The sequence below is a fragment of the Amblyraja radiata genome, chromosome 31 (genome assembly GCF_010909765.2).
Source record: "Amblyraja radiata isolate CabotCenter1 chromosome 31, sAmbRad1.1.pri, whole genome shotgun sequence".
Classification (NCBI taxonomy): domain Eukaryota; kingdom Metazoa; phylum Chordata; class Chondrichthyes; order Rajiformes; family Rajidae; genus Amblyraja; species Amblyraja radiata.
Window position 1 is genome coordinate 8,233,726 of NC_045986.1, and position 72,089 is coordinate 8,305,814.

The 72,089-nt window shown below is 44.5% G+C and overlaps 1 protein-coding gene across 3 annotated transcripts; it reads right to left on the reverse strand.

Annotated features, from left to right (window-relative positions):
- Positions 1 to 298: 298 nt before the first annotated feature.
- Positions 299 to 40,701, reverse strand: LOC116990375 (tumor necrosis factor receptor superfamily member 5-like). Of its 3 annotated transcripts, none has more exons than XM_033047992.1 (9): positions 40,283 to 40,700; positions 33,620 to 33,645; positions 32,436 to 32,538; positions 26,976 to 27,119; positions 23,319 to 23,412; positions 17,396 to 17,447; positions 16,093 to 16,118; positions 11,433 to 11,546; positions 299 to 1,134 (listed from the first exon to the last, which is right to left on the reverse strand). In XM_033047992.1, the coding sequence occupies exons 1-8, from the start codon at positions 40,392 to 40,394 to the stop codon at positions 11,468 to 11,470; spliced, it is 636 nt and encodes a 211-aa protein (XP_032903883.1). In that variant the 5' UTR covers positions 40,395 to 40,700; the 3' UTR covers positions 299 to 1,134; positions 11,433 to 11,467. The 3 variants fall into 3 exon arrangements, with proteins under 3 accessions (XP_032903883.1, XP_032903881.1, XP_032903882.1); XM_033047990.1 differs by having other exon boundaries at positions 17,278 to 17,447; positions 40,283 to 40,699; XM_033047991.1 differs by lacking the exon at positions 299 to 1,134 and having other exon boundaries at positions 11,449 to 11,546; positions 17,274 to 17,447; positions 40,283 to 40,701.
- Positions 40,702 to 72,089: the final 31,388 nt, after the last annotated feature.

Here is a 72,089-nt window from a genome sequence, read left to right on the forward strand (position 1 = left end):
TCAAGTCTTGATTGGTGAATGTTTAGTTTGTGACTTTATTTGAAGCAGAAATAATATGTGAATGCTTCATTGAGTATAATTCCGACTGGTAACTACGCGTTTTATCCGAGCACATTATCGCGCGCGTCATGCAAGCCATCTTAAATGACCACCTAAACTCTCATTTGGCAACCTAAAAAGCTGCCAAGGTTGCCCGGCTGGCAACATGGGAAAAAAGTTAAGCGAGAGCCCTGTAGAGCACATGATGCCCATGTCTATAGACCCCTGTATTAAGCAGCAGAGGTGGAGAAGATAGTTAAGACTCCCAGGATACTTATCCTCATTGGGGTAAAATTTATTTCATAGAATAGTGAGAAAAATATGTACAATATAGTTAGCACCTTTAGACATTAAATCATTGATTGTTACAATTCATTTTTGGAATGGACAATATCACTGTGTACTGAATGGGCTACATCCTTTGAAAAGCAAGATGGTCCCGATGGCAAAGTAGAGGTGATGAAGTAGAGGGTCTACTGGACTCTCATTGCCTCCCATCGCTCTTGCAGGTGGATCTCAGCCACTAGCACTTCCTGGAAAGTGATGATTCATCAGCAGTCAAGGACATCACATTAAACACTTCCACTTCGCCTCTTGAGGCTGCAGTTCTGACATTTCAGGAACAACACTCACCCCTCCCCCATCAGAATCAAAGGGAGACTATTATTTGGCAACTAGTTCGACCAATTGTTTTTTCCAGTCACTATCAGCGAGCATAAGTACAAAAAATGGGCAAGAGTAGGCTCCCTAACCGCGTTATTAAGTCAGCAACATCATTCTCTGGAGGTCCCACGCTTAAGCCATCCATTTCCTTTTCATATATCCATAGAAACTCTTACTGATATTGTTGGCAAGTTCTCTCAAAATCAAATTTCTCTTTTCATTTCAAGTCTTTTATTCTTCACAGCTGCTGGTCATTTGACGACTGAGGGTTTGAAGATGTTATACAGAGGAGCAGTGCCTTGTGTAAAGACAGCATGGAATATGTAAATAAGGTGAAGCCTGAACTGTTCAGAGGATGAGAACATTTGAGTTTCTTGGGGCTGGATAGTCGTTTGATTGAAATAGTCGTCTGTTTCAGGTACTCTTGGTAATCTGTAAATGGATGTCATATGTCAGAAACTTTCTGAACAGTTATGTATTCATACCTTCAGCTATAAACACTGCATTGAACAAAGATCAAGAAAATATAGATGATAGAAATCTGAAATCAAAAACCGAAAATGAGAGAAACACTCAGCGGGTAACAGCATCCATAAAAAGTGACCAAGAGTTCATGTTTCAGCGTGAAGATTATTTGTCAGAATGGTTCTGACAAAAGATCTTCACCATGAAACATCAACTCTGTTTATCTTTCCAGAGAGTTGTCCAGCTTTGTCTATTTTATTGATGCATTGAAGGACAGACAAATTTACCACTGTCTGTTGGACATTCTCACTGGATTTAAACTAAATAGTGGGGGGGAGGGATTGCCAAATTGGGAGTATAAAGATGGAGTTAAAGAGGAAGTGAGTACAGGAAACGTTACAAAAGACTCAGAATTAATGGGAAGGTAAGTTCGAGAAGGGACATGGTCAGTAAGGTCAGGGCCAATTGCGAGCGGTGAGAGGAGAGGTGAATACTGAAGTCGAAGTGTTGTATATGAATGTGCGATGTATAAAAAATAAAGTGGACGAGCTTGAGGCTCTGTTAGAAATTAGCAAGTATGATGTTGCGGGAATTACAGCGACATGGCTCCAAGAGGGCCAGGGCTGGGAACTGAATATTCAAGGGTATACCTATCGAAAAAACAGACAGGTGGGTGGGGTAGCTCTGTTGGTGAGGAGTGAAATTCAGTCCCTTGCAAGGGGTGACATTGAAATAGGAGATGTGGCGTCAGTATGGATAAAACTAAGGAATTGTAAGGGTAAAAAGACCATAATGGGATTTATATACAGGCCACCCAAACAGTAGCCTGGATATAGAGTGCAAGTTGAATCAGTAGTTAAAATTGGCATGTCGTAAGGCCTTTGACAAGGTTCCTCATGGAAGGTTGATTAAGAAAATTCAATTGTTGGGTATTAATGGTGGAGTAGCAAGATGGATTCAACAGTGGCTGAATGGGAGATGCCAGAGAGTAATGGTGAATGGCTGTTTGTCAGGTTGGAGGCCGGTAACTAGTGGGGTGCCTCAGCGGTCTGTGTTGGGTCCACTGTTGTTTGTCATGTACATCAATGATCTGGAAGATGGAGTGGAAAATTGGATTAGTAAGTATGCAGATGATACTAAGATAGGTGGGTTTGTGGATAATGAAGTAGATTTTCAAAGTCTACAGAGAGATTTATGCCAGTTGGAAGAGTGGGCTGAAAGATGGCAGATGGAGTTTAATGCTGATAAGTGTGAGGTGCTGCATCTTGGCAGGACAAATCAAAATAGGACGTACATGGTAAATGGTAGGGAATTGAAGAATGCAGGTGAACAGAGGGATCTGGGAATAACTGTGCACAGTTCCCTGAAAGTGGAATCTCATGTAGATAGGGTGGTAAAGAAAGCTTTTGGAGTGCTGGCCTTTATAAATGAGAGCATTGAGTATAGAAGTTGGGATGTAATGTTAAAATTGTACAAGGCTAATTCTGGAGTATGGTTTACAATTTTGGTCGCCTAATTATAGGAAGGATGTCAACAAAATAGAGAGTACAGAGGAGATTTACTAGAATGTTGCCTGGGTTTCAGCAACTAAGTTACAGAGAAAGATTGAACAAGTTAGGTCTTTATTCTGTGGAGCATAGAAGGTTAAGGGGGGACTTGATAGAGGTCTTTAAAATGATGAGAGGGATAGACAGAGTTGATGTGCATAAGCTTTTCCCATTGAGAGTAGGGAAGATTCAAACAAGAGGGCATGACGAGAATTAAGGGACAGAAGTTTAGGGGTAACATTAGGGGGAACTTCTTTACTCAGAGTGGTGGCTGTGTGGAATGAGGTTCCAGTGGAAGTGGTGGAGGCAGGTTCGATTCTATCATTTAAAAATAAATTGGATAGGTATATGGGCAGGAAAGGAATGGAGGGCTATGGTCTGAGTGCAGGTAGATGGGACTAGGGGGAAAAAAAAGTGTTTGGCACGGACTTGAAGGGCCGAGATGGCCTGTTTCCGTGCTGTAAATGTTAATTGTTATATGGTAAAGGTAATGCTACGGTTGTTATGGGAGATTTCAACATACAGGTAGACTGGGTAAATCAGGTTGGTACTGGACCTCAAGAAAGGGAGTTTGTGCATTGCCTCCATGATAGATTCTTAGAGCTGTTTGTATAGGAGCCTACCAGGGAGAAGGCAATTCTGGATTTAGTGTTGTGTAATGAACCGGATTTGATAAGGGAACTTGAGGTTAAGGAGCCATTAGGAGGTAGTAACCATAATATGGTAAGTTTTAATCTACAATTTGAGTGGGACAAGGGTAAATCAGAGGTATTACTGTTACAGTTGAACATAGGGGACTATGGAGCCATAAGGCAGGAGCTGGTCAAAGTTGACTGGAAAGATACCCTAGCAGGGATGACAGTGGAACAACAATGGCAGGTATTTCTGGGAATAATACAGAAGGTGCAGGATCAGTTCATTCCAAAGAGGAAAAAGATTCCAAGGGGAGTAAGGGGCGACCGTGGCTGACAAGGGACATCAGGGAAAGTATCAAAATAAATCAGAAGTACAACATAGCAAAGATGAACGGGAAGCAAGAGGATTGGGTAATGTTTAAAGAGCAACGAAGATAACTAAAAAGGCACTACGGGGAGAAAATATGAGGTACAAAGGTAAGCTAGCCAATAATATAAAGGATAGTAAAAGCATCTTTAACTATGTTACAGGGAGGTGGTCACTCCAAGACCACGGGAGACAGAAAACTGGGTCACAGTTAGGAAGGGCAATGGGCAGAGGGAGGGACTGGCGAGTACCCTGGACACCTTGAAAATAAGTACTCATGTTTGAGTAAGGGTGGGGGAGACAGCCTACCTGGGGGCAGCGACAGCGGCCGGGCCTCTGGCACAAAGACCGGTCCTGTTGCTCAGAAGGGTAAGGAAAAGAAGAGGAGGGCAATTGTAATAGGGGACTCTATAGTCAGGGGGTCGGATAGGCGATTCTGTGGACGCAGACAGGAGACCCGGATGGTAGTTTGCCTCCCTGGTGCCAGGGTCATGGATGTGTCTGAACGTGTCCAAGAAATCCTGAAATGGGAGGGAGAGGAGCCTGAGGTTGTGGTACATATAGGTACCAACGACATAGGTAAAAAAATAGAAGAGGTCCTGAAAGAAGAATTTAGGGAGTTAGGTAGAGAGTTAAGGAGAAGGACTGCAAAGGTAACAATCTCAGGGTTACTGCCTGTGCCACGCGACAGTGAGAGTAGGAATGGAGCGAGGTGGAGGATAAATGAGTGGATGAGGGACTGGTGCAGTGGGTATGGATTCAAGTTTCTGGATCATTGGGACCTCTTTTGGGGAAGGTGCGACCTGTACAGAAAGGACGGGTTGCACTTGAACTCGAGGGTGACCAATATCCTGGCGGGGAGATTTGCAAAGGCTACTGGGGAGACTATAAACTAGTATGGTTGGGGGGCGGGACTCAAATTGGGAAAGCTAGCAGTCAGTGTGTGAGACAGGTGGCAGAGATTGGTAGCACTCTGACCCAAAATGTAGGGGAGAGAGAAGAAAAAGACAATAAACAGAGAATAAGAGAGGATAGGTTTCTTAAATGTGTATATTTTAATGCTAGGAGCATTGTAAGAAAGGTGGATGAACTTAGAGCCTGGATTGACACCTGGAAGTATGATGTTGTGGCGATCAGTGAAACATGGTTGCAGGAGGGCTGTGATTGGAAACTAAATATTCCAGGATTTTGTTGCTTCAGGTGTGATAGAATTGGAGGGGCAAGAGGTGGAGGTGTTGCATTGCTTATCAGGGAAGATATTACAGCAGTGCGTTGGCAGGATAGATTAGAGGGCTCGTCTAGGAGGCTATTTGGGTGGAACTGAGAAATGGGAAAGGGGTAGCAACACTTATTGTATTATAAGTGTATTATAGACCGCCAAATGGGGAGCGAGAATTGGAAGAGCAAATATGTAAGGAGATTGCAGATATTAGTAGTAAGCACAAAGTAGTGATTGTGGGAGATTTCAATTTTCCACACATAGACTGGGAAACACATTCTGTAAATGGGCTGGATGGGTTGGAGTTTGTAAAATATGTGCAGGATAGTTTTTGCAGCAATACATAGAAGTACCTACTAGAGAAGGGGCGGTGCTGGACCTCCTGTTAGGAAATGAAACGGGTCAGGTGGCAGAGGTATGCGTTGGGGAACAGTTCGGGACCTGTGATCACAATACCATTAGTTTCAATATAATTATGGAGAGGGTCAGAACTGGACCTAGGGTTGAGATTTTTGATTGGAGAAAGGCTAACTTTGAGGAGATGCGAAAGGATTTAAAAGGAGTAAATTGGGACAGTTTGTTTTATGGGAAAGATGTGGAAGAGAAATGTAGGACATTTAAAGGTGAAATTTTAAGTACAGAATCTTTATGTCCCTGTTCGGTTGAAAGGAAATAGTAAAAATTGGCAAGAGCCATGGTTTTCAAGGGAAATTGGACACTTGGTTCGGAAAAAGAGAGAGATCTACAATAATTATAGGCAGCATGGAGTAAATGAGGTGCTTGAGGAGTATAAAGAATGTAATAAGAATCTTAAGAAAGAAATTAGAAAAGCTAAAAGAAGATACGAGGTTGCTTTGGCAAGTAAGGTGAAAGTAAATCCAAAGGGTTTCTACAGCTATATTAATAGCAAAAGGATAACGAGGGATAAAATTGGTCCATTAGAGAGTCAGAGTGGACAGCTATCTGCAGAGCCAAAAGAGATGGGGGAGATATTGAACAATTTCTTTTCTACGGTATTCACCAAGGAGAAGGATATTGAATTATGTGAGGTAAGGGAAACAAGTAGATCAGCTATGGAAACTATGAGATTCAAAGAAGAGGAAGTACTGACACTTTTGAGAAATATAAAAGTGGATAAGTCTTCAGGTCCGGACAGGATATTCCCTAGGACATTGAGGGAAGTTAGTGTAGTAATAGCAGGGGCTATGACAGAAATATTTCAAATGTCATTAGAAACGGAAATAATGCCGGAGGATTGGCGTACTGCGCGTGTTGTTCCATTGTTTAAAAAGGGGTCTAAGAGTAAACCTAGCAATTATAGACCAGTTAGTTTGACGTCAGTAGTAGGCAAATTAATGGAAAGGATACTTAGAGATAATATATATAAGCATCTGGATAAACAGGGTCTGATTAGGAACAGTCAACATGGATTTGTGCCTGGAAGGTCATGTTTGACTAATCTTCTTGACTTTTTTGAAGAGGTTACTAGGGAAATTGACGAGGGTAAAGCAGTGGATGTTGTATATATGGACTTCAGTAAGGCCTTTGACAAGGTTCCTCACGGAAGGTGGGTTAAGAAGGTTCAATTGTTGGGTATTAATGGTGGAGTAGCAAGATGGATTCAACAGTGGCTGAATGGGAGATGCCAGAGTAATGGTGGATGGTTGTTTGTCAGGTTGGAGGCCAGTGACTAGTGGGGTGCCACAGGGATCTGTGTTGGGTCCACTGTTGTTTGTCATGTACATCAATGATCTGGATGATGGTGTGGTAAATTGGATTAGTAAGTATGCAGATGATACTAAGATAGGTGGGGTTGTGGATAATGAAGTAGATTTTCAAAGTCTACAGAGAGATTTATGCCAGTTGGAAGAGTGGGCTGAGAGATGGCAGATGGAGTTTAACGCTGATAAGTGTGAGGTGCTGCATCTTGGCAGGACAAATCAAAATAGGACGTACATGGTAAATGGTAGGGAATTGAAGAATGCAGGTGAACAGAGGGATCTGGGAATAACTGTGCACAGTTCCCTGAAAGTGGAATCTCATGTAGATAGGGTGGTAAAGAAAGCTTTTGGTGTGCTGGCCTTTATAAATCAGAGCATTGAGTATAGAAGTTGGGATGTAATGTTAAAATTGTACAAGGCATTGGTGAGGCCAATTCTGGAGTATGGTGTACAATTCTGGTCGCCTAATTATAGGAAGGATGTCAACAAAATAGAGAGAGTACAGAGGAGATTTACTAGAATGTTGCCTGGGTTTCAGCAACTAAGTTACAGAGAAAGGTTGAACAAGTTAGGGCTTTATTCTTTGGAGCGCAGAAGGTTAAGGGGGGACTTGATAGAGGTCTTTAAAATGATGAGAGGGATAGACAGAGTTGACGTGGATAAGCTTTTCCCACTGAGAGTAGGGAAGATTCAAACAAGGGGAGATGACTTGAGAATTAAGGGACAGAAGTTTAGGGGTAACATGAGGGGGAACTTCATTACTCAGAGAGTGGTGGCTGTGTGGAATGAGCTTCCAGTGAAGGTGGTGGAGGCAGGTTTGTTTTTATCATTTAAAAATAAATTGGATAGTTATATGGACGGGAAAGGAATGTAGGGTTATGGTCTGAGCGCAGGTATATGGGACTAGGGGAGAATACGTGTTCGGCACGGACTAGAAGGGTCGAGATCGCCTGTTTCCGTGCTGTAATTGTTATATGGTTATGTGAAGAGGAAAACATTAGTTAAGACCAAAGTTGGACCTTTGAAGACTGAAAAAGGTGAATTTATTATAGGAAATAAGGAAATGGCAGATGAGTTGAACAGGTACTTTGGATCCGTCTTCACTAAGGATCACAAACAATCGTCCTGAAGTACTATTGGCCAGAGGATCTGAGGTGACAGAGCAATTGAAGGAAATCCACATTAGGCAGGAAATGGTGTTGGGTAGACAGATGGGACTGAAGGCTGATAAATCCCTAGACTCTGATGGTCTGCATCCCAGGGTACTTAAGGAAGTGGCTTTAGAACGCATTGGTGATCATTTTCCAATGTTCTATAGATTCAGGATTAGTTCCTGTGTATTGGATGGTAGCTAAGGTTATCCCAATTTTTAAGAAAGGCGGGAGAGAGAAAACAGGGAATTATCGACCAGTTAGCCTGACATCGGTGGTTGGGAATATGCTGGAGTCAATCATAAAAGATGAAATAGCAGCACATTTGGATAGCAAATGGATCGGTCTGAGTCAGCATGGATTTACGAAGGGGAAATCATGCTTGACTAATCTTCTGGAATTTTTTGAGGATGTAACTAGGAAAATGGACAAGGGAGAGCTAGTGGATGTAGTGTACCTGCACTTTCCAGGTACACTTGGATAAGGTCCCACATAGGAGATTAGTGGGCAAAATTAGGGCACATGGTATTAGGGCACATGGTGTTGGGGGTAGAGTGCTGACATGGGTAGAAAATTGGTTGGCTGACAGGAAACAAAGTGTAGGGATTACACTTTCAGAATGGCAGGTAGTGACTGGTGGGGTACCGCAAGGCTCGGTGCTGGGACCGCAGGTATTTACAATATACATCAATGAATTCGATGAAGGGATTCAAAGTAACATTAACAAACTTGCAGATGACACAAAGCTGGGTGGCAGTGTGAACTGTGAGGAGGATGCTATGAGAATGCAGGGTGACTTGGACAGGTTGGGTGAGTGGGCAGGTGCAGTTTAATGTGGATAAATGTGAGGTTATCCACTTTGGTAGCAAAAACAGGAAGTCAGATTATTATCTAAATGGTGTTAGGGTGGGAAAAGGGAAAGTACAATGGGATCTGGGGATCCTTGTTCATCAGTCAATGAAAGTAAGCACGCAGGTAGAGCAGGCAGTAAAGAAAGCGAATGGCATGTTGGTCTTCATAACAAGAGGAGTTGAGTATAGGAGCAAAGAGGTCCTTCTGCAGTTGTGCAGGGCCCTAGTGAGACCACACCTGGAGTATTGTGTGCAGTTTTGGTCCCCTAATTTGAGGAAGGACATTCTTGCTATTGAGGGAGTGCAGCTTAAGTTTACAAGATTGATTCCCGGGATGGCGGGACTGTATGCTGAGAGAATGGAGCGGCTGGGCTTGTATACTCTGGAATTTAGAAAGATGAGGGGGGTTCTTATTGAAACATATAAGATTATTAAGGATTTGGACACGCTAGAGGCAGTAAACATGTTTCCGATGTTGGGGGAGTCCAGAACCAGGGGCTACAGTTAAAGAATAAGGGGTAAGCCATTTAGAACAGAGATGAGGAAGATTATTGTGGGTTGTGAGTCTATGGGTTTCTCTGCCTCAGGTGGAGGGCGAGTCTCTGGATACTTTCAAGAGAGAGCTAGATAGGGCTCTTAAAAGTCATGATCATATTGAATGGCGGTGCAGGCTCGAAGGGTCGAATGGCCTACTCCTGCACCTAATTTCTATGTTTCTATGTTAAAGATAGCAGAGTCAGGGGATATGGGGTGAAGGCAGAATGGGGTACTGATTGGGGATGATCAGCCATGATCACATTGAATGGCATTCCCGGCTCGAAGGGCCAAATGGTCTACTCCTGCACCTATTGTCTATTGTTTTTGACAATCCCCGCTTCATCATCCCACGATTATGCTGCATGTTGAGTCAGAGACATATATCGCAGTTGGAAGGAACAGATAAAACAGAATATGGGTAACCAGTGTAGTTATGGAGGATACTAAGTTAAAGAGAAAATGTATAAGGATACCAAAGTTACTGATAGACCTGAAAAATTGGGAGAAATTTAGAATCCAGCAAAGAAGGACAATAAAGAATAAAACAGAAAATAAACCACGAGAGCCAACCAGGGAGGACTATTATAATAGGGGTTGTTCCAGGCAGATAAAAGGAAGACATTGTTCGGCACGGACTAGTAGGGCCGAGATGGCCTGTTTCCATGCTGTAATTGTTATATTGGTCCATGAAAACTTTAGGTGCTTAAAAAATAAGGCTGGGTAAATAGTTTTAGGAAACAAGGAAATGGCAAGGGTTAAATGAATGTTTTGCATTAGCTTCACAGTACGTCACATGCTGGGAAACAGTAAGAACTATGAAAATCTAATTAATCCAATTCATAATCATACTTGGGGAGGAATTAATATCATCATCAGTAAAAATGTCGTCCTGGGTAAATTAATGGACCTAAAATCAGAGAAGTCCTCTGATGGCTTGTTTCTGGGATCCTGAAGGAAGTGGCCATTGCTGAGTGGATGCTTTGTTTGCAATCTTCCACAAATCCTTACATTCCAGAGAGGAACCAGAGCATTGGAAAACTACCAATGCAAAGTTAGAGGGAGAGAGAAAGCAGCTCACTAGAGGTGGACAAACATAACATCTGTTGCTGGAAAAAATGGTAGAACCAATTAATTAAGGAATTAATAACAGCTGCGAAATAATTTAATCAAAGTCAGTGCTGCTCTATGAAGGTAAAATTATGTGTGGCAAGTATTGAATGTTTTGAGTATTGCTGACACAGTCAGGAAAGATGAGATTGCACCAGAGAGAATCGAGATGTACGAGGATGTTGACAGGGATGGAAAATTGTATCTATGAAGAAAGATTAGATGAACAAGACAGTTGTTTAAGAAGGAACTGCAGATGCTGGAAAATCGGGAAGAAGAAAGGAAGAGGCAGAGACAATGGGCTGTGGAAGAGCTGGGAAGGGGAGGAGAAAGGGAGAAAGCAGGGACTACCTGAAATTGGAAAAGTCAATGTTCATACCACTGGGGTGTAAACTACTCAAGCGAAATATGAGGGCTGCTCCTCCAATTTACGGCGGGCCTCACACTGGCCATGGAGAAGGCCCAGGACAGAAAGGTCGGAATCGGAATGGGAGGGGGAGATCAGGTTGGATATTACGAACCGAGCACAGGTGTTGGGCGAAGCGATCGCCAAGCCTACACTTGGTCTCACCAATGTAGAACAGCTGACACCTAGAGCATCTAGAGAACTAGGTAGCTCTATTCAGAACAGTGGAGTCTGAGGGAAGATCCAATTTTGGTGTAAAAAATGAATATAAGAGACCAATATAGAGGAGTTATATAAAGGTAGCAGCTACCCAATTCAAAAGACAACCAGTGTTCAAACAAAAAACAAACAGTTTCTACATTATCTCCTAGCAGTAATCAAACAGCCGGTGGGTTGGATGTTGTTTGCTGCAACCACCTCAATGCAAAGACAATTACAGTGGGCTGTGTTAAATATGAAGTTATTACAACCACATCACTAATACTGTGAGTTACTGACCTTTCCAAGAACAGAACCTGACAAAAAGGAAAGGTTTGAAGCAGAACGTTCTCACAATTGCCTTCCCCAAATCAATCTACTAGACTGCATGTAAAAAATGGGAGATTTGGTTGAGGCTCAGACTGTTGCAGCTACTGCATCCCAACATGATCCAGCATTAAGAAAATATAGAAAAATATTCAACTTGCTGTGTGAAGTATTTGAGATGTTGCTTGAATATACTCACTTCAATCTCTTTGCACTAAGGCTGCTCGTTGCTTCTTAGAGGCATTGTTGTTGAATCAGATGGATGCCCATTGATGTTATTCCAAATTGGAGATGGTCTGTCACCCCTACCAATCTGTAGAGATAAACACATTATGAAACTTGCAAGTTTGAAAAATTACATTTTAAAAGTGGTGATTTACTTGTCATTGTTTGACAATGAAAGAAACAGAATATTTACACCACAATGTTTGGCACGGACTCTCATTCTTTTGTCAAATTGTCGGGACATCTTTCATGGCACTCTCCATCTTCACGTTGAATGTCAAATGTTGTCCAGAGGCCACAAGACTACCTATAGTCCTCCTCATCAGCCCTGGTACTGCCGCCCTCACTGTGCAGTACTAGCACCCCAACAAACTCCCTGCCTCCCACATTTCACCTGATCACTTGAACAAACCGCCTGCTCCCCCACAACATCACAGACATTACATCATCTCAAGTAGTTTGTCCTTTCCTCATGCTCACCGCTGATATCCAATCTTGAGCTGTTCTTCCCTTTTGTAACCTTACCCTGAGATGTAATGTACACCAATGCTGATGACACCTCTGCCTTCAAGCACACCCGATCATTTAACAATGGCAGGATGTGGATCCATGAGCATCCCTAAGATGCTGATCCTTGCTGTATTGCTTGCAACCTGGAGTACTGTATTCAGTGGTCATATTGTGGCCTCCTCTACATTGGAAAACACAAATGAAGATTTGGTCACAGCATTCGGTCTACAGGGGCAATTCTGAGTTCCCATTAATTGTCACTTTAATTCTTCATCCCAGTCCCACTCTGATCTATTTGTCTGTGGCTCCCTGCATTGTTGTAATAAGACATAATGTCAGCTTGATTAGCCGCATCTCATCTTCCATCTCGGCATGTTGCAGTCTTCCAGTCAGATTCAGATTCAGATTCAATTTTAATTGTCATTGTCAGTGTACAGTACAGAGACAACGAAATGCATTTAGCATCTCCCTGGAAGAGCGACATAGCAAATGATTTAAATAAATAATAATAAGTGATAATAAGTGTCCGGGGGGTGGGGGGGCGATTGGCAGTCACCGAGGTACGTTGTTGAGTAGAGTGACAGCCGCCGGGAAGAAGCTGTTCCTGGACCTGCTGGTTCGGCAACGGAGAGACCTGTAGCGCCTCCCGGATGGTAGGAGGGTAAACAGTCCATGGTTGGGGTGAGAGCAGTCCTTGGCGATGCTGAGCGCCCTCCGCAGATAACGCTTGCTTTGGACAGACTCAATGGAGGGGAGCGAGGAACCGGTGATGCGTTGGGCAATTTTCACCACCCTCTGCAATGCCTTCCGGTCGGAGACAGAGCAGTTGCCATACCATACTGTGATGCAGTTGGTAAGGATGCTCTCGATGGTGCAGCGGTAGAAGTTCACCAGGATCTGAGGAGACAGATGGACCTTCTTCAGTCTCCTCAGGAAGAAGAGACGCTGGTGAGCCTTCTTGATCAGAGTTGAGGTATTGTGGGTCCAAGAGAGGTCATCGGAGATGTTGACTCCCAGGAACCTGAAGCTAGAAACACGTTCCACCTCCGTCCCGTTAATGTGGATGGGGGTGTGCGTGCCGCCCCTGGACTTCCTGAAGTCTACAATGAGCTCCTTGGTCTTCTTGGAGTTAAGGGCCAGGTTGTTGTCAGCGCACCATGCTGCTAAGTGCTGGACCTCCTCCCTGTAGGCCGACTCATCGTTGTTGCTGATGAGGCCAATCACCGTTGTATCATCTGCATACTTGATGATGGTGTTAGTACCATGTACAGGTGTGCAGTCATAGGTGAAGAGGGAGTAGAGGAGGGGGCTCAGCACACAGCCCTGTGGAACGCCGGTGTTCAGGGTGAGGGTTGAAGAGGTGTGCTTGTCTAACCTAACAGACTGGGGTCTGTTGGTTAGAAAGTCCAGTATCCAGTTGCAGAGGGAGGGGTCGATGCCCAGGTTACCGAGTTTGGTGATCAGTTTTGATGGTATAATGGTGTTGAATGCTGAGCTGTAATCGATGAACAGCATTCTTACGTAAGTGTCTCTGTTGTCGAGGTGGGAGAGGGCGGAGTGAAGTGCCGTTGAGATGGCATCCTCCGTACTCCTGTTCTTGCGGTAGGCAAACTGATAGGGATCCAGTGTGGGGGGTAGGCAGCTTTTGAGGTGTGCCAGGACCAGCCTCTCGAAGCACTTGGTGATGATGGGGGTAAGTGCAACTGGGCGGAAGTCGTTGAGGCTTGCCGCAGTGGAGTGTTTTGGCACTGGCACGATGGAGGTGGATTTAAGGCACGTGGGGACAACTGCTTGGGCAAGTGACAGGTTGAAGATGTCAGTCCAGACGTCTGTCAGCTGCGCAGCACAGGCCCTGAGCACGCGCCCGGGGATGCCGTCAGGGCCAGCAGCTTTACGTGCATTAGTCCTACTCAGTGCCACGAATACGTCGTAGGGGGTGAGTGTGAGGGGTTGGTGATCGGCAGGTAGCACAGCCTTGATGGCTGTCTCTAGATTGTCCCTGTCGAAGCGGCCATAGAAGTGGTTAAGCTCCTCAAGGAAGGAGGCGTCGCTGGATGTGGGGGTGGTGTTGGAGGGTCTGTAGTCCGTGATGGCCTGGATGCCTTGCCACATGCGTCGGGGGTCGGAGTTGTTGTTGAAGTGCTCCTCAATCCTGAGCTTATGGCAGTGCTTGGCCTTCTTGATGCCCCTCTTCAGGTTAGCCCTGGCTGAACTGTAGGCTCGAGCATCGCCTGACCTGAAAGCGGTGTCCCGTGCTTTCAGCAGTAGCCGGACCTCGCTGTTCATCCATGGCTTCTGATTCGGGAATATGGTCACCTGTTTGAGGGAGGTGACACTATTGATGGTGGAGTTTATAAAGTCCAGAACAGAGGATGTGTAGGAATCAATGTCCGTGTGGGAGTCAAGGGTGGCCTGGGCTGCAAACGCCTTCCAGTCAGTGTTTCCAAAACACTGCTGAAGTGTGAAGTCCGCTTCCTCTGACCAGACTTTAACTGTCCTCACAGTTGGTTTATGGATTCCAGTCTACGGAATCTTCAGGTAACTCACTTTCTCTGCCTGTATCAGAACTGATCATTGACGATGTTATCCTTCTTTGATGTTGGCAGAGTTTCACGATATTTGAAATGTCTCTGGCTATATCACTCTCTCACTGCCACAGTAAGCCACAAATTCTCCCTGTGGTATCCACGATCTCCAACAATCACAGATATTACCTTTGACCCATCTATTCCTCCCCATGTTTCCACATTTAAATCTTGCCTGTATTTCTCTCTTTCTCAATTATAATGAAAGGTCTTTATTTTATAATATTAGTTGTTTCTTAACTAGTTCTGCCTGACCTCCTGAGTATTTCCAATATATCCTGTTCTTATTTCATATCTCCAGCAACTACAGTTGTTTTGTTTAAGATTTAGATCTGGTTCTCATTCTTTCTACTCCTCTTGTACACAATGTTATCTGATCTGCACAAAGCTATAAAATATTTGAATGTGATTTGAGCTAATGGAATGCAGGTTGTTTTGTTCCACTGCCTGCAAACAGCGCACAGCTCCATAACTCATACATTCTGCAATTTACTGCGAGCTATGTGACAACATATCAAAGACAACTATGATATGTTGCTGTGCACTACATCAGGTTAAGCAGTTACATGGAGCATGTAGGGTGATCAAAGGTAAAACACAACAGGTACAATCTGCACTCATCATCCACTTTGCTGAAAGCATTGGGATGCAAAGGATTTTTACTAATGTCACGCCACTGACCAAACATCACACCTACAATTATTATGGGATGGATATCAGAAACAAAATAGTCAACACAAGGATTGGATTCACATTTACCAGACATGAACTAAGACTAGAGTTATTGTGCAACACACTGACCAGGTTAGCATATTGCTGGTCCCACTTGGCTATATTTGATCCATGGCTCTCTAAACCCTTCCCATCCATATACCCATCCAAATGCCTTTTTACATCATAATTGTATCTGCTTCCATAGTTTCTCCAGGGTTGAGGAACGTTGTTACATACGCACATCAAGATTGGTCTATTTTGCAGTCTCTCGGTATTGTTTTATTAAAATCCAGTCCCATGGGTTCAGTGGCAGCTGATAAGGCCGATGTAGGATGAGATTGTAATTTATATCGTAAATATTTTAATCATTTGCAAGATGCAGGACAGAACGCCACAGTAGATTCTTCTTCCCTGTGTCTATCAAATTTTACAACTCCTCCGCCTTCTGTCGTGGGTGGGCTGAGTGACTCCCCTCTCCCTCCCCAATCTATGCACATCCCCAAGCCTTTCCATTCGCCATTTTAATTCCATGTTTCTTGTATTTTGTGTTTTTATGACTGTTGGCAGATCAATATCCCTCCTGGAATAAATAAAAGTTCTATCGTATCCTATCATTTAGCACCTTACGCTGTAAGGCACTGATCAGCTAATGTTACTCCCTTTGATGTGTTTTGGATCCAGTGTAATGATGCATCACTTCAGATTAAGTAGAACATGCACAAGAAACATAATACTAAATTATTTGAATTAAACAGCAGCAATCTATTTTAAACTTAAATTTAATACACATGAGCTTTAAATACTGGTGAGATATTATTTGCTTACCCCATTCTCTCGTCTTTTATAGAAACCTATTAGAAACAAAATGTAAGTTTTTCAGTATAATTACCGTGAAATTGGTTTACCATATCTTTAGTCTGTCATGTTTTGACATTAAATTAATCAGTGATTTTACAAACTATTCTGCCAGTTATATGCCACAATGGTTCTCTTTGGCACAGTTCAGGTTGACAGAAGATGGAGTTAACTTTAAATCAATAGTGTTGTGATAATGCTGGGAGTGGGATCTACAACAGCTGAATTCAGTGTATTGTCTGAAGTCTGACGACAGCACCACAGCAGCAGGACTCAACAGGCATGAGTGGGCAAAGCAGAATTCTTCAGAACCATACTCAGGCAAAGGAATAAGTAGTTCTCCCAAGTTCATAACTACTAGGAGTAGAATACGGCAATTCAGCCCATCAAGTCTACTCTGCCATTCAATCTTGGCTGATCTATCTTCCCTTTTCAACCTATTTGCCCCATGACCCCGCACACCCGTACTAATCAACAATCTGTCAGGTCGACACAGAAACTCTGGGAATCTCAGCAGTTACAATAATATCAGTTGGCTCACAGAGGTAGCCTAAAGAAAATGTTCAGGAAGGAATTTCCAAACTTTAGAGGACTGGCAGAGAATGAATTCAGGGAAGATCAGGAGAGTGGGTGTTTGCAGACCCAGAGGCCCAGCAAGTCTGCACAAAGGACATAACAGGTATTTAGATTTTAAAGTTGAAGTGCACTTGGAGCAGGAGTGAATGCTAATCAGCAAGCAGAGCAGCAGAATAGAGAAGTGAAAAGATAGCAAAAGCATGGCTGAGGATTTCAGTAAAGGAGGAGCTGATGCATGACAGAGGCAAGTGCAGAAAGTGAAAACAGGCCGTCTTCATAGTGGTGTGAATGTATGCAGAAAATCCCAGTTCTAGGTCAAAGACAACATCGAGGTGGAGAATGACTCCTCTCAGCTTCAAATGATTTCCTCAAGTGGAAATAATGACAATTAACAAAACTGGCAATTTTAGGTCTTTTTGCAGAGAGAGCAAAAAGATTGGTTAAATTCGGTCGCACAATAGTTTGGCGATTGTAAATACCAATATTAAAACAAATTATGATCATTTCCAAACTAGCTAAAAAAACATTGGATTCAGAAAATGATAACAGAAAGATGTAAACAATAAATTAATAACATACGTGGTCTGAGTTCAGGATACCTCCAGAAAACAACTGCCACAGTTAAAATCAAAACGATAACCACAATTGCGACAACTGAAATGATAAGTCTTGAATTGTAATTTTCTGCACACTTTACATCAGCTTCACTGCTCCCATGTTTATCCAGTTGTAAATTGAGCTTTTCACATCTGGAGAATTTACAGAAAAAAAAATGAATACAAGCATTCCCAAAGGTTGCTTTGTTCAAGTAAAATGAATCAGTTACAATTAATCTATTATTGAAATGTCATTGCAACGTTGGCATTCTGAGGTTTACCACTTTTGACATGATAAGGACATCAGGAATAGGTCAACAATTCATATTCAAAACAGTTCCACAGAATATTTCCGTAGACAAGACCTTGGTTTAACACCTGTCCCTGGGCAATGCACTGGGATGTCAGCCCTGATTCTCACGAATCACATCTTTCCAACTCAGGTGAAATGCTTTGTGCCACACCCAGCCCCTGCTCGTGTTAAGCACTGGTTTTATAAATTCCCTTTAACGAGGGTGGGGAGCTCAAGCTGTTGTTGTGAGAGGTTGAAGATTTCCATGAAACCTCTAGCCAGTTGCTTTGCACAGGTTTTGAGAATATAGGTACACCAACAGGGTCGTTTGCTTTCAGAGGTTCTCTGACCTTCCTTCCATCGAGGGGATTTATCACAGTCGCTGCCTCAAAAAGGCTGGCAGTATCATCAAAGACCCACACCACCCTGGCCACACACTCATCTCCCTGCTACCTTCAGGTAGAAGGTACAGGAGCCTGAAGACTGCAACAACCAGGTTCAGGAATAGCTACTTCCCCTCAGCCATCAAGCTATTAAACCTGGCTCGGACAAAACTCTGATTATTAACAACCACTTTCTGTTATTTGCACTTTATTTGCAGCTTATTTATTCATGTGTGTATATATTTATATCATGGTATATGGACACATTTATCTGTACTGTAGTAAATGCCTTACTATTTTTCTGTGTGCTTAAGCAAAGCAAGAATTTCATTGTCCTATATAGGGACACATGACAATAAACTCACTTGAACTTGAACTTGAGGTTCACAATTGTAAAGTATTTTTTGAAGTTTGCCTTGGAGACTGAGTTCACCGGGTCATGTGGGACTGCACGGGCTCATGATGGCACATCATTGTTCTCCCTTTCAAAGTGAGCAGAGAAAACATTGAGCTCGCCTTGGAGTGACACGTTATTGTAACTTGCGCTACTCCATGTCACACTGATTGAAACGATGGAGTGAAAAAGCCATGCCATATTTGTTGAGTGTCCATCGGAGCCACCAGTTTAGCTCAGAAGAGTCACATCACATTCCCAGTGGTCTTCTGGAGGAAGTACTTGGACTTTGTGTATGAGCTTGATCGCCTGCCTTGAACACCCAGATCTTGTCTGGTCCTCAGTCGATTGCTGATCTATTGGTGCATCCAAGCCTTCTGGTTGGGGAACATTCGGACTGTCTTGGCAGGAACACATTCTTCCTCATGAATGTCAACTTCCGTGCTGATTTCATCACACCATTCTCCTCTACATTTTCACACACCTATATCAGAGCTCTCAGTTGCTTCCATTCTTAAGTTTCCAATGACAACAAGAGAATCAAATCTCATTACCCGTCAGAGGAACGGGGAAAATAAATTTGCTTATTTTCGGAGTTTCGATCTTGAATGTAATATCTTTAATTGTCTTATATATTATTTATTATTATTTATCTCGAGAAGTGGCGGCGCGACTCACCTGTTGCAGCCCCTACTTTTGTCTTTTTTTTTATTTTTATTTTTTGTCTAGTTAAATGTGGTTGTTTGTGGGTTTTTTTTAAAAATAGTGTTTTTAAATGTGTATATGTGGGGGGCGGGGGGGAAGGGGGAAACTTTTTAAAAATCTCTTCCCTGTACGGGAGACCCGACCATTTCCCTGTCGGGTCTCCGTTGTCGTTGGGGCCTAGCACCGTGGAGCGGCCTCCAGCCTGAACGACCTGGGGGCAGACCACGGAGCCTGCGGAGTTACCATCATGGGGCTGGCCGGCATCGGAGCGTGGGGAGCGGTGGTGACTCGCTGCTGCGGCCCGACCACGTAGCTCGGAGGTTTCAGCTGCAGCCGTAGGTCGGGTGGACTGGGACATCGGGAGCTTGCGGGTCCGGGTGGAGACCGCTTTCCGGAGCTCCCGCAACGCGACTTCTCCAGCCCGTGTCGCGGGGTTGGAACGACCCGGAGCGGGGCCGTACATCGCCCGGCGCGGCTTAATGGCCATGGGACAGTCCAGCGCCTGCCGGGGGCTCCAACTTCGTGACTTTTAGACCGCGAGCGGGGCCGTACATCGTCCGGCGCGGCCTAAAATGGCCGTGGGACTTATCATCGCCCGCCTGGGGCTTCAACATCGGGAGAGAAATGGAGAACAGGGGAGAGAAAAGACTTTGCCTTCCATCACAGTGGGTTCACTGTGATGGATATTTCTGTAAATTGAATTGTGTGTATGTCTGTAGGAAATTGTCTTTGTTTGTATGGCTGTGGAAACGGAATTTCGTTTGAGCCTCACTGAGGTTCAAATGACATGTAATAAATATTGTATTGTATTGTATTGTATTAGGCCGGTGAAATGATGAAAAACAATTCACAATTATTATTCAAGATTGAATTGCAGTTTGAATGGCACTACAGAACAAAAAATGATAAATATTTTTGAATAGGTCAAGGAAAATGTTTTATCTTAATAACTTTCCATGATATAATTTTAAAGTCTGATTGTGTTCAAATGCTCATGGGTTTGCCTTTATTTTACCATGTTAAACCTCGCCTTGCTGTTTTCATATATTTTTGCTTGCTTGTTTGTGGAAATATATTTGTTTATTGCTTAGGGACAGCAGGCTGGTTGGATGGCAGAAGGCAAAGTGGCAATAAAGGGACCTTTTTCTGGTAGGCTACCAGTGACTAGCGGAGTTCCGCAGGGTATGGTGCTGTGGCCGCTGCTCTTCACGTTGTATATTAATGATTTGGATGAGGGGATTGAAGGTTTTATGGTCAAATTGGCAGATGATATGAAATTAGGTGGAAGGGCAGGTAGTGTAGAGAAAGCAGGAACCTTGGACAGGTTGGGAGAGTGGGCAGAGAAGTAGCAGATGGAAAATAGTGCAGCAAAGTGGGGAGTCATGCATTTTGCTAGTAGGAATAAAGGCGTATACCATTCTCTAAATAAGGAGAGAATCTAGAAATCGGAGGTGCAATGGGATTTGGGAATGCTGGTGCAGGATTTCCAAAAAGTTACTTTACCAGTTGAATCGGTAGCGAGGAAGGCAAACGCAATGCTAGCATTTATTTATAAGAGGGCTAGAATATAAAAACAGGGAAGTAATATTGAAGCTCTAAAAGGTGCTGGTCAGGCTGCATTTACAGTAGTGTGAGCAATGTTGGGTACCATACCCGAGGAAGGATAGGAAGCAGAGAGTGGGGATAAATGGTTCATACTCGGGATGGCAACCGGTAACTAGCGGGGTTCCGCAAGGGTCGGTGCTGGGACCCCAGTTGTTCACAATTTATATAAATGATTTGGAGGAGGGAACCAAGTGTAATATATCAAAATTTGCGGACGATACAAAAATGGGAGGAAAAGTAGGGGATGAGGAGGATAGGAAGAGTCTGCAAAAGGATATAGATAAGCTAGGTGAGTGGGCAACAACTTGGCAGATGAAATTTAATACTAATAAATGTGAAGTCATTCACTTTGGGAAAAAAAATGATAGGGCAAGTTATTTTCTAAATGAGGAGGAGCTGCGTTGTAATGCAACGCAAAGGGATCTAGGGGTATTAGTACATGAATCACTAAAAGTTAGTATGCAGGTGCAGCAAGCAATCAGGAAGGCCAATGGAGTTTTGGCCTTTATTGCTAGGGGGATTGAGTATAAAAACACGGAGGTCTTGCTGCAGCTGTACACAGTATTAGTGAGACCACATTTGGAATACTGTGTACAGTTCTGGGGTCCATACTTAAGAAAGGATGTACTAGCCCTGGAGGCAGTGCAGCGAAGGTTTACAAGATTAATTCCTGCAATGAGGGGATTGACATATGAGGAAAGGTTAAGTAGGCTGGAACTCTACTCTTTGGAGTTTAGAAGAATGAGAGGCGATCTCATTGAAACATATAAGATCGTGAGGGGCCTTGATCGGGTGGATGCACCGAGGATGTTCCCAATGATCGGGGAAACTAGAACTAGGGGACATAGTTGCAGAATAAGGGGGGGCTCTTTTAAAACTGAGATGAGGAAGAACTTCTTCACCCAGAGGGTGGTTAATTTATGGAATTCACTGCCCCAGGGAGCAGTGGAAGCAGAAACGTTAAATATATTTAAGTCTAAAATAGATGGTTTTTTAGCTGCCAAGGGGATAAGGGGCTACGGGGAGAGGGCAGGGATATGGACCTAGGTATGGTTAGTATAGTAAGACCTGAGTGATCTCCTGGACAAGTGTCGATCGCCTGGATTGGGGTCGGAGAGGAATTTCCCGGATTTTTTCCCCGAATTGGACCTGGGTTTTTATCCGTTTTTTTGCCTCCCCCAGGAGATCACGCGGTTCTTGGGGTGGAGAGGGGTGATAGCGGTATAAAGGGGAGGGTAGTGTCTGGTGTTCTGTGTCTTGTGTCTACTGTTTGTGGGTAAGTGTGTCTGTTTAGTGTTCAGCCATGAGCGAATGGCGGTGCGGGCTCGACGGACCTGGTGGTCTACTCTCGCACCTACTTTCTATGTTTCTATGTTTCTATGTGCTGGCTCTGGAGAGGGTCCAGAGGAGGTTTACAAAATGATCCCAGGAAAGAGTGGGCTAAAATATAATGAGTGTTGACAGCACTGGACCTGTACTCACTGGAATTTAAAATAATGAGGGGGGACCTCATTGAAACATACAGAATAGTGAAAAGCTTGGAGAGAGTGGATGTGGAGAGAATGTTCCTACTAGTTGGAGACTCTAGGACCAGAGGTCATAGCCTCAGAATTAAAGGACGTTCTTTTTGGAAGGAGATGAAGAAATTTCTTTAGTCAGAGGGTGGTGAATCTGTGGAATTCTTTGCCAGAAGGCTGTGTAGGCCAAGTCAATCGATATTTTTAATGCAGAAATAGATTCTTGATTAGTAAGAGTGCCAGGGGTTATGGGCAGAAGAATCGGGTTGGGAGAGATAGATCAGCCACGATTGAATGGTGCAGTAGACTTGATGGGCCGAATGGCTTAATTTTGATCCGATCACTTATGACCTTTGTTAGACTTGGTTTTAATTCAAGTTAAAGGTATACGTAAACTATTACAACAGTTAAATTAAATTATGAAGTAGAGATAGGAATTTTAATTTTATTTTCAAGCTTACACAACAGAAAATGCATCACCTTAATTGAAAGTAAATGTGCAGGACTGCTGATATTTTTTACCAGTGTTAAGTGTGATTGACCATGTCAGAATTATCCAGCATTATCTAATAGTTGTAAACTTTCTACTGTTTAGCTGAATTAATTATCAGTGTATTACAAGAATCTGAAACTTCTCTGTGGTGTGGTGGTTATTTTGAGTATGGAGAAAAGTACTTCTGGTCTTTCTGAGCTCGGAGGACCCAGTAATCTCTGAATTAAATGTGACAATCATTATAATTGTTCTAACTGGGATTTGCTGACCAAATGCTAAAGGTTCCCAGGTGTGCCTGAAGGGAAGATCCCGACAATGCAACAATTCACTGTCACCAAGGGCAAGATAAGAGGAGGGAGATACTTTGCAGATGTACTACGTAACATGGGTCAGGAGGATTGTTTCTTTTATTACAAAGAAAGAAGCACAGATCACGGAGATCAGAGAAAGCACAAAACAACATTTTCAACAATGTTCCAACTTGTTAACATTACATTGGAGTAAATGATTAATTGTTTCTGAAAGGCCCATTGTGAATGACAAGAAGATGGGAACAGGACTTTGTGACGTGAGAAAAATCAACAAGAAGTTGAGTTTCCTGAACATGGATCACCATGGATGTTAAAAGTACTCACAGTGTCCAGTTCTTGCACGCTTCAATTGATGAATCACTGCCTGAAAATGTTCCTACAGGACACTTCTCACACACGGTATCATTTAATGGTGTTCCTGAAAAATAAAATAATAAACATCAGGTAACTGGTGTGGAGCCTGTTGGAACTAGTGTTGGAAAGCTCTTCTCACTTTTTCACGAGCTCCAGTTAAAAATAATTACTTTTCATTGCACCAAAACTAGTTAACATTGAACAAAATAAACTTGCAGTTTTGTACCATAATTTAATCAATTATGAAGTTGTCGGCATTCTGAAAACTTTGGAAAGAATTCATTTCACTGGATAGTTCCAGTGTTGCTTAGGTGCAAATTACTTCAACCGGTTTTATTTTACTTTTAGCTTCCACATAGCAACATCTACAAATATCTTCAGTCAGCTACTAGGGCCAAGAAATTCACCCATGCTCGCAGGTAACACTACTGTTTAAGGTAGTGATTGTGGGAGATTTCAATTTTCCACACATAGACTGGGAAACACATTCTGTAAATGGGCTGGATGGGTTGGAGTTTGTAAAATGTGTGCAGGATAGTTTTTTGCAACAATACATAGAAGTACCTACTAGAGAAGGGGCGGTACTGGACCTCCGGTTAGGAAATGAGATGGGTCAGGTGGCAGAGGTATGCGTTGGGGAACAGTTCGGGTCCAGTGATCACAATACCATTAGTTTCAATATAATTATGGAGAGGGACAAAACTGGACCTAGGGTTGAGATTTTTGATTGGAGAAAGGCTAACTTTGAGGAGATGCGAAAGGATTTAAAAGGAGTAAATTGGGACAGTTTGTTTTATGGGAAAGATGTGGAAGAGAAATGGAGTACATTTAAAGGTGAAATTTTAAGAGTACAGAATCTTTATGTCCCTGTTCGGTTGAAAGGAAATCGTAAAAATTGTAAAGAGCCATGGTTTTCAAGGGAAATTGGACACTTGGTTCGGAAAAAGAGGGAGATCTACAATAGTTATAGGCAGCATGGAGTAAATGAGGTGCTTGAGGAGTATAAAGAATGTAAAAAGAATCTTAAGAAAGAAATTAGAAAAGCTAAAAGAAGATATGAGGTTGCTTTGGCAAGTAAGGTAAAAGTAAATCCGAAGGGTTTCTACCGCTATATTAATAGCAAAAGGATAACGAGGGATAAAATTGGTCCATTAGAGTCAGAGTGGCCAACTATCTGCAGAGCCAAAAGAGATGGGAGATATTGAACAGTTTCTTTTCTTCGGTATTCACCAAGGAGAAGGATATTGAATTATGTGAGGTAAGGGAAACAAGTAGAGTAGCTATGGAAACTATGAGGATCAAAGAAGAGGAAGTACTGACACTTTTGAGAAATATAAAAGTGGATAATTCTCCAGGTCCGGACAGGATATTCCCTAGGACATTGAGGGAAGTTAGTGTAGAAATAGCAGGGGCTATGGCAGAAATATTTCAAATGTCATTAGAAACGGGAATAGTGCCGGAGGATTGGCGTACTGCGCATGTTGTTCCATTGTTTAAAAAGGGGTCTAAGAGTAAACCTAGCAATAATAGACCGGTTAGTTTGACGTCAGTGGTGGGCAAATTAATGGAAAGAATACTTAGAGATAATATATATAAGCATCTGGATAAACAGGGTCTGATTAGGAATAGTCAACATGGATTTGTGCCTGGAAGGTCATGTTTAACTAATCTTCTTGAATTTTTTGAAGATGTTACTCGGGAAATTGATGAGGGTAAAGCAGTGGATGTTGTGTATATGGACTTCAGTAAGGCCTTTGACAAGGTTCCTCATGGAAGGTTGGTTAAGAAGGTTCAATGGTTGGGTATTAATGGTGGAGTAGCAAGATGGATTCAACAGTGGCTGAATGGGAGATGCCAGAGAGTAATGGTGGATGGTTGTTTGTCAGGTTGGAGGCCAGTGACGAGTGGGGTGCCACAGGGATCTGTGTTGGGTCCACTGTTGTTTGTCATGTACATCAATGATCTGGACGATGGTGTGGTAAATTGGATTAGTAAGTATGCAGATGATACTAAGATAGGTGGGGTTGCGGGTAATGAAGTAGAGTTTCAAAGTCTAGAGAGATTTATGCCAGTTGGAAGAGTGGGCTGAAAGATGGCAGATGGAGTTTAATGCTGATAAGTGTGAGGTGCTACATCTTGGCAGGACAAATCAAAATAGGACGTACATGGTAAATGGTAGGGAATTGAAGAATGTAGGTGAACAGAGGGATCTGGGAATAACTGTGCACAGTTCCATGAAAGTGGAATCTCATGTAGATAGGGTGGTAAAGAAAGCTTTTGGTGTGCTGGCCTTTATAAATCAGAGCATTGAGTATAGAAGTTGGGATGTAATGTTAAAATTGTACAAGGCATTGGTGAGGCCAATTCTGGAGTATGGTGTACAATTTTGGTCGCCTAATTATAGGAAGGATGTCAACAAAATAGAGAGAGTACAGAGGAGATTTACTAGAATGTTGCCTGGGTTTCAGCAACTAAGTTACAGAGAAAGGTTGAACAAGTTAGGGCTTTATTCTTTGGAGCGCAGAAGGTTAAGGGGGGACTTGATAGAGGTTTTTAAAATGATGAGAGGGATAGACAGAGTTGACGTGGAAAAGCTTTTCCCACTGAGAGTAGGGAAGATTCAAACAAGGGGACATGACTTGAGAATTAAGGGACTGAAGTTTAGGGGTAACATGAGGGGGAACTTCTTTACTCAGAGAGTGGTAGCTGTGTGGAATGAGCTTCCAGTGAAGGTGGTGGAGGCAGGTTCGTTTTTATCATTTAAAAATAAATTGGATAGTTATATGGATGGGAAAGGAATGGAGGGTTATGGTCTGAGCGCAGGTATATGGGACTAGGGGAGATTATGTGTTCGGCACGGACTAGAGGGGTTGAGATGGCCTGTTTCCGTGCTGTAATTGTTATATGGTTATATATGGTTATACTGCACAAATAACACTTCCAGCTACTGTGTGTACAGGCAAGGATCAATGCATGTTGTGTAGGGGCCTCCCTGTCAGCAGAGAAACCAGCATAAGTTTTGCAATAACAGTGTGAGGAGGAGGTAGCCACAGGAATATCAAAATGGGAATAAAGATATTGATTTTTATTTAGATTTACTTTCATTTATTATTGTTATGTGCATCAAAGTACAGTGAAAGGCTGAACAAAGAACTAGAGCTGATCAAGAAGTAAGGGATTTTAAGACATTCTGTAATCAGGAGTGCAGAGAGGAAGCAATAAAATGGACAATGGTGACCGAAATAATGGATAAAAATGGTAAGCGGGACAAACAGCTTTTTTAGAACATAAATCTAAAGACTATTCTACATTTGTGCACTCATGGAAATAAACCCAACGAAGTGTAGATGCTACTTGGACTCCCCATGCAACGATCAGCTTGGAGCAAGCTCCATTTGGTGCCAGTAATTTCAATGTCTTTGTGCTGTCCAGAATTTAACACCATAGGCCAGTAAAGAATCGCAGGGTATTTCAGCGCAATTCCTTGGCAATATCCTCACTTGGTCAATTTTTCATTTACTGATTCTGTTATGCTGCTCGATTTTGTGGAGAGGATGGTCACGGCGATTACCACTCAACCCCAAGATAGCATTTAGCAATGGAACACATGGCACTCCAACAACCCACCTTTCTCTTTAACTCCTTGACCTGCTGGGCATGTTGTGTGTTTCTTAGCCATCTGACAGTTTTCAATGCAGTAATACCCTTTTCTGGGCTCACATGTTGTATTGCGTATTTTGGTACATTCTTCCTTAATTTGAAGTCCCAAATCTGTAAATTAAAAATATTTGAGGTCCAAGGTGAATTAATATGAAATACTTTCTATTAATCCACATAAAAGAAACAAGATTTAGTTGTTTAACATCTTGTTCCTGCTCTGCCCTTGGAAAGACCGTCTATCTCAGCATCTCCCTCAACACTAACCCCATATCCCACAATTCTCTCAAAACTATTATATAGTTCCAGACACCTCAGCACGGGGAAATGTCAGATTCAAACCTGATAAGGCATGTAAGAATTTTGTTGTTTCCACGAGATGATCTCACAGGCTTCTTCTAAACTCAGGAGAATAAAGTGGCGATTTACTTAATATTTCTCCTTAGAACAATCCAGGGCTCGAAATTAACGATTGCCTGGGTGCCAATGGCCACCTAAAGTCCCGCCGGGCAACCTAAAAGTCGTGTCATTTCGCCCGGCTTGGCAAGACCCCGGGACATCTGTCGTTCAACTCTGAGCGGGCCCCCCTCTATCGCTCTGTCACTCTCCGTCTCCGCCCGCCATCCATGTCCAGGTCTCTGCCGCTCCTCATCCGCCGGCATGGCCGGCCGCTTTGCACATGCGCACTGCCACAGCCAGCACATCCTCCCCCTGCACATGTGCACTCCCACGGCAACTGGTCGGCGCCGGGTACCTTCTCCCTCCCTTTGCATTGTGGGAAATCTGGCCGCCATTGCTGCCCGGTCACCGCGACCGCTGAAAACCAATGAAGAACCAACCCCTGGAGCGAGAGTAACTCCCTGGAGTAACTCTTGCTTCTTGGTTTCCTGGTCATCCAAAAATATTCTAAATGGAATTTAAACTGGAGGTAGTGGAGAGTCCACCATCAAACTCCAAACAATAACAGCGTATTGCACTTATCTGTTTATTTATTGTGTATATATATGGTCTATCATATATAAACACACTGTACTTTTATCTCCTGTTCTGTATTATGTTTACATATTCTGCTGTGCTGCAGCAAGCAAAAATCTCAATGTCCTATCTGGGACACATGACAATAAAACTCTTGACTTGGACTTAAGCAAAAAAGGGTTCTTGGGGAAAAAAGAGCTACCTTGAATTTATTGGCGTTTGGTTGGGCAACTATGGTAGGGTGAAGACTATTCCACGCTTTAATTGTGCAGGGGATCTCCATGGAGCAGCCAGCATCTCTGGATAGAAGAAATTGGGTGACGTTTTGGGTAGAGACCCTTCTTTGAGAGGGGAAAGAAGGAGAAAGCAAGGACTACCTGAAATTGGAGAAGCCAAAGTCCATACCGCTAGGGTGCAAACAACCCAAGCGAAATATGAGGTGCTGTACCTTGGTAATTTCCAATCTCCCTCCCCCCGAAAATTGCACTACTGTTACTGTATATAGATATATATTTTTTTTTTACTGTTCCATTATTCTGTGTTCGCACTTCTGGGTGAGATGCTAACTGCATTTCGTTGTCTCTGTACTTGTAAACTGCACAATGACAATAAAGTTTGAATCTGAAACAAATAAAAGCTGGAAATGTAAATATTCAGCATATCAGCAGCATCCATCCAAACTGACACTCCCACTTAATTTTCCTGCCAGTTGGACTTCTATCTCTCCTATCTTTGTTATCCTCTATTAAAACGAGAGAGAAATTTGAAGGGGATTTGAGGTACAATATTCACACAAAAAGTAGTTGGTATCTGAAATGAGGTCCCAGAGGAGGAGGTGGAGACAGGAACAGTTACAACATTTAAAAGGCATCTCGATAGGTACTTGAATGAACAAGTCAGAGGGATGTGGAACTAATTCATGCAAGATCCACGTGACCAAGGACCCACACCACTCTGACAACATTATCTCACTGCTGCTAATGGGAAGAAGGCATAGAAGCTCGAGAAATATTAGTAGTACAGGTGCACAACCTTTTATCCGAAAGCCTTGGGACCAGACACTTTTCGTAATTCAGAATTTGTCGGTCTTCGGAATGGAAATTTTTTAGCGTAGATTTTAATGGCTGGCTCAGTGGTAGAGTGCTCGGCTCATATCCGCAAGGTCGCGAGTTTGCGCCTTGATCCCGGCAGTTACTCGGTCGCGAGTTTGAGTCTTCAATGTCGTTTTTTCTTGCAGAATAAATGTTTGTATGAAATGCAGTGTAGGAGAGGTGTACTGACTGTGTGGGCAGAACTTTGGAAGTGATTGCCCACCAGTCTAAAAAGCCGCTGTGTCTCCCTGTCCCTGGGATAGCAGGGGGCGATCAAACAGCACAATACCCCCCTCCCCCTCCAACTCCAGAGGAATCCGCTCCCCGATGGGCCGCTACGGCGACAAGTGGCAGTTTGCCCACAGCCCGAGCTGCGCCCCCTCATCCGCCACCCCAAGAACAAGACGTACCTTGCACACCATCAGCTTCTGCCCCTACGTGTTCCTCTGGAGTTGGAGCGGGGCTGGGCTGGAGTTGCTGCTGGCTGTGGGTCTCTGGGATCTCCGTGCTTGCAGTGGGCCTGGGGGTCGGTGTCCCGTTGGTCCTGACGTCTCCGGCCACCCCCCTGGACTGGAGCTGAGACTGGGAACTGTACCGCCCTTGCCCCCTCCCTCTGCAACTGCAAACAACCCCACTCTCCTGCAAGGGCGGTACAGTTCCCGGAGGATGGCAGGTGGCCGGAGACGTCAGGACCAACAGGAACCCGCTCCCCGATGGGCCCCTACGACGCCCCGAGCTGCGCCCCGTCATCCGCAACCCAGGTTCCTCTGTAGTTGGAACCAAAGATCTTTGGTTGGAACGGGGCTGGGCTGCTGCTGGCTGTGGGTCTCTGGGATCTCCGTGCTTGCAGTGGGCCTGGGGGTCGGTGTCCCGATGAGGGGGCGCAGCTCGGGGAACGGCTTCTGGTGGTCCTGACGTCTCCGGCCAGTTTGCAGTTTTCCTCTGTAGTTGGAGCGGGGCTGGGCTGGGCTGCTGTTGGCTGTGGGTCTCTGAGATCTCCGTGCTTGCGCTTGAAAACGTTCACCGAGGGCGGCCCGCAGAGGTGACAGCGGAACCTCCGGTCGGTCCTCGAAGAAAGAGGAACTAAATCCCCATTCAAGAGAAGGTGAGGGTATATTGCGCGGGAAGGTTAATAATTGACAATATGCTGCTGCCTGCCCGCTGAGTTAAAAAGTTCCCACGCAAGACTCACGATACACTGTCACAGTGTATCGTGAGTCTTGCGTGGGAACTTTTTAACTCAGCGGGCAGGCAGCAGCATATTGTCAATTATTAACCTTCCCGTGCAATATACTCTCACCTTCTCTTTTATGAATGGGGATTTAGTTTCCCTTTCTTCGAGGACCGACCGGAGGTTCCGCTGTCACCTCTGCAGGCCGCCCTCGGTGAACGTTTTCAAGGACCTTTCTTCAAGGACCGAAAAAATGGCCGCTATTCGGAGGTTTTCGTTATTTGGATCTTCGGATAAAAGGTTGTGCACCTGTATAACTAGTAGTTAAAAAGTATCAAATTTTTCCATCCAGAGTATATTTTACTCGTGGACATTTTTCAACATGTTGAAAAATCTTCACGAGTTACCACGTTTCCCGAGTACCTACCGTTAGCGCTAAGAGACGTCCCGAGCTCCGACGTACCCGCTACGTTCATTCTGCGTGCTTACCACGAGTTTGATTTTTTTTAAACTCGGGAGAGCTCTTGGGTGAACTCGCACAGTAGGACAGGGCTTTAACGCTATCCTACACACACTCTGGACAATTTACAATTATATCCAGCCAATAAACCCACAAGCCTGTTCGCCTTGAGTGTGGGAGCAAAAACCGGAGATCTCGGAGAAAACCCTCGCAGGTCGCAAGGAGAATGTACAAATTCCGTACAGACAAGTAGCCGTAGACCTGGTAAAGAATGCTGATGTTAGATTGTTTATCCTACCAGTTGATTCAAAGGAACTTGCAGAGACAGATCCAAAGCTTTGAATGTGATGGCTGCAGTTAGTGTTTGCCACGGAAGAAGCAGCACTCACTGCTCCCTTGTTCACCATCAGCTTTGTGCCAGGTTTGTGGTGTTAATCTTCACACACTCTCTTCCATTGGCAAACGTTACCCTGTTGTGCTGAAGGTTATGGCCAACTCATCACTGATGTCTGTTTTCATGGAAAGCTGGCTCTATACTAAACAACACCGGAAGAGGTTTGAGTTGCTGTAATATGGAGGAAATAATAATTTCAAGCCACTTTTGACAAGTGAAACCCAGAAACCATGGAAGTTTAATTTTTGTTTTTTCATTCCACTGATGCTGCATACAGGATTTAAAAAGTTTTCTTACTCCCGCTGTATCTAACTTTCTCACTATGCCCTTGACTTTCCAATCTTTATTTTACTGCTGATGCCCGACGTTGTTTAATCTTATGATTGGAGAACACTGGTCTGATTCAGGAAACACAAAAAAATGCAAGCAAGTTGGTGCTTTATCTGCATTTTCAAGGCACGAGTTAATAGTGACGGCCATGCCTTTTTCAGGATTACCCAACTTAACCACCCAGGGGCCTCAGTGAGGATTCCACCCTGCTATGTTCCAGAGCATTGTTCATTCTGTCCTGCTCACAGCTTTGTAGAAGGTGCTTGAATGGATCAAATACCCGGCAGCAGCAATTTTCATTCAAAAGCCTGTAGTATCATGGGAAATATGAAGTAGGAAGAGGCATGGAAATGTGAAACTGCAGGAGAGCATCCTCAACATCATTAATTTTGATCTACAACAATAATCCTGAACATTTATGGATATTGTGTCATTATTTGGCAGAGCAGCCATAAGGACAACTCTATTAGTATTTGCAAAGCTTCTCCACGTTAGAAAGATTTTAGTAAAAATCAATCTGACGGAATCCATGTAAAAAACCCCACAAAATATATGTAAAGAATTGAGCTAGTTGACCAAGGACAGAGGTCCATGGGCTGCTGGATCATAGCGGGAGGCCATTTAAGAGATGTGCAAATGGACGGGCAGGCCTCGGGGCTGGACTTTGGGTAATCTAGGGGACTCAGGGCAATATCTGTGGTCCAGCACTGGCTGGGTCTCTCGATGCCAGTTTCAACCCATATATTCATTAAATCCTCTGAGAAATTACCACATATGAAAAACTTCTGGTGTACAAAAATATTAAACCAAACTTTCAATATTAACAAAACAAAAGGATAGCTGCTATCTTTTTTCATAGGATACGGGTAACATCATTAATGAAATAAAAGATCATTTATGACATAATTTACTTTAACAAAATCATATATGCAGCACATACGAATGTTAAAGGAAATTACCTTTGTTAGCATTGTGGTAAAGAATGTATAAAATATTGGCTATCACTTACCAGCTGAACACAATGAGCAGCAGACACCATTATGTTCATATTTGCCTGGACCACACGCAGTTACTTGTGAAAGTGGATAAATCAGTAATAGAATGAAGTAAATCTGTAATTAAACATTTAAATATAAAGATTAATAAAATTTGAAAAAAATGGCAAAAAGTTAGACCGTGAAATTTCCAAAAAATTTTTTTTAATTTCAATCTGCAGTCTAGGATAATCAGCACCATTTTTGGCAGGTTTTCAATGGGGGCCAAGAGAATTACAATCTTTTGGGGGATTGATGCAAAATACTATTTATAGCCAGGCATAAATTGTAAGTGCATAATTACTCTTGTAATTTTACAGAAAAAGCCGTGGAAAAGAAATAGAATAAAAGAGCTGCTGTTTAGTTTTTAGCATTGAAAGACAAAAACAGTCATAACTCCAGTTTTCTCCACCCCTTTCCACCTTCCAGGGAGACCATTCCGTTCACAAGTCCTTGGTTCACTCATCCCTTCCCACAGGTACTTTATCCTGCAATCTCAGGAGATGTAATACCTGTCCTTATACCTCCTCCCTCAACTCCTTCCAGGGACCCCAACATTCCTTCCTGATGAGACAGAGATTCACATGCATCTCCTCTAACCTACTGCACCTAGTGTTCCCGATGCGGGCTCCTATATATTGGGTAGACAAAGCGTAGACTCGGCTACTGTTTCACTGAACAAGTGCTCAGTCTGCCAAGGCCCATTGGAGTTCTCGGTTGTAAATCAATTTAACTCTCCTTCACTTTCAGTCCGGGGCCTCCTCTGTTGCCAGACCACATGCAAATTGGAGGAACAGCACCTCACCTCTTCAGGTCCACTACAATCAGTCTGAAAAAGGGTCCCCACCAGAATCATCACTTATGTATGTTCTCTGGAGATGCTGCCTCTATATTTTGTCTCAGCCAGCATCTGCAGTTCCTTTTTATTATTACTCTGGGTGATATATGGAGAATATCGTGCATAACATTTTAAGCTAAATATCCTGACTACAATAAACTGAAAGAATGCAAATGCCAGAAAACTTTGTATTTGGCCAATTTTATTTGACAAGAAGGAAAGACTTATTAACACCAGCATACTAGGAAATGGAAAGCTAATACTGTATTTTGGATTAATTATGTGAAATGTTACTATCACTAGAAATGTGATGACACTTACCTTTTTCAAGTCTGCACTTTTTGTACCTGAAAACAAAAGGAAAAATGTAAATTTATTTCTCAAAGGAATCTATGGATTTGACATGCATTTGTTCGCACTAGCACATGAGCAATAACGGAAAAACAATCAAATTTTCCAATTTCTGAAAAGGATTGATCAGAGAAGCCCTGGACTATTAATTCAGACATCACCAGATCTCCCTCCGGATTAATCTTTGACACTTCCAATTCATACCAAGCCTCATAGAGTTTTCCTTCTATTTATCCTGTCTCCAATTGAAGTACAAAACAATGGAAATAACAACAGAAAGTTTATTTCCCTTTGTCGGCATCTCCTCCCACCAGTCTCTTGTAAGGACATTTTCTTTCCTCTCAGTTTCTTGGCTTTGAAAGCTTTCAATACGAATATCTCAACCAAGCCAATCTCCAAACTCGTGGAACTTGGAGTCAGCACTCGTCTCTGCAACTGGACCCATGACTTCCTGAACAACAGACCACAATCAATGAGGATAGGTGACAAATCATCCTTTCCTTTGATTCTCGACACTGGTACCCCACAAGAATGCATTCTCAGCCCCTTATTATACTCCCTACACCAGGGGTCGGCAACCTTGTTCTGCATAGGGGCCGGACACATGTCTGTGAGCGGATGGTGGGCCACATCCATCACGTGCACACATAGATCTCGCCCCGGATGGAAGGCAACAAATTACGTGTCACATAGATTCCCATCCCTTCGGTTTTACATACATAAACAATGGCAGTAAATCGACAGCTCTTACAGAAAGCATATGGACAGCAGACACTCCACCTCTCCCACCCCACCATCAGTCCAAACCAGTTATATAATTCCATACAATGCCTCCACGGGGTCTATATTCCACAGAGATTGAGAATCTGGTAATTTGTTGCCAAGACAACAATCTCTCCCTCAACGTCAGCAAGATAAAGAAGATTGTGATTGACTTCAGGAGGCAAAGTAGTACACAACCCCCAGTATATATTGATGGTGCCGAAGTAGAGGTGGTCGAAAACTTCAAGTTCATAGGATTAAATATCACCAGTAAATTTTTCCTCAACCAGCCACATCAAATCTTTAGCCAAGAAAGCACACCAACGCCTCTACTTCTTAAAAAAGGCTTAGTAAGTTAGGCATGTTCCCACTAACCCTCACCAACTTGTACAGGTGCGCTGCAGAAAGCATTTTGTCAGGATGCATCAGAGGCTGGTTAGGGAACAGCTCCATCCAAGAGTGCAAGAAATTCCAGAGAGTTGTGGCATAGACCAGAGCATTGCACAAACCAACCTCTCTTCCATTAACTCCAACTACACTTCATGCTGCCTCTGCAAGGCCACCAGTAGAATCAAGGACCTGCCTCACGCACCGGTCACTTCCTCTTCTCCCATCATGCAAGAAGTACAGACGTTTGAAAACACACTTCCAGTTTCAGGAACAGTTTCTTTCCAGCTGTTAATCAGGCAACTGAATGGACCTCTTATCTTCTAGAGTGTGGTCCGGACCGCCCATCTACCTCATTGGAGACCTTTAAACTATCGTTAACAAACTTTATCGGACTTCAATGTTATAATTTGCATTGAATGTTGTACCTTTATCCTTTATCCGTGCACTGCAGACGCCTTGATTGTATCATGAATAGTGTTTCCATTGACTGGATAGCACAAAAAAACTTTTCACTACCTTCGTACAATGACAATAATAATAAACTAAACCAATGTGGGAACGGCAGCCGCAGGTGGTGGAGCTGTCTCACATCTCCGGCAACCCATGTTTCATTCTGACCACTTATGCAGTACGTATGCAGTCTGTGATCTGTTTCTCTTCACTGCTCTGAAAGACATGCTGGTCATTAGGTTTAAATAGCTGCTGAAAATTACCCCTCACATAGATGGCCAGTGGGAGAAGCAAGCTGGGGAGGGGATTAGTAGGTGTGTGCCAGTATAAATGTTAGGGAAGTGCTTGGGGGATTGAGATTGATATGAATGCTCTGAGAGTCATCGTGGGTTTAATGGGCTGAATGACTGCATTCTGCAGAAAAAAAAATGACAAAAATATGAATAAATATATCAGGAATGGGGCGAGTTGGGTGGGATGGAATAACAGGAGTTACAGAGATTGTGGTCCATGCAGAGAACAGAAATTGGTCGCATCGACCAGCGATCCCCGCACACTAACACTATCCTACACAACTAGGGACAACTGACACGTACCAAGCCAATTAATCTACAAACCTTACTCCTTTGGAGTATGGGAGGAAACCGAAGATCTTGAAGAAAACCCACAATCACGGGGAGAACATACAGACTACGTACAGGATCGAACCCTGTCTCGACCCGAAACGTCACCCATTCCTTCTCTCCAGAGATTCTGCCGGTCCCGCTGAGTTACTCCAACATTTTGTGTCTATCTTTGAACCTTGGACTTCGGCTTCCAGATTCAGATAGTTTCTACCCAGCTGTAATCAGGCGACTGAATCATCCTACCACAACCAGAGAACAGTGGTGAACTACCAACTACCTCTTTGATAACTTTGCTGACTTTACCTTGCACTAAAGGTTATTCTCTTATCATGTATCTATATCAAGGGTTCCCAACCTGGGGTAAATTTAACCCCAGGGGATAAATTTGTTGATTCTGGATTTGTACATATTTGTTCTCATTGACTGAATGTGTTTGGTTCTGGTTTACCGGTATCTGTTCATCATAAGTTGTTCAGAAATAAGTGAAATAACATTGTTATGTGCGATTAAAGCTGCCAGGGGTGAACGCAAAGAAAAAGGTTGGGAACTCTTGATCCATACAATGGTTCTGGAGGAAATGAAGTCCTGTGGGGCTTGACAGGTTGGATGCAGAAATAATCTTACCCTTGGCCAAACTGCTTAAAACCATGGACCAGGTGAAATCATTGGGGTCAGTCATTCAGGACAGAGGTCAGAAATATCTTCACGCAGAGGGCATCAAATCTTTGTGATTCTTGTGAAATTTGTGGCAGCTCAGATAAAAATTGAGATAGATTGATTTTTGGAAAACGGGCTTGGAAGAGAAAATGCTGAGGCAAAAAGAATATTAGTCAACCTTACTAGTCACAAGAAACTCAGGTGCTGGAATCTGCAGCAAAAGGAAAGGGAGAGTAGCTGGTGGAACTCAGCGGGAGTGGAGGGAAATGGACAGTGCAGGTTTGGGTGGAGACTCTTCATGTAGATTGTCAGAGCAAAGGCAACGGGAAAACTCCAGTTTCTATGTTCAAAGGGCTGTATATCTATGGGATTCTGTGTAAATTTATGAAGACAGAGTGGGTGCAGAGCAGGTTAAACATGGCCGTCCGAAGGGGGGGTGCGCTGGGTGCGACCGCACCTCCATTTTTTCCCCCAGAGTAAGAATCGGAGCACAATCAGCGTTTCCACTTTGTGGGAAATCGCCCGAAATTCTGGTTCCGGCCGCTGGGGGAGAAACAAATGCGCCCATCCGCGCCTGCGCAGTTGGGGAAGCAACGCAAAATGGCGCCGTCTATCCGCGCGTGCGCAATGGGCCCGGTCGGGATCAGACTGCCATTTGTGCTTCAGCCATTGAGCGCGATGCCTCGCGTCTACTCCAGGTAAGTTGTGGGAATGGGGGGGGGGGGGGGGTGCGGATGCGTTGTCTGCCCGCCCCCACTCCAACGTTTCCATCCGCGGCGTTGGAGCCTCGCCATCGGCCAGGAGACTGTCCTCCCGTCGCCGGACGACAGACGCCGCTGCGGCGGTGCCCAAACCTTCTTCCGCCCTCGCAACCCCCGCTCTTCACCCCCCCCCCGCTCATCCCCGCCACCCCCCGTTCATCACATCCCCCTCCCACTCATCCCCGCTCATCTCGCCCCCCCTCCCGCTCATCCCCGCCAGCCCCCGTCCCGCTCATCACCCCCCCGCTCATCCCCCGCCACCCCCCACCTGCTCATCACCCCCCTCCCGCTCATCACCCCCCGCCATCGCCCTCGCCACCCCCCCTCATCCCCGCCACCCCCGCTCCAACCACCTCTCTCCCCCCCACCACTCTCCCCACCCCCCTCCGTTCTCTCTCTCCCCCCCGCTCTCTCTCTCCCCCTCCCCCTCCTCTCTCTCCCCCTCCGCTCTCTCTCTCTCTCACCTATCTCTCTCTCACCTATCTCTCTCTCTCCCTCTCCCAAACCTCTCTCCCCCACCCCTCTCTCCCAACTTTATATCTCTCTCCCACACCCCACCCTGTTCCTCCCCCCCACTCTCTACCCGCCCCCACTCTCTAGACACGCCTGCGAGTTGGTGGCTATGGGGTAAAAGGAGCAAATTAATAACGTTAACATATTGACAAGGAGGGTAGTTAGCGCGTGTGCGGCGGGGTAGTTAGTGTGTGGGGGTGGTTAATGTGTGTGACGCCCCCCCCCCCCTCCCTCCCCCTCGACCACACATTGGGGGAACAGACCCAACAGGTCTGCACTTGGTCTAGTTCTCCTTAATTCTACCACAACCAATGAAGAAGCTGCTAAAGCTATTGCCAACCTCTCAGATGCTCAGAAGGTGTACCTCATACAGAATCACTTTAAACTGGGTCCAACATACAACTATTGTGCCTTCTATAAGAATGGATGCTGGCGAAGATTTAACTAGGTATGTTGCAAAGCCTACCTGAAGCGTCGGTGAAAATCTGCCGTTGCGGGTGTGCGCGATTTTGGCGCCGTTTAGAGGGGGCGGGTTTAAAACGCGATTTTCTCTAAGCTGTTCCAATCGAAAATGTTCAGCCTAGTTAATTATTAACGAAAAATCGCTGAAAGACCCCGTCGCAAAAGCTATTATTAGGTTTAAAGGCCTTGAATAACAGTTATAGTAGTTTAAAAATCAATCTCTAAACCCGCGACCGCCAGCAACCGCAGGGTCTCATAAAGCAAATATCTGAAGGTATGCTGTATATTTTTACATTAAAAAGGGCTTCTAAAGATCCCTTTATACAAAGTTTAATATTGCGAGTAGCTCATTTTGGCCCCATTATATCCCGCAGTATTTTTCTCGGTATTTGGGGCACAAATCTACCGCAATGTGAACGTTCTAAACCAGCGCGTTCCACAGGGACCCACTGGAAAGCTGATTTAAATGGACATTTATTTACAGCAATTAAACACTAAATTCCTTCCATTTGGCCTATAAATTAATGTAAATGAGATTTTAAAATCATGTTTTATTGTGAATTATTTGTGAATATTATTTGGACATTTAGGCTATTTAAAAATGTTAATCATTTATTAAGAAATGGATAGATGTTTAGATCTAGTGATTGAAGTCTGAAATTAGCTACAATTAGGTAACTAACTAATTATATGCTTTAATTTCAGGTCATCCAAGTAAGATTATTTTATATTTGTTTCAGAATGCTTCAATCTATGATAACTGAAAATTTCATTCAGTTCTCTTAATTTTTAAGAAAGTTATGGGCTTTTGACTGTTCACGATCACAGCTTTTTTGTTATGTCCATAGAAAATCAATAGGGAACAAGATGCTCATTTCCCAGTATGAAAATGGCCATAACTTTTTAAATACTTGAGATATGAAAGTGAATTAGGTGTCAAATTAAACTTATTTTTATGCTTTATCTGATGGGATAAATTACAGACTTGATTTTTTAAATCTCAAAATTTTGTAACATTGCTAATTTAACCCCTGACTAGTTACAAGCATACCCCTGGCTTGTATATAGCGATCATGTGGATGGCGTTTTGCCTGCCTTGTGCCTTGGTTGTGAACAACAGAAAATCACTTATCGTCAAGTCAAGTCTATTTGTGGCAATGCCTGCGGATTGTGCAAAACAACGGAACAGGTGCTCCTGAATGTATATTGCCATTTACCACTACCTCTACTAATGCAAGGGCATTCGTTGGCCTTGTCCTGTAAACCAACCCTGGTTCCGCAAATCCTGTCATGCCACCCCCCCCTTTTTACGGGCCTGATTAAATGTGGTGGAGCCACGGGGTGAGGCGGACACTGGGGCTCAGAACCACCTCGTTCTCCTCATGTCCTGACCTTCTGGATTGTTCCTCCACATCTCCAGTATGTCGCCCACTCGCCGCACTCCACACCCCCCCCCCCCCCCCCCCCTCCCTCACGGTGCACGTAAAGGGCCACCGAGCCCAGCACGGGCTGTAACCGCTCCGACAGGAGGCTGAGGGAACAGTTAGTCGCCATTTCTCTACCTGGAGTCTGGGCGGGAGATCATCACAGTCCGGCCGGCTGGCGCTCCGCTCCCCAACGTCCACCTGCGTTGGAGCTTCGAGCGGCGGTGATCACCACTCCTCCCCGCCGCCAGGGGGCAGCCGCGCCCAGTAATACTCCTCCCCGCCGCCAGGGGCAGCCGCGCCCAGTAATACTCCACCCCGCCGCCAGGGGGCAGCGCTGTCTCACCCAAAGATCCAACACCCACCCAATGGCGGCCTAATGGTCGGGGTTTGAAGCCAGACTGAACGTGGGAGGTGGGACTGAGGTAAAACCTGCTCGTATTTACCGGAAAATAAAACACGGATGGCACCCATGGCCAGGCAGCAAAAGGTAAACGTAAACAAGTGCGGGCTGGGCGGTCTCTGGAGAAGGTCGTCCCCCCCCCGCCCGCCGTCATGGCGCCCGCACCCCGACACTGAGAGACTTACTGCGGGGAGACGAGGCGCTGATGGTGGGAGGACTCGGATCCATTGCGAGCGGCGACAGGAACACGGAGGATGCAGCTTTCACTTTCCGCTCGCTCCGCGCAACAAAAATCATCTGCAGATGCCGGTTTACACGGAAGAAAGACTCGAAACGCTGGAGTAAGCTTGCGGGACAGGCGGCATCTCCGGAGAACAGGTGACTCCGGGTGGGGTCCCTTTTTCACCCTGATTGTTGTGGAACTGGAAACCACCAGCAGGTTTGACAACACCTTTGGCAGGCGATTCCCTTATTAGGCGAAGATGCTGCGGATGTTCACTTTCATTTGCAACTCCACGTAACTTTTATTGCAACTTGAAATTGAACCAACTGGAGTGCAGGCCATCCCAGACTGGGTATAGGGGATGTTGCACATAAGGTCAAAGGGCGTGACGCACGCAGTCGCTCAAGACCAAAGATTATAGAGGAGTACAGCTTCCGGCATACTAGGAATGTAACAACATTTTGAGATTTTAAAAAGCAAGCCTGTAATATATACCATCAGATAAAGCATAAAAAGAACTTTAATTTGATACCTAATTCACTTTCATATTTTCAGTATTAAAAAAAGTTGTGGTCATTTTCATACTCGGAAATTAGCATCTTGATCCCTATTGCTTTTCCATTGACTTAACACAAAAGCTGTGATCGAGGACAATCAATTGACCTAAAAGCCCATAACTTTCTTAAAAATTAAGAGAACTGAATGAAAATTTCAGTTATTATAGATTGAAGCTAGCTGTCTGAAACATATGAAACATCTTACTTGGATGACCTGAAATTAAGGCATAATTAGCTAGTTACCTAATTGTAGCTAATTACAAAATTGACTGTTGCGACGGAAATAGTAATAAACACCCAGACTGCCTTGAAAATTCAAAAATGTGATATTTTCAACATCAGAACTTTAATATTATTGTATTATAGACTGTATGCCATAACAGACAGGTAAAGAAATTACAATTTCTAGCAAAAGACCAAGTCTTTATGGAGAAGATCAGCTACTAGCTGGTAGATTGGCATATCATAATCAGTAGCATCATCATACTCCTCAGATTGTAACCAATAAGCAACTCTGTACACCTTGTTTTTCCTCAACTTTTCAATTTTGGCATTGTAAACTACAAGTTTTTGCTCTTTAAACCACGCATGACATGCCTTTCTGCCCACTACTTTCCCATTAAGAATTTGAAGGTTGAATTCTCTAATTTTAGGTAACTTATACAAACATTCTCATCCCCCTACCTTCAGTCAGTTAAACAATTCACGGCTCGCCACAATGTATCCTTCTTGGAATCAGAAAGAGTTGGCAAATGGTGCCAGGATATGTTTGGAGTATAGAGGCCTGTTGGATCTCCCGGTTGCATACCATTGAAACTCTCCTTTCCATTGCCATGTCGACCTTCCTGTTCTGTACGTCGGCGAGAGCAAACGTAAAAATAACGATTGTTTCATTGAACACTCACATGCCCAGACTGAGGTCAAACGCAAATTTGTGAAACTGCCCTTTATATTCTGCTTGCATAGCTGACAAGCCAGTGGTATGAACATTGAATTACTTAGAACATGGCGACATACAGCATAGGAATGGGCCAGAGTGTTTGTGCACTTAATCCATATCCCTATGTTCCCTGTACTTCCATGTGCCTATCTAAAAGCCTCTGAAGCGTCACTAACATACTTGTCTCTACCACCACCCTTGGCAATGCGTTCCAGGCCCCCAACACTCGCTGCATAAAAAACATGTCTTGTACATCAACATTAAACTTTCCCCCGCTCACATGGCCAGCCATGCCTCTAATTTTGGACATTTCCAGCCTGGGAAATAAGTTCTGACTATAAATCCTAGCTATGCCTCTCCAATTTTAAAGGATGCTCTAGGTAATCAAAAAATCTGACATAGCTGGGATCAGTACAAGTGACCATCAGTACAAGTGACCAAGGAAATTCAGAGTGTCTCTGAGGATCCTCCAGTGCTTCTACGCAGCGGCTGTGGAAAGCATCTTGTCCGGAAATATTACCACCTGGTTTGGGAATTGCTCTGCCCAGGACAAGAAGGCTCTGCAGAGAGTAGTGCGTTCGGCCGAACGCACTATGGGAACTTCACTCGCCTCCCTGCAGGAACTATACATCAGGAGGTGCAACTCCAGGGCCAATAAAATCATGGGAGACCCCTTCCACCCCTGCAACGGACTGTTCCAGCTGCTACGGTCAGGCAAACGCCTCCGTTGCCATGCTGTGAGAACGGAGAGGTTGGGAAGGAGTTTCTTCCCAGAGGCCATTCGGACTGTAAACTCCTATCTCACCAGGGACTAACTTTACTGAACGTTTTTCCTTCCAATGTTTAATATGTAAAAGAATATGTGTGTGTTTATGATTGTATTTATAGTTTGTTTGTTTGTTTGTCTTTTTGCACAAAGTCCGCAAGCATTGCCACTTTTCATTTCACTGCACATCTCGTATGTGTATGTGACGAATAAACATGACTTGACTTTACTTGGCTACACTTTTGATTTCAAGAATATGAGAGGAGTCAAAATAGAAGTAGTTAAAGGTGAGGGCAAATTCCTCCAGGTGGAGGAGAGTGTTAGTTGAGGGGAACTGAGTGGGTTTCTGTTCAAGAATGGATCAGAGGGCACTAAAGCTTCATGTGGGTAATGGAGGTGCAAAGGGACTGGACATCCACGGTAAACCTGAGGCGATGGGAGCCGAGGAATTGAAAGTTACTGAGTAGTGAAGAGTGTATGAGGTGTCTTGAATACAGGTGGAAAGGAACTAAACAAGGAGGACAAGATAGAATTGAGTTATCTGAGATGAGTTTGGTGAGGAGGAGCAGGAAGAAACAATTAGTCTTGTAGGAGTCCTGCTTGTGGATTTTGATAAAATGGGCAGTGTGGGGTTGTGGAACTGTAAGGTTGGAGGCCGTGGAGGGGAAATCACAAGATAAACACTTTACCCTTCGATATGCTTTGGATCTGGTGTAATTATGTATCACTTCAGGGTAAATAGAACACGCACAGGAAACACTGCACTCAATTATTTCAATTAAGCTGTAATCAGCATTGTTTTCAACATTAATTGTACAGTAAATACGATTATATATACAGGACCTTTAAATAATGCAGAAATATTATCTGCTTACCTGATTTGCTGGGGGGTTTTTAATTAAAACATATCAGAAACAACTTTACATTACATATTTTGATGTGAAATCGATGTTTTTCAAAACAAAGTCACTGGAGTTTTGATCTGGCAAGAATGGTGTGTGGGATGTTTCTATTTTGTCAAAGTGAAGATGCAAATCCCGCCACAACTGTTCTCTTTGGCTCAGTTTAGCTTGACAGAAGATCCAACTACAGCTGGAGGGAACTTACTTTAAATTGACAAGCATTGTGATATTGTTACGAGTGGGATATACAACAGCTCAGAGTGGGGATAAGGACTTCTCCCAAAGTCCACAAAGAAACCCGTGGAAATCCCAGCAGTTCCAACAACAAGAGACATTTATTGCCATATACGCCAATTGGTACAGTGAAATTTGTGGTCACCATACAGCCATACGAATAAAATAAAGAACACAGAACACGATAGTCTTTAACATAGACATCCCCACAGCGGTATCAAAGTTTCCCACTGTGAGGGAAGGCACCAAAGTTCAGTCCTCCTACCCTGTTGTCCTCTGTTGTTCACCCGTGGTCGGGGCCTCCCGAGCCCTCCGTAGTCGCCGCTACAGGCGGCCTGATATTCAGGCCCGCTCGCCGGGATGATGGTTTCCCAGATCGCACACAAAGGTGCATCTCCATAATTGCCACTTAAAAATGCAGTTTCCAATCCAAAGACCTTGTCCAACTAACCAAGCAACAACCAATCCTTTAATGCATTTGTAATACTATTAACCCCCAATCCTGATCGGGCGAGTGGGCAGAGAGGGTAGGGTAGATCTAGTAAGGAAAGAAATTCAATCCTTCGCAAGTGATGGCATAGGTCAGGAGATGTCGAATCGTTTTGGGTAGATCTAATAAACTGCTATGGTAAAATGATCCTGATGGAAATTATAGGCAGACGTCCAAACAGCAGCCAGGAAGTAGGGATCAAATTACATCAGCAGTTATAATCGGCAATGTTACTGTGGTGATGGGTGATTTCAATAGGCAAGTGGTCTGGGGAATTCAGGTTGGTACTAGATCCGAAGAGAAGGAATTTGTAGAGTGCCTACACAACAGCTTCTTCGAGCAACTTGTGTTTGAGTCTACCAGGGAAAAGGCAATTCTGGATTTGGTATTGTGTAACAAACTGGATTTGATTAGGGAGCTTCAGGTAACGGAATCCCTAGGAGGGAGTGACCATAATACGATAAAATTCATCCTGCAGTTTGAAAGATTAAATCAAATATGTGGTATACCTATAGTACCTGCGACTCCACATAGGAACTAAATCTCTGCACGCCTAGATCACTCTGCTCTACAACACTCCCCAGAGCCCTATCATTCACTGTTTAGGCCCTACCCATGTTAGACTTTCCAAAATGCAACACCCCACATTTCTCTGTATTAAATTGCATCAACCATTCCTCATCTTACCCGGCCAACCGATCAAAATCCTCCTGCAATTTTTCACAGCCATCTTCACTATCTGCAATGCCACCCACTTTTGTATCATCTGCAAACTTGCTAATCTTGCCAAGTACATTCTCATCCAAATCATTGATATAGATGACAAAAAGTAACGGGCCCCGCACCGAACCCTGAGGCACACCACTAGTTACAGGCCTTCAGTCCGAGAAACAAGCTTCCATCGTCACCCTCTGCTTACTGCCTGAATCTAATTTTCTATCCATTCAGCTATCTCTCATTGGATCCCATGTGATGTAACCTTACAGAGCAGCCTACCATGCATAACCTTGTTGAAGGCTTTGCACAAGTTCATATATACAACATCCACAGCTTTGTCCTCATCAACCTTATTGGTCACTTCAAAAATCAGATTCGGAGACACAACCTCCCGCGTACAAAACTATCCTGACTATCCCTTATCAACCCATCTAAGTGCATGTATATCCTATCCCCATTCCTTCTCTCCAGAGATGCTGCCTGTCCCGCTGAATTACTCCAGCATTTTGTGTCTATCCCTCAGAATACTCTCTAGTAACTTCCCGACTATAGATGCTCAAGCTCACTGGCCAATATTTCCCAGAATTTTCTCTGCAGCCTTTCTTGAATAGATGCATATTTGCCACCCTCCAGTCTTCCAACACCTGTATTTAATGATGATTTGTCAATTTCAACTAGGGCATCCCCAATTACCTCTCTAGTTTCCCACAATGTCTTCGGATGGATACTGTGGTCCAATGGGTGGAGAAAGTGACAGAGGCTGGAGGTGTGAAGGGGACAAAAGGTATCAGATAAGGAAATAAATAAAATGTAAAGTTGGAGGGAATGGAAGGGGGGAGAAGAATAGGGGGGGGGGGGGGGGGGGGGGGGGATAAAAGGGAACTGGACTCGGGGATGGGAGTGAGTGCAGGTAGGAGGGGAAGGGAGCTGGGAGATGGCGGGAATGATGTGTGCACACCAGGGTGTGAGGAGGGCGCTAAGAGAGAGGAGCTGAGACTGGTATTACTTCAAATTGCAGAATACAATGTTCATACTGCTGCCTTGTAAGCTATCCAAGTGGAATACGAGGTACTGATCCTCCAGTTTGTGTGTGGCTGCACTCTGGCAATGGACGAGGCACCGCTCCGTGTGGGAATGGGAAGGGGAGTTAAAATGGTTATGAACTGGGAGTCCTGCAGGCCTTGGAGGACAAGTGCAAATGGTGAAACGATCGCTGAGTCGACGCTTGGTCTCGCCGATGTAAAAGAGGCCACATCGGAGACACTGGATGCAGTAGATGAAGTTAGAGGAGGTGCGTGTGAACCTTTGTCTCACCAGGGAGGACTACTGGTATTCCTCGAGGGATGTGAGATAGGAAGATTTGGGACATCTGCAGTTGTCGGGCCAAGTGCCTGGAGAGGGGATCGTTTGGAAGGGATAATAGTGAACAAAATAATTTATCAATGACATTGGAGCTGTGCTCGGCCACACAGTCATGGGACTCATCAGTCAATGTTGGCCCAATTTATCCCTCCAGATATGTTTTATTCATAAAAGCTGCAAAATGTAAGTACATTTATTTGCGGTCATTCACACTCCAAAGGCAGGCCATTCATTTTACATGAAAGGTCCACGTTATGCCAATATTTCCTCAAATGTCTGCCTATGTAATAGAAACAAGCAGTATAGACTTGTGGAACAGTCTTGTTGGAGGTTGAGGAGGGGGTTGTTGGAAATGCTGAGATCTGGGATGGTTCGGCCGATGAACGCAAAATGCTGGAAGTAACTCAGCCTGTCAGACAGCACCTCTGGAGAGAAGAAGTAGGTGACGTTTTGGGTCGAGACCCTTCTTCAGACAGAGTCAGCGGAAAGGGAAGTTTGGCAGATAGTGGTACAGTTTAGGAGAGTTCATAGATGACATCGTGGTCAAGGGATAGGTATGAGGTGTCCGAGAGCTGATGCCTCACAATAAAAAAATGTTAGAGTAGAATTTGTGTAAAAATAGAGGCAGATTAATCATCCTTACTCCAAGCCTGATGTAATGCTATTGGGTTGTAGGCTACTTAGAAATTCCCCCAGTTCATCATTTTTATTTTGCTCCTTATTTCCCAAAACTTCTCCAGAGATCCACTTGATTTCAGCTGCCTTTGCCTGTTCCATGCATCCTTCTTATTCTTGACCAATGCTTCAATTTCTCTCGTCAGCCAAGCTTCCTTACTCTTGCCTGCCTTGCCCTTCACTCTAACAGGGACGTGCATATCCCGACCTTCTGTTAGCACCCTTTTAAAAACATCACACTTGGCTGATGTTTCTTTCACCTCCAACAACCTGCTCCAATCAACTTGAGCGAGACTTTCTCTCATACCCTCAAAGGTGGCCTTACCCCGATTTCACATTTTAACACGTGGGCTCTCTCTGTCCATATCCATAACATCTTAAACCTAATCGAACAGTGGTCACTAAAAGGCTCCTCCACGAACACCTCATTCACTTGCCCTTCCCAATTTCCCAAGACTAGATCAAGTGTTGCCCTCTCACATGTGTAGCCTTCTACATATTGCTGGAGAAAACTCCGATCTAAACATTTCACACTACGATCAGCAGCAGCAGCGGAGACCCGGCTCGGCCCTGGAGTTGTGGCGGAGGCAGCAGCAGCAGCGGAGACCCGGCTCGGCACCGAAGCTGTGGCGGCGGCAGCAGCAGTAGCGGCGGAGACCCGACTCGGCCCTGGAGTTGTGGCGGAGGCAGCAACCACCCGCGGAGTTTGAACCGTCGCCTCGGCGCAGAGGGAGAACAAAGAGGGAAGAGACAGAGACTTTAAGATTTTTGCCTTCCACCACAGTGAGGAGGTGTTTGGTGAACTCACTGTGGTGGATGTTAAATTTGTGTTGATTGTGTGTTTTTGCCATTTTTTAAATTATATGTATGACTGCAGGGAAACAAAATTTAGTTCAGACCGAAAGGTCTGAATGACAATAAACCGAATCTAATCTAAATCTAATCTAATCTAACCAGATGAACCATCTGTAATGTCAACTCTGACTACTGTCGTGACATCCTCATCAACCAATAATGCAAACCACCCTATTTTACCCTCACCTTTCTGTCTTGAAGCACCTGTATCTCCAGAAACATTGAGCTGCCAGTCCTGCCCCTCTTAACCAGGTTTCAGTAATGGCTACGACGCCCAGTCGCACGTACCTCTCCATGCCCTAAGTTCATCTGCCTTACCTGTCACGCCCCTTGCAATAAAATACATGCAGGTTAAATCAACCTTCCTTCCTCGCTCTCCACCTTTTTCCTGCCTATTCTGTCCTCCAACATTTCTCTCTCACCACTCTCTATACTAACCACTAACCTCTTCCACCCCACCCAGTTAAGGTGTAACCCGTCCCTTTTGTACAGGTCACCCCTGCCCCAGAAGAGATCCCAATGGTCCAGAAATCTAAATCCCTGCCCCCTGCACCAACTCCTCAGCCACACATAGAAACATAGAAAATAGGTGCAGGAGTAGGCCATTCGGCCCTTCAATATGATCATGGCTGATCATCCAACTCAGTATCCTGTACCTGCCTTCTCTCCATACCCCCTGATCCCTTTAGCCACAAGGGCCTCATCTAACTCCCTCTTAAATATAGCCAATGAACTGGCCTCAACTACCTTCTGCGGCAGAGAATTCCAGAGATTCACCACTCTCTGTGTGAAAAAAGTTTTCCTCATCTCGGTCCTAAAAGACTTCCCCCTTATCCTTAAACTGTGACCCCTTGTTCTGGACTTCCCCAACATCGGGAACAATCTTCCTGCATCTAGCCTTAAGAATTTTGTAAGTTTCTATAAGATCCCCCCTCAATTTTCTAAATTCTAGCGAGTACAAACCGAGTCTATCCAGTCTTTCTTCATATGAACCTCCTTTCTTTCTGTTCTTACCCTCACTAGCACGAGGTTCTGGAAGCAAACCAGAGATACAGTACCCTCCATAGTGTTTGGGACGAAGACCCATCATTTATTTATTTTCCTCTGTACTTCATAATTTCAGTTTTGTAATAGAAAAAAAATCACGTGGTTAAAGTGCACACTGTCAGATTTTATTAAAAGGTATTTTTACACATTTTGGTTTCACCATGTTGAAATTACAGCTGTGTTTATACATAGTCCCCCGCATGTCAGGGCACCATGTTTGGGACACATGGCTTCACAGGTGTCTGTAATTGCTCAAGTGTGTTTAAAAGCCTCCTTAATGCAGGCATAAGAAGCTCTCAGCACCGAGTCTTTCCTCCAGTCTTTCCATCACCAGGGGCGTCGGGGCGATGGCTGCCCTGCCGGCAGCCTGTTCGTTTTTTCATTCTTTTTGTTATTTTTTAGTGTGTTAAAAGTTTGTTTTAATATTCTTCGATTTGTTTTATGAGAGGGGAGGGAATCGGGGGAAATTTTTTTTCAAGTTCTTACCTTGCCGGAGGTGCGATTAATTTTCAGATCACATTCTCCTGGCGCTCCATCGATGGAGCTGGAAACCTCCTAGGACTGACTTTGAGCCCTATCGCGGGGTGCGGACTTAACATCGGAGCTGATCCCTTGCCTGGGATCGCTCCCACCGCAGACTTTTCCATCAAGCTCGCAGTCTCGGGAGAGGCGAATCGGGTGCTCCAACATCGCTGAAGGTTGCGGGGGAGCTGACATTCCTCCGATTCGGGAGCTGATCGCCTCGAGGCAGAGGGCCAAAACGCCGCCGGCTACGGAAGTCAAGATCGTCCCGTCAACGGGGGCTCAAGGCCCACGACCGAGAAAGAACTAAGGGAAGGACTTGAACTTTATTTCACCTTCCACCATAGTGAGGAATGTGTAGCAGTCACTGTGGGGGATGTTCATGTTAAAATGTGTTTTGAGTGATCTGTTGATTTTAATTGTATGACTGATCTGGCCAATGAAATTCCTCGTATGTTGCAAAACATACTTGGCGAATAAAGTGTGATTCTGATTCTGATCTGACCTTTGGAAACTTTTATTGCTGTTTATCAACATGAGGACCAATGTTGTGCCAATGAAAGTCAAAAAAGCCATTATGAGACTGAGAAACCAGCATAAAAGTGTTAAAGACATCAGCCAAACCTTAGGCTTACCAAAATCAACTGTTTGGAACATCATTAAGAAAGAGAGCACTGGTGAACTTACTAATCGCAAAGGGACTGGCAGGCCAAGGAAGACCTCCACAGTTGATGACAGAATAATTTTCTCTCTATATAAAGGAAAATCTCCAAACACCTGTCCGACAGATCAGAAACACTCTTCAGGAGTCAGGTGTGGATTTGCCAATGACCACTGTCCAGAGGACTACATGAACAGAAATACAGAGGCTGCACTGCAAGATGCAAACCACTCGTTAACCACAAAAATAGGATGGCCAGGTTACAGTTTGCCAAGAAGTACTTAAAAGCACATCTACTTGTGGAAAAATGGCTTGTGGGCAAATGAGACGAAGATTATCAGAGTGAATGGCAAGAGCAAAGTATGGAGGAGAAGGAACTGCCCAAGATCCAAAGCATACCACCTCATCTGTGAAACACAGTATAATACGGTGTTATGGCCTGGACATGTATGGCTGCTGAAGGTACTGGCTCACTTATCTTCATTGATGATACAACAGCTGATGGTAGTAGCATAATGAATTCTGAAGTGTATAGACACATCCTATCTGCTCAAGTTCAAACATATGCCTCAAAACTGGCCGGCAGTTCATTCTACAGCAAAATAATGATCCCAAACATACTGCTAAAGCAACAAAGGACTTTTTCCAAAAGCTAAAAAATGGTCAATTCTTGAGTTTTAAAAATGGTCAATACAGGCCTGGCAGAGCATCACCAGAGAAGACACCCGGCAACTGGTGGTGTCCATGAATTGCAGACTTCAAGCAGTCATTGCATGCAAAGGATATGCAACAAAATACTAAACATGAGTACTTTCATTTACATTACGCCCTGAAATGGGGGGACTATGTATAAACATTGCTGTAATTTCTACATTGAGAAACCAAAATGCATAATAATGGCCTTTATTAAAATCTGACAATGTGCACTTTTACCACATGTGATTTTTTCTATTACAAATCACAAATTGTGGAGTACAGAGGCAAATAAATAAATGATGGGTCTTTGTCCCAAGCATTATGGAGGGCACTGTATCAAATATTGATTTTTCTAACTTCAGGTAACCCTTGCTTTCCCTCTCGCTCCGTCCCTCCTCCACCCTAGCTCTCCGACTAGTTTCATTGTCCTCCTGACTAATTTTACTGTTTGTATGCCTCATTGTCACCTTCCCCTCATCCAACAATGGACCATTCTACATTTCCTTGAACGTCATCTGCTTTGCTCTGCCGTTTTCACACCTGACCCTTCTTATCTCCAGTTTTCCTCTTCCCCCGATTCTGTGTGAAGAATGGTCTCGACATGAAACGTCACCAATTTCTTCTTTCCAGAGATGCTGTATGTCCGGCTAAGTTACTCAAGCATTTTGTGTCAGTCTTCATTGTAAACCAGTATCTGCAGTTCTTTGCCACACAAGTGCTTCGAGTGGTTGATTATGGCACATATCAACTCCTACCTCAACAAAAACACCAACATATTAGCACAAACTAAACGGTAATGATAAGTGCAGTGTTAGAGCACATGAAGCCCATGACCACAGACCCCTGTATTAAGCAGCAGAGGTGGAGAAGATGTTTAAGGCTCCCATGATAATTATCCTTAGTAGGTTATAATTTATTTCATGGAATAGTGAGAAAGAGCCATTGATGGAGTACAGAGAAGGTTCACCAGACTGATTCCTGAGATGTCAGGACTGTCTTATGAAGAAAGACTGGATAGACTTGGTTTATACTCTCTAGAATTTAGGAGATTGAGAGGGAATCTTATAGAAACTTATAAAATTCTTAAGGGGTTGGACAGGCTAGATGCAGGAAGATTGCTCCCGATGTTGGGGAAGTCCAGGACAAGGGGTCACAGCTTAAGGTTAAGGGGGAAATCCTTTAAAACCAAGATGAGAAGAACTTTTTTCACACAGAGAGTGGTGAATCTCTGGAACTCTCTGCCACAGAGGGTAGTCGAGGCCAGTTCATTGGCTATATTTAAGAGGGAGTTAGATGTGGCCCTTGTGGCTAAGGGGATCAGGGGGTATGGAGAGAAGGCAGGTACGGGATACTGAGTTGGATGATCAGCCATGATCATATTGAATGGCGGTGCAGGCTCGAAGGGCCGAATGGCCTACTCCTGCACCTAATTTCTATGTTTCTATGTTTCATATGAAGAAAGACTGGATTGACACGGCTTGTACTCGCTAGAATTTAGAAGATTGAGGGGGGATCTTATAGAGACTTACAAAATTCTTAAGGGGTTGGACAGGCTAGATGCAGGAAGATTGTTCCCGATGTTGGGGAAGTCCAGAACAAGGGGTCACAGTTTAAGGATAAGGGGGAAGTCTTTTAGGACCGAGATGAGAAAAACATTTTTCACACACAGAGAGTGGTGAATCTCTGGAATTCTCTGCCACAGAAGGTAGTTGAAGCCAGTTCATTGGCTATATTTAAGAGGGAGTTAGATGTGGCCCTTGTGGCTAAAGGGATCAGGGGTTATGGAGAAAAGGCAATGACGGGATACTGAGCTGGATGATCTGCCATGATCATATTGAATGGCGGTGCAGGCTCGAAGGGACGAATGGCCTACTCCTGCACCTATTTTCTATGTTTCTATGTCTATGTTTCTAAAAATAAATACGATATAGTTAGCACCTTCAGACATTAAATCATCGATTATTACAATTCATTTTTGGAATGGACATCACTGTGTACTGAATGGGCTATATCCTTCGATAAGCGAGATGGTCCCGATGGCAAAGTAGAGGTGAAGTGGAGGGTCTACTGGACTCTCGGTGCCTCCCATCGCTCTTGCAGGTGGATCTCAGCCACTAACACTTCCTGGAAAGTGTTGATTCATCAGCAGTCAAGGACATCACATTAAGCACTTCCCCTTCACCTCTTGAGGCTGCAGTTCTGACATTTCAGGAACAACACTCATCCTTCCCCATCAGAACCGAAGTGAGACTATATTATTTGGCAACTAGTTCGACCAATTGTTTTTTCCGGTCACTATCAGCGAGCATAAGTACAAAAAATGTACAGGAGTAGGCTTCCTAACCCCGTTATTAATTCATCAGCCTCATTCTCTGGAGGTCCCACACCTAGACATCCATTTTCTTTTCATATATCCATAGAAACTCTTACTGATATTGTCGACACGTTTTCTCTCAAAATCAAATTTCTCTTTTCATTTCAAGTCTTTTAGTCTTCAGCTGCTGGTCATTTGACAGCAGATGATTTGAAGATGTTATCCTAACCAATCTGTAGAGATAAACATATTATTAAACTTGCAAGTTTGGAAAATTACATTTTAAAAGTGGTGATTTACTTGTAATTGTTTGACAATGAAAGCGACAGAATATTTACACCACAATGTTTGGCACTGACTCTCATTCTTTGGTTAAATTGTCGGGACATCGTTCATGGCACTCTCCATCTTCACGTTGAATGTCAAATGTTGTCCAGACGCCACAAGACTTTATCTATAGTCCTCCTCATCAGCCCTGGTACTGCCATCCTCACTGTGCAGTACTGGCTCCCCAACAAACTCACTGCCTCCCACATTTCACCTGATCACTTGAACAAACATCCTGCCCCCCACAACATCACAGACATTACATCATCTCAAGTAGTTTGCTATCTCCTTTCCTCATGCTCACCTCACCTCTGATATCCTATCTTGGGCTGTTCTTCATTCCCTGAATGCCTTCCCTTTTGTGACCAAATTCTGTGATGCAACATGCTGATGCCACCTCTGACTTCAAGCACACCAGATCATTTAACAATGGCAGGATGTGTATCCATGAGCATCCCTAAGATGCTGATCCTTGCTGTATTGCTTGCAACCTGGAGTACTGTATTCAGTGTTCAAGAAGGAACTGTAGATGCTGGAAGATCGAAGGTACACAAAAATGCTGGAGAAACTCAGCGGGTGCAGCAGCATCTATGGCGCGAAGGAAATGGGTGACGTTTCGGGCCGAAACCCTTCTTCAGACTGATGGGGGGTGGGGGGGCAGAAGGAAGGAAAAAGGGAGGAGGAGGAGCCCGAGGGCGGGGGGGATGGGAGGAGACAGCTCGAGGGTTAAGGAAGGGGAGGAGACAGCAAGGGCTAGCAAAATTGGTAGAATTCAATGTTCATGCCACCGGACGCAAGCAACCCAGGCGGAATATGAGGTGCTGTTCCTCCAATTTCCGGTGTTGCTCACTCTGGCAATGGAGGAGACCCAGGACAGAGAGGTCGGATTGGGAATGGGAGGGGGAGTTAAAGTCCTGAGCCACCGGGAGTTCAGGTAGGTTATTGCGGACTGAGCGGAGGTGTTCGGCGAAACGATCGCCCAACCTCCACTTAGTCTCACCGATGTAAATCAGCTGACATCTAGAGCAGCGGATGCAGTAGATGAGGTTGGAGGAGATACAGGTGAACCTTTGTCGCACCTGGAACGACTGCTTGGGTCCTTGAATGGAGTCGAGGGGGGAGGTGAAGGGACAGGTGTTGCATTTCTTGCGGTTGCAACGGAAAGTGCCCGGGGAGGGGGTGGTACGGGAGGGAAGGGAAGAATTGACAAGGGAGTTGCGGAGGGAGCGGTCTTTGCGGAAGGCAGACATGGGGGGAGATGGGAAGATGTGGCGAGTGGTGGGGTCACGTTGGAGGTGGCGGAAATGGCGGAGGATTATTTGTTGTATTTGGCTGGTGGGGTGAAAGGTGAGGACTAGGGGGACTCTGCCCTTGTTGCGAGTGCGGGGATGGGAAGAGAGAGCAGTGTTGCGGGGTATAGAAGAGACCCTGGTGCGAGCCTCATCTATGGTGGAGGAGGGGAATCCTCGTTCCCTGAAAAGCGAGGACATTTCCGATGCCCTGGTGTGGAACGTCTCATCCTGGGAACAGATGCGGCGTAGGCGGAGGAATTGGGAGTAGGGGATGGAGTCTTTACAGGGGGCAGGGTGGGAAGACGTGTAGTCCAGATAGCCATGTGAGTCAGTGGGTTTGTAGTGTATGTCGGTCAGAAGTCTGTCCCCTGCGATGGAGATGGTGAGGTCAAGGAATGGTAGAGAAGTGTCGGAAATGGGTTGGTACTGTATTCAGTGTTCATATTGTGGCCCACATTGGAAAACGCAAATGAAGTTTTGGTCACAGCTCTCAGTCTACAGGGGCAATTCTGAACTTCCCATTATCTGTCACTTTAATTCTTCATCCCAGTCCCACTCTGATCTATTTGTCTGTGGCTTCCTGCATTGTTGTAACAAGACATAATGTTAGCTTGATTAACTGCATCTCATCTTCCATCTCGGCATGTGGCAGTCTTCCAGTCTACCGAAGCTTCAGGTAACTCACTTTCTCTGCCTGTATCACAACTGACCATTGACGGTTATCCTTCTTTGATCTTGGCGGAGTTTCACAATATTTGAAATGCCTCTGGCCACAAATTCTCCCTGTGGTATCCACGATCTCCAACAATCACATATATTCCTTTTGACCTATCCATTCGACCTGTGCAGATCGATCTCCTCTCCTGCCAGTTAGCACCGCGTGGATTTGTCTCTTCTGTCATTCCACGGGACGGTCCGCCCCATCCTGCGCCATCGCGTCTTTACTGGAGCCGAGGATGGCCGGCAGAGGTCTCCAACCGGACACAATTTTCTGAGGCACCGGAAGCAGCCAAGCACAGTCCAGAGTCGCCAAACGGAAAGCGGAGACTCTCATCCCAGCGGAGAACAACCGCCTCGCACACCCCTCTCCCTGTCCACATACCCCTCCCCCTGCCCACACACCCCTCACCCCCATCCCGCTCACACACCGCCTCCCAAAGACACGCCCCCCCACACATCCCTCCACCCTTCCTCCCACACCCTCCTGTTCATGTAGACACCTCCCCTACTACCGCACATCCCCCACACCATCCTCTCCCCCCTTTCCGCTCACACTCACCACCTCTTCCCTCATCCCCCCCCCACTCATGAAGAGGAGAGGGAGGGAGTGCTCGGGGATGAGGGGAAATGAGCCGCAGCTTGCGCAGTTAGGGGCTATGGGTGAGTGGTGGAATTTTGCGTCGGGGGAAGAGGTGAACGGTGGAATATTGCGTTGGGGAATGGATTGCCCAGGCCTCCTGTGTGACTGGGACCCAACAGGTTCCACTTAGTCTAGTTGTTTTATTAAAATCCAGTTTCATGTGTTCAGTGGGAGCTGATAAGGCCGATGTGGGATGAGATTGTAACTTGTATCATAAATATTTTAGTCATTTGCCAGACACAGGACAGAACGTCACGTGAGATCCTGCTTCCCTGTGTCTCTCAAACTTTCCAACTGCTCCTCCTTCTATTGTAGGGTGGGCTGAGACTCTTCCCCCCACCCACCCTTTCCACTCGTCATTTTAATTTCATTTTTCTTGTGTTTTGTGTTTTTATGACTTGTCAGATCAATTCTGGACTTAGTATATACTAATATCACTGAAGCCTACAAAGCCCTCCCCCTCCCCCACCTGGGTCAGTCTGACCACCTCTCTCTGTTCCTGCTCCCCAAATACACACCTCTGATCAGATGTGTGAAACCAACCGTGAGGTCAGTGAAGGTTTGGCCTGAGGGGGCTGTCTCTGTATTACAGGACTGGAGTCTGTTCGCCACCCAGGCCACCTTTAACTCCCAAGTGGACATTAACTCATACACCTCAACCGTTTTGGACTATATAAAATTCTGCACTGACAACGTCACTACCCATAAACAGATAAAGACCTTCCCTAACCAGAAGCCGTGGATGAGCAGGGAGGTCAGACTCCTGCTGAAGGCTCGCGATACCGCTTTTAAATCTGGCGACGCTGAGGGATACAGCTCATCCAGGGCCAATCTGAAAAAGGGAATTAGGAACGCTAAACTCAATCACAAACGGCAGATCGAGGAACATTTCCAAAACACCTCCGACCCCAGACCATGTGGCAAGGAATCAAATTCATTGCCGATTACCATAAAGTTAACACTCCCCCCCAGACAACGCCTCCCTTCCTGACGAGCTAAACCACTTCTATGCTCGTTTTGACCGGGAGAACAAAACTCCAGCCATCAAAGATGCCCCACCCCCGAACGAACAACCCCTCAGTCTCTCCAACTCTGCTGTACAAGGTGCACTGAGCAAGGTGAATGAGCACAAAGCTGCCGGCCCCGATGGCATCCCCGGGCGTGTGCTCAGGGCATGTGCTGGACAACTATCCCCGGTCCTCACTGACATTTTGACAATCTGTCACTGGCCCAGGGTGTCGTCCCCACTTGCCTCAAGACATCAACCATTGTGCCAGTGCCCAAACAATCAGCTTCAGGGAGTCTCAACGACTTCCGCCCAGTGGCACTCACCCCTGTCATCGCAAAGTGCTTTGAGCGGCTGATCTTGGCTCACCTCAAAGCCAGCCTCCCCCCCTACACTGGACTCCCATCAGTTTGCCTACCGGACCAACAGGTCTACAGAAGACGCCATATCGGCGGCCCTACACTCAGCTCTGACCCTCCTGGACAGCAATAACACCTACATCAGGTTGCTGTTCATTGATTTCAGCTCCGCCTTTAACACTGTCATCCCCGCTAGCTTGATCACCAAACTCAGCGGACTTGGCATCTCCACCTCCCTCTGCAACTGGACACTGGATTTCTTCACCAACAGACCACAGTCTGTTAGTGTCAACAACCTCACCTCCTCCACTATAACACTGAGCTGTGTGCTCAGCCCTCTCCTCTACTCCCTCTTCACCCATGACTGCATCTCTAAGTATGGCTCCAACGCCATCATTAAATTTGCCGACGACACCACGGTGGTAGGGCTGATCAGTGACAACGACGAGTCAGCCTACAGGGAGGAGGTCCAGCACCTGGCAGTCTGGTGTGCCAACAATAACCTCGACCTCAACTCCAAGAAGACGAAGGAAATTATTGTTGACTTCAGGAAGAACAGAGGGGGTAGACATACCCCCATCCATATAAACGGGACTGAGGTGGAGCGCGTCTCCAACTACAAATTCCTCGGGGTACACATCTCGGAGGATCTCAAATTGGGAAAGCTAGCAGTCAGTGTGTGAAGCAGGGGGCAGAGAATGGTAGCACTCTGACCCAAAATGTAGGGGAGAGAAGAAAAAGAAAATAATCAGAGAATAAGAGAGGGTGGGTTTCTTAAATGTGTATATTTTAATGCTAGGAGCATTGTAAGAAAAGTGGATGAACTTAGAGCCTGGATTGACACCTGGAAGTATGATGTTGTGGCGATCAGTGAAACATGGTTGCAGGAGGGCTGTGATTGGAAACTAAATATTCCAGGATTTCATTGCTTCAGGTGTGATAGAATTGGAGGGGCAAGAGGTGGAGGTGTTGCATTGCTTATCAGGGAAGATATTACAGCAGTGCTTTGGCAGGATAGATTAGAGGGCTCGTCTAGGGAGGCTATTTGGGTGGAACTGAGAAATGGGAAAGGGGTAGCAACACTTATAGGGGTGTATTATAGACCGCCAAATGGGGAGCGAGAATTGGAAGAGCAAATATGTAAGGAGATTGCAGATATTAGTAGTAAGCACAAGGTAGTGATTGTGGGAGATTTCAATTTTCCACACATAGACTGGGAAACACATTCTGTAAATGGGCTGGATGGGTTGGAGTTTGTAAAATGTGTGCAGGATAGTTTTTTGCAACAATACATAGAAGTACCTACTAGAGAAGGGGCGGTACTGGACCTCCTGTTAGGAAATGAGATGGGTCAGGTGGCAGAGGTATGCGTTGGGGAACAGTTCGGGTCCAGTGATCACAATACCATTAGTTTCAATATAATTATGGAGAGGGACAAAACTGGACCTAGGGTTGAGATTTTTGATTGGAGAAAGGCTAACTTTGAGGAGATGCGAAAGGATTTAAAAGGAGTAAATTGGGACAGTTTGTTTTATGGGAAAGATGTGGAAGAGAAATGGAGTACATTTAAAGGTGAAATTTTAAGAGTACAGAATCTTTATGTCCCTGTTCGGTTGAAAGGAAATCGTAAAAATTGTAAAGAGCCATGGTTTTCAAGGGAAATTGGACACTTGGTTCGGAAAAAGAGGGAGATCTACAATAGTTATAGGCAGCATGGAGTAAATGAGGTGCTTGAGGAGTATAAAGAATGTAAAAAGAATCTTAAGAAAGAAATTAGAAAAGCTAAAAGAAGATATGAGGTTGCTTTGGCAAGTAAGGTAAAAGTAAATCCGAAGGGTTTCTACCGCTATATTAATAGCAAAAGGATAACGAGGGATAAAATTGGTCCATTAGAGAGTCAGAGTGGCCAACTATCTGCAGAGCCAAAAGAGATGGGGGAGATATTGAACAGTTTCTTTTCTTCGGTATTCACCAAGAAGAAGGATATTGAATTATGTGAGGTAAGGGAAACAAGTAGAGTAGCTATGGAAACTATGAGGATCAAAGAAGAGGAAGTACTGACACTTTTGAGAAATATAAAAGTGGATAAGTCTCCAGGTCCGGACAGGATATTCCCTAGGACATTGAGGGAAGTTAGTGTAGAAATAGCAGGGGCTATGGCAGAAATATTTCAAATGTCATTAGAAACGGGAATAGTGCCGGAGGATTGGCGTACTGCGCATGTTGTTCCATTGTTTAAAAAGGGGTCTAAGAGTAAACCTAGCAATTATAGACCTGTTAGTTTGACGTCAGTGGTGGGCAAATTAATGGAAAGAATACTTAGAGATAATATATATAAGCATCTGGATAAACAGGGTCTGATTAGGAACAGTCAACATGGATTTGTGCCTGGAAGGTCATGTTTAACTAATCTTCTTGAATTTTTTGAAGATGTTACTCGGGAAATTGATGAGGGTAAAGCAGTGGATGTTGTGTATATGGACTTCAGTAAGGCCTTTGACAAGGTTCCTCATGGAAGGTTGGTTAAGAAGGTTCAATGGTTGGGTATTAATGGTGGAGTAGCAAGATGGATTCAACAGTGGCTGAATGGGAGATGCCAGAGAGTAATGGTGGATGGTTGTTTGTCAGGTTGGAGGCCAGTGACGAGTGGGGTGCCACAGGGATCTGTGTTGGGTCCACTGTTGTTTGTCATGTACATCAATGATCTGGACGATGGTGTGGTAAATTGGATTAGTAAGTATGCAGATGATACTAAGATAGGTGGGGTTGCGGGTAATGAAGTAGAGTTTCAAAGTCTACAGAGAGATTTATGCCAGTTGGAAGAGTGGGCTGAAAGATGGCAGATGGAGTTTAATGCTGATAAGTGTGAGGTGCTACATCTTGGCAGGACAAATCAAAATAGGACGTACATGGTAAATGGTAGGGAATTGAAGAATGTAGGTGAACAGAGGGATCTGGGAATAACTGTGCACAGTTCCATGAAAGTGGAATCTCATGTAGATAGGGTGGTAAAGAAAGCTTTTGGTGTGCTGGCCTTTATAAATCAGAGCATTGAGTATAGAAGTTGGGATGTAATGTTAAAATTGTACAAGGCATTGGTGAGGCCAATTCTGGAGTATGGTGTACAATTTTGGTCGCCTAATTATAGGAAGGATGTCAACAAAATAGAGAGAGTACAGAGGAGATTTACTAGAATGTTGCCTGGGTTTGAGCAACTAAGTTACAGAGAAAGGTTGAACAAGTTAGGGCTTTATTCTTTGGAGCGCAGAAGGTTAAGGGGGGACTTGATAGAGGTTTTTAAAATGATGAGAGGGATAGACAGAGTTGACGTGGAAAAGCTTTTCCCACTGAGAGTAGGGAAGACTCAAACAAGGGGACATGACTTGAGAATTAAGGGACTGAAGTTTAGGGGTAACATGAGGGGGAACTTCTTTACTCAGAGAGTGGTAGCTGTGTGGAATGAGCTTCCAGTAAAGGTGGTGGAGGCAGGTTCGTTTTTATCATTTAAAAATAAATTGGATAGTTATATGGATGGGAAAGGAATGGAGGGTTATGGTCTGAGCGCAGGTATATGGGACTAGGGGAGATTATGTGTTCGGCACGGACTAGAGGGGTCGAGATGGCCTGTTTCCGTGCTGTAATTGTTATATGGTTATTATATGGTTATCTGTCCTGGTCCCTCAATACCACCAAACTGATCAAAAAGGCGCAGCAGCGCCTTTACTTCCTGAGGAGGCTCAAGAAAGCTCACCTGTCCCCCCAGATCCTGACCAACTTTTACCGCTGTACCATCGAAAGCATCCCGACCATCTGCTTCACGGTATGGTACAGCAGTTGCACCGCAGCGGATAGGAAGGCACTACAACGGGTGGTGAAAACCGCTCAGCACATCATCGGTGCCCCGCTCCCTGCCATGGATGCCCTCCACCGAAAACGGTGTCTGAGACGGGCCAGGAAGATCATCAAGGACCCCTCTCACCCTAACCATGGACTGTTTGCCCTCCTCCCATCAGGGAGGCAGTACAGGAACCTCAGGTCTCGAACAAGCAGGATGAGGAACAGCTTTTTCAACAACACATTTACATTGCTGAACTCGGAGTCCCGTCGCTAGATATCTTTGGTCTCTCCATCCACATTGTTAACCAGTACTCTTCTTACTCTAATGTATGCTTGTTTTGTACTTTTTTTAAATTCATATCTTGCACTATGACTATGACCAGACGCTAAACTGCATTTCGTTGTACCTATACTTGTATCTGTGCAACGACAATAAAGTTGAATTGAATTGAATTGAATTTCCCTCCTGGGATAAATAAAAGTTCTATCGTATCGTATCATTTTGCACCTCACGCTATAAGGCACTGATCAGCTGATGTTACTCCCTTTGATCCTTTGGATCCAGTGTAATGATGCATCATTTCAGGGGAAGTAGAACATGCACAGGAAACATAATACTAAATTATTTGACAAACAGCAGCAAACTGTTTGTGTTGTTTTCAACTTTAATTCTGCAGAAAATAAAATTTAATACACATGAGCTTTAAATATTGGTGATATATTTTGTGCTTAACCCATTCGCTCGTCTTTTATTGAAACCTATCAGAAACAAAAATGTAAGGTTTTCAGTATAAATACCGTGAAATTGGTTTACCATATCTTTAGTCTGTCATGTTTTAACATGAAATGAATTGGTGATTTACAAACTATTCTGCCAGTTATATGCCACAACGGTTCTCTTTGGCACAGTTCAGGTTGACAGAAGATGGAGTTGACTTTAAATCAATAGTGTTGTGATAATGCTGGGAGTGGGATATACAACAGCTCAGGGTGTGTATTGTCTGAAGCCTGACGGCAGCACCACAGCAACAGGACCCAACAGGCATGAGCGGCCAAAGCAGAATTCTTCAGAACCACACTCAGGCAAAAGAATAAGTAGTTCTCTCAAGTTCATAACTTCTAGGAATATAATACAGCCATTCAGCCCATCAAGTCTACTCTGCCATTCAATCATGGCTGATCTATCTTTCCCTCTCAATCCTATTTGCCCCCTAACCCCGCACACCCGTACTAATCAACAATCTGTCAGGTCGACACAGAAACTCTGGGAATCCCAGCAATTACAATAATATCAGTTGGCTCACAAAGGTATCCTAAAGAAAATGTTCAGGAAGGAATTTCCAAACTTTAGAGGAGTGGTGGAGAGTGAATTCAGGGAAGATCAGGAGAGTTGGAGTTTGCAGACCCAGAGGCCCAGCAGGTCTGCACAAGGCTGAAGGGACCAGACTGGAGTTGGGGGGACAGCCGAAGGACATGATAACACGTATTTAGATTTTAAAGTTGAATTGCACTTGTAGCAGGAGTGAATGTTAATCAGCAAGCAGAGCAGCAGAATAGAGAAGTGAAAACGTAGCAAAGGCATGGCTGAGGATTTCAGTAAAAGAGGAGCTGATGCACGACAGAGACAAGTGCAGGAAGTGAAAACAGGCCGTCTTCATAGTGGTGTGAATGTATGCACAAAATCCCAGTTCTAGGTCGAAGACAACATCGAGGTGGAGAATGACTCTCAATTTCAAACAATTTCCTTAAGTGGAAATAATGACAATTAACAAAAATGGCAATTCTAGGTCTTTTAGTAGGGAGAGCAAAAAGATTGGTTCAATTCAGTCGCACAATAATTTGGTGATTGTAAATACCAATATTAAAAAATTGATGGTACACAAAATTGCTGGAGAAACTCAGCGGGTGCAGCAGCATCTATGGAGCGAAGGAAATAGGCGACGTTTTGGGCCGAAACCTTTGATGATCATTTCCAAACTGGCTAAAAAAACATTGGATTCAGAAAATGATAACAGAAAGATGTACACAATAAATTAATAACATACGTGGTCTGAGTCCAGGATATTTCCAGGAAGCAATTGCCCCAATTAAAATCAAAATGACAACCAGAATTGCGATAACTGGAATGACAAGTCTTAAATTGTAATATTCTGCACACTTCACATCAGCTTCATTGCTCCCATGTTTAACCAGTTGTAGATTGAGCTTTTCACATCTGGGGAATTTATATTAAAAAAATAATGAATAATGCATTCCCAAAGGTAGCTTTGTTTAAATAAAATGAATCAGTTACAATTAATCTATTATTGAAATTTCATTGCAACCCCAGCATTCTGAGGTTTACCACTTTTGGCATGATAACGACATCAGGAATAGGTCAACCACTCATCTTCAAAACAGTTCTACAAAATATTTATGTTTCACCAGCGTGAGCAGACAAGACCTTAGTTTAACACCTGTCCTTGGGCAATGCACTGGGATGTCAGCCCTGATTGGGGGCTGTAGGGGGACTGACATTCTGGCAGGCAGGTTTGCTAAGGCTATACGTGTGGGTTTAAATTAAATAGTTGGGGGGAGGGATTGACAAATTGGGAGTATAAAGATGGAGTTGAAGGGGAAGTGACTACAGGAAAACTTACAAATGATTCTCGAATTAATGGGAAGGAAAGTTCGAGAAGGGATAAAAGAGTAAGGTCAGGACCAATTGCGAGCGGTGCAAGGGGGGGCGTGAATACGGAGGTCAAAGTGTTGTATATGAATGCACGAAGTATAAGAAATAAAGTGGACGAGCTTGAGGCTCAGATAGAAATTGGCAAGTATGATGTTGTGGGAATTACAGAGACATGGCTGCAAGAGGGCCAGGGCTGGGAACTGAATATTCAAGAGTATACCTCCTAACGAAAAGACAGACAGGTGGGCAGAGGGGGTGGGGTTGCTCTGTAGGTGAGGAATTAAATTCAGTCGCTTGCAAGGGGTGACACGGAAACAGGAGATGTGGAGTCAGTATGGATAGAATTAAGGAATTGTAAGGGTAAAAATATCCTAATTGGACTTATCTACAGGCCCCCAAACAGTAGCATGGACATAGGGTGCAAGTTGAATCAGGAGTTAAAATTGGCATGTAGCAAAAGTAATGCTGTGGTTGTTATGGGAGATTTCAACATGCAGGTAGACTGGGAAAATCAGGTTAGTACTGGACCCCAAGAAAGGGACTTTGTAGAGCGCCTTCGTGATGGATTCTTAGAGTAGCTTGTATTGGAGCCTACCAGAGAGAAGACAATTCTGGATTTAGTGTTATGTAATGAACCAGATTTGATAAAGGACCTCGAGGTTAATGAGCCATTAGGAAGTAGTGACCATAACATGGTCAGGTTTAATCTACAATTGGAGAGGGAGATGGGTAGATCGGAGGTGCCAGTGTTATAGTTGAATAAAGGGGACTATGAGGCCATGAGGGAGGAGCTGGCCAAAGTTGACTGGAAAGATACACCAGCAGGGATGAGAGAGGAATGAAAATGGCAGGTATTTCTAGGAATAATACAGAAGGTACAGGATCAGTTCATTCCTAGGAGGAAGAAAGATTCCAAGTAGCTACTTGTGGCTGACAAGGGACGTCAGGCACAGTATAAAAATAAAAGAGAAGTAGTGCAATGTAGCAAAGGGAAGCAAGAGGATTGGGTAATGTTTAAAGAACAACAGAAGATAACTAAAAAGACAATACGGGGAGAAAAGATGAGGTACGAAGGTAAACCAAGAATATAAAGCAGGATATTAAAAGCTTCTTTAGGTATGTGAAGAGAAAAAATATAGTTAAGACCAAAGTTGGACCCTTGAAGACTGAAAAAGGTGAATTTATTATGGGGAACAAGGAAATGGCAGATGAGTTGAACAGGTATTTTGGATCCGTCTTCACAAAGGAGGACACAAACAATCTTCCTGATATATTAGTGGCCAGAGGATCTGGGGTGATGGAGGAACTGAAGGAAATCCACATTAGGCAGGAAATGGTGTTGGGTAGACTGATGGGACTGAAGGCTGATAAATCCCCAGGGCCTGATAGTCTGCATCCCAGGGTACTTAAGGACGTGGCTCTAGAAATCGTGGATGCATTGGTAATAATTTTCCAATGTTCTATAGGCTAAGGATTAGTTCCTGTGGATTGGAGGGTAGCTAATGTTATCCCAGTTTTTAAGAAAGGCGGGAGAGAAAACAGGGAGTTATAGACCAGTTAGTCTGACATCGGTAGTGGGGAAGATGCTGGAGTCAATTATATAAAAGATGAAATAGCCGCACATTTGGATAGCAGTAACAGGATCAGTCCGAGTCAGCATGGATTTACGAAGGTGAAATCATGTTTGACTAATCATCTGGAATTTTTTGAAGATGTAACTAGGAAAATGGACAAGGGGGAGCCAGTGGATATAGTGCACCTGGACTTTCAGAAAGCATTTGATAAGGTCCCACCTAGGAGATTAGTGGGCAAAATTAGGGCACATGGTATTCGGGGTGGAGTGGGGATTAATGGGTCCCTTTCAGAATGCCAGGCAGTGTCTAGTGGGGTACCACAAGGCTCGTTGCTGGGATCGCAGCTATTTACAACATACATCAATGATTTGGATGAAGGGATTCAAAGTAACATTAGCAAATTTGCAGATGACACAAAACTGGGTAGCAGTGTGAACTGTGAGGAGGATGCTATGAGAATGCAGGGTGACTTGGACAGGTTGGGGAGTGGGCGGATGCATGGCAGATGATGTTTAATGTGGAGAAATGTGAGGTTATCCATTTTGGTAGCAAAAACAGGAAGGCAGATTACTATCTAAATGGCGTCAAGTTAGGAAAAGGGGAAGTACAGCGGGATCTGGGGGTTCTTGTTCATCAGTCTATGAAAGTAATCATGCAGGTACAGCAGGCAGTGAAGAAAGCGAATGGCATGTTGGACTTTATAACAAGAGGAGTATAGGAGCAAAGAGGTCCTTCTGCATTTGTACAGAGCTCTAGTGAGACCACACCTGGAGTATTGTGTGCAGTTTTGGTCCCCTAATTTGAGGAAGGACATTCTTACTTTTGAGGGAGTGCAGCGTAGGTTTACAAGATTAATTCCTGGGATGGCGGGACTGTCATATGCTGAGAATGAAGCAGCTGGGCTTGTAAACTCTGGAGTTTAGAAGGATGAGAGGGTATCTTATTGAAACATAAGATTGTTAAGGGTTTGGACACGCTGGATGCAGGACACATGTTCCCGATGTTGGTGGAGTCCAGAACCAGGGGCCACAGTTTAAGAATAAGGGGCGAGCCATTTAGAACGGAGATGAGGAATCACTTTTTCTCACAGAAAGTTGTGAGTGTGTGGAATTCTCTGCCTCAGAATGCGGTGGAGGCAGGTTCACTGGATGCTTTCAAGAGAGAGCTGGATAGGGCTCTTAAAGACAGCCGGGTCAGGGGATATGGGGAAAAGGCAGGAATGGGGTACTAATTGGGGATGATCAGCCATTATCACATTGAATGGCGGTGCTGGCTCAAAGGGCCGAATGGCCTACTCCTGCACCTATTGTCTATTGATTCTCATGGATCACATTCTTCCAACTCGTGTGAAATGCTTTGTGCCATACCCTTCTGCTGCTTGTTAAGCACTGGTATTATAGATGTCCCTTTAACAAGGGTGCGGACCTCAGGCTGTTGTTGTGAGAGGTTGAAGATTTCCATGAAACCTCGTCAGTTGCTTTGCACAGGTTTTTAGAATACAGGTACACCAACAGGGTCGTTTGCTTTCGGAGGTTCACAATCATTCCTAGTGGCCTTCTGGAGAAGGTACTTGGACTTCATGCATGACCTAGATCACATGACGAGAACACCCAGATGTGGTCTGGTCCTCAGTAGATTGCGGATCTCCTGGTGCATCCATGGCTTCTGCTTGGGGAACACTCGGACTGTCTTGGTAGGAACACATTCTTCCTCTCCATTTCCTTCTCATCCATGTCAACTTCCGTGCTGATTTCATCACACCATTCTCCTCTACATTTTCACACATCTATATCAGAGCTCCCGGTTGCTTCCATTCTTAAGTTTCCAATAAAAACAAAAGAATCAAATCTCATTACCCATCAGAGGAACAGGGAAATAAATGTGGTTCTTTTTGATTTGGATGAGGGGATTAAAGGTCTTATGGACAAGTTTGCAGGTGATATGAAAATAGGTGGAAGGGCAGGTAGTGTGGAGAAAGCAGGGACTCTGGACAGGATGGGAGAGTGCGCAGAAAAGTGGCAGATGGAATATAGTGTAACAAAGTGTGGAGTCATGCATTTTGCTATTAGGAACAGAGGCGTAGACTATTTTTTTTAAAAGGGAGAGTATCCAGAAATCTGAGGTGCAAGGGGACTTGGGAGTGCAGGATACCCCAAAAGTTAATTTGCCAGTTGAATCGGTAGTGAGGAAGGCAAACGCAATGCTAGCATTTATTTGAAGAGGGCTAGAATGCAAAATCAGGGAAGTAATACTGAAGCTCATAATTAAAGGACATTCTTTTTGAAAGGAGATGAGCTTTTGAAAGGAGATAAGCTTTAGTCCTAGAGTCTCCAACTAGTAGAAACATCCTCTCCACATCCACCCTCTCCAAGCTTTTCCCTATTCGGTATGTTTCAATGAAGTCCCCCTCATTCTTTTAAACTCCAGCGGGTACAGGCCCAGTGCTGTCAAACGCTCAATATAATTTTAGTAAACCTCCTCTGGACCCTCTCCAGAGCCAGCACATCCTTCCTCAGATATGGTGCCCAATTATGAGCCTCATAATTAAAGGACATTCTTTTTGAAAGGAGATGAGAAGATTTTTTTTAGTCAGAGGGTGGTGAATCTGTGGAATTCGTTGCCACAGAAGACTGTGTAGGCCAAGTCAATGGATATTTTTAATGCGGAAATAGATTCTTGATTATTATGAATGTCAGGGGTTATGGGCAGAAGAATTGGGTTAGGAGGGAGAGATAGATCAGCCATGATTGAATAGTGCAGTAGAATTGATGGGCCAAATGGCTTAATTTTGCTCATATCACTTATGACCTTAGTTATTCTTGGTTATAATTCAAGTTAATCTTTCACTTCAATTATTATAACAGTTAAATTAAATTATGAAGTAGAGATTGGGATTTTATTTTTATTTTCAAGCTTACTTAATAATATCCACAACAGAAAAAGCATCACCTTAATTGAAAGTAAATATGCAGGACTGCTGATATTTTTTACCAGTGTTAAGTGTGATTGACCATGTCAGAATTATCCAGCATTATCTAATAGTTGTAAAGTTTCTACCATTATCTGAATTAATTATGAGGGTACAGGTGCACAACCTTTTATCCGAAATTCCGGAAACCGAAAAGCTCCGAAAACCGGATATTTTTTCCAGGATGTCGTCTGCACACCAAAGCTCGCGTTTGGCGCCAAACTTGACCCGAAACGACCCACGGTCAACCCAGGTCTGTACTACTGTAGCGGCTGCCTCCTCCCCGGAGACCGGGGAGACACTTAAACATCTGTAAATCATTGTTTAAATGTTAGTCAGTTAGTTTGGAGGGCTTTTATGTGAAGGGGGGGGTGAAGGGGGAAACTTTAATTCTTAGTCCCCTACCTGGTCGGAGTGGCGGGGAGCGGGCAATGCCTTACCGGGTCGCCGTGCAGTGAGCTCCGGAGCACTGTGGCCGCCGACTCCCAACATCGCAGAACTGGGGCTGCGGGCGTCCGGCCGCGGGCGGCGCCGGTTGTATCTCCGACCCCGGCAACTCTACTGCCCGCAGCCCCAGCTCCGCGATGTTGGGAGTCGGCAGCCACAGCGCTCCGGAGCTTACCACACGGCGACCCGGTAAGGCATTGCCCGCTCCCCGCTGGTATCCCAGCGCTGTGGCCGCCGACTCTCAACTTAAATTTTAGTCCGTTAGTTTGGAGGGATTTTATGTGGTGGGGGGGTGAAGGGGGAAACTTTTATTCTTAGTCCCCTACCTGGTCGGAGAGGCGGGGAGCAGGCAATGCCTTACCGGGTCGCCGTGCAATAAGCTCCCAACATCGCGGAGCTGTGGCTTCGGGCGTCCGGCCGCGGGCCGCGCTGGATTTGGAGCGCCGCGCAGCCAGGGGTAGAGTTGCCGGGGTCGGAGCTACAACCGGCATCGCCCGCGGCCGGACGCCCGCAGCCCCAGCTCCGCGATGTTGGGAGTCGGCGGCCACAGCGCTCCGGAGCTTACTGCCCGGCGACCCGGTAAGGCATTGCCCGCTCCCCGCCTCTCCGACCAGGTAGGGGACTAAGAATTAAAGTTTCCCCCTTCACCCCCCCACCACATAAAATCCCTCCAAACTAACTGACTAAAATTTAAGCAATGATTCCCCGGTCTCCGGGGAGGAGGCAGCCACTCCAGACTTTTCAAGCCGCCCGCGCTACCTACCTAATCCACGCTAAAAATCTTCCATTCCGAAATCCGAAAAAATCCGAAAACCGAGAAGTGTCTGGTCCCAAGGCTTTTGGATAAAAGGTTGTGTACCTGTATTACAATAATCTGAAACTTCTCTGTGGAGTGGTGGTTATTTTGAGTATGAAGAAAAGTACTTCTGGTCTTTCTAAGCTCTGAGGACCCAGTAATCTCTGAATTAAATTTGACAATCATTATGATTGTTCTAGCTGGGAGTTGCTAACCAAATGCTAAAGGTTCCCAGGTGTGCCTGAAGGGACGATCCCGACAATGCACCAATTCACTGTCACCAAGGGCAAGATAAGAGGAGGGAGATACTTTGCAGATGTACTACCGTAACGTGGGTCAAGGGGATTTTTTCTTTCATTACAAAGAAAGAAGCACAGTTCACAGAGATCACAGAGAAAGCACAAAACAACATTTTCAACAAGGTTCCAACTTGTTAACATTACATTGGAGTAAATGATTAATTGTTACTGAAAGGCACATTGTGAATGACAGGAAGATGGGAACAGGACTTTGTGACATGAGAAAAATAAACAACACGTTGCGTTTCCTGAACATGGATCACCATGGATTTTAAAAGTACTCACACTGTCCAGTTCTTGCACGCTTCAGTTGATGAATCACTGCCTGAAAATGTTCCTACAGGACACTTCTCACACACGGTATCATTTAACGGTGTTCCTGAAAAATAAAAGAATAAACATCAGGTGAAACCTGCAAATACTGCATTAGAAAGCTCTTGTCAATTTTTCATGCACTCCAGATAAAAATAATTACTTTTCATTGCACCAAAACTAGTTTAACATTGAAAAAAATAAACTTGCAGTTTTGTACCTCCATTTCATCAATTATGAAGTTGTCGGCATTGTGAAAACTTTGGAAAGATTTGACCACTGAATAATTCCAGCGTTGCAATGGTGCAAAATTACTGAAACCTGTTTTATTTTACTTTTAGCTTCCACGTAGCAACATTTACAAATATCTTCAGTCAGTGACTAGGACCTAGAAATTCACCCATGCTCGCAGGGCACACTACTGCACAAATAACATTTCCAGCTACTGGTGTGTACAGGCAAGGATCAATGAATGCTGTAATAGTCGGGTTAGGGTAGGGGCCTCCCTGTCAGCAGAGAAACCAGCATAAGTTTTGCAATAACAGTGTAAGGAGGAGGTAGCCACAGGAATATCAAATTGGGAATAAAGAAATTGATTATTATTTAAGATAGACAAAAATACTGGAGAAACTCAGTGGGTGAGGCAACTATGGAGCGAAGGAATAGGTGACGTTTCGAGTTGAGACCCTGCTTCAGACGTTTATATTTTATTTTGAATTTTATTTAGATTTACTTTAATTTATTATTGTCATGTGTACCGAGGTACAGTGAAAGGTTTAACAAAGAACTAGTGCAGATCAAGAAGTCCCACCAACGGGTCCCACTTAGGTATAGTATAGTTATAAAACTCTCATCTTGTTCTCTTCTGGTTTGCGTTGTTTTTAAATTTGTGCAAAAATGTTACCCGATAATGCTATGATTTTTCACTACCTTACTCGTAATTCTCCTGCTGAAAGTGCATCAAGTTTTATTTCGATCAGTGAAATATCACAAAAGTTGTTCGTCTGTCATTTGCCGGGTCAGCGACGCCCCTTCCGACACCCGCTGTCAATCACCGGCCGCAAGAATAAAGCTGAAGGAGCGGAGTGCGGGCGGGGGCTGGGAGCCGCTGAGCCCACATACCCCCCTTCCCACACCCACCCCCCCCCCATCAACCACCCGCCCTCTGCACAGACCCCTCCCCCTCCCACATACACACCCTCCCCTACCCCCACAACCACCCCTCCGCCACACCAGGGTGGAACATTGCATTGGGGAATGGGTTGCGTTGGGGGACCAGGCCTCCTGCGTGACTGGGACCCAACGGGTCCCACTTAGTCTAGTAATGTTTTATTATTAATGTTTACAGTATGTGTTATTCATTGTATGTGAATACTTGGCCAATAAACCTGTTCATTCATTCATTCATTCATTCATTCATAAATCCACAGACCATTCTAAATTTGTGCAAAGGACTCATTGAAATAAACCCAACTAGGTGTACATGCTACTTGGACTCCCAATGCAACGATCCAACTCGGAGCAAGCTCCCTTTGATGCCAGTAATTTCAATGTCTTTGTGCTGCCCAGAATTTAACACCACAGGCCAGTAAAGAATCGCATGGTATTTCAGCACAATTCCTTGGCAATATCCTGACTTGATCAATTTTTCATTAACTGATTCCATTATGCTCCTCGATTTGAGGAGAGGATGGTCATGACAATTACCACTCAACCCTCAGGTAGTATTTCACAATGGAACACATGGCAGTCCAACAACCCACCTTTCTCTTTAACTCCTTGA

Excerpts from the sequence above, each read along its gene's own strand:
- LOC116990375 (XM_033047990.1), bottom strand. The coding sequence starts at position 40,394 with ATGATTTTTGTTGCGCGGAGCGAGCGGAAAGTGAAAGCTGCATCCTCC. Across the intron at positions 33,646-40,282 it reads CAGCGCCTCGTCTCCCCGCA|GTACAAAAAGTGCAGACTTG; the intron begins GTAAGTCTCTCA and ends TTTTGTTTTCAG. Across the intron at positions 17,448-23,318 it reads GCGTGCAAGAACTGGACACT|ATGTGAAAAGCTCAATTTAC; the intron begins GTGAGTACTTTT and ends TAAATTCTCCAG.